The 70268-nt window shown below is 50.2% G+C and overlaps 2 protein-coding genes across 4 annotated transcripts; one reads left to right on the forward strand and one right to left on the reverse strand.

Moving 5' to 3' along the window:
- Positions 1 to 10360: 10360 nt before the first annotated feature.
- Lto1 (LTO1 maturation factor of ABCE1) lies at positions 10361 to 19084 on the forward strand. 3 transcript variants are annotated; one of them, XM_075972934.1, is made up of 5 exons: positions 10361 to 10543; positions 12211 to 12316; positions 14009 to 14079; positions 16069 to 16186; positions 16477 to 19084. In XM_075972934.1, the coding sequence occupies exons 1-5, from the start codon at positions 10452 to 10454 to the stop codon at positions 16543 to 16545; spliced, it is 456 nt and encodes a 151-aa protein (XP_075829049.1). In that variant the 5' UTR covers positions 10361 to 10451; the 3' UTR covers positions 16546 to 19084. The 3 variants fall into 3 exon arrangements, with proteins under 3 accessions (XP_075829049.1, XP_075829050.1, XP_075829048.1); XM_075972935.1 differs by having other exon boundaries at positions 17990 to 19084; XM_075972933.1 differs by lacking the exons at positions 16069 to 16186; positions 16477 to 19084 and adding an exon at positions 14399 to 15580.
- A 7004-nt stretch (positions 19085 to 26088) lies between these two features.
- Ccnd1 (cyclin D1) lies at positions 26089 to 36231 on the reverse strand. The gene is made up of 5 exons (XM_075972936.1): positions 35854 to 36231; positions 34257 to 34472; positions 33643 to 33802; positions 30379 to 30527; positions 26089 to 28903 (listed from the first exon to the last, which is right to left on the reverse strand). Exons 1-5 carry the CDS (start codon positions 36049 to 36051, stop codon positions 28739 to 28741), a joined length of 888 nt encoding a protein of 295 aa, XP_075829051.1. The 5' UTR covers positions 36052 to 36231; the 3' UTR covers positions 26089 to 28738.
- Positions 36232 to 70268: the final 34037 nt, after the last annotated feature.

The raw sequence follows: 70268 nt of genomic DNA on the forward strand, positions 1-70268 counted from the left end.
GGTGTGGTGGCACATGCCTTTAATTCCAGTACTCGGGATGTAGAGGCAGGAGGATGTCTGTGACTTCGAAGCCTGCCTGGTATACTTAGTGAGTTCCAGGACAGTCAGGGCTACATAGTGAGACCCTTACTCAAAAATCAGAAAAGGGACTGGAGAGATGGCTGAGCAGTTGAGAGCACTGACTGCTCTTCTAGAGGACCCGGGGTTAAATTCTTAGCACCCACATGGCAGCTCACCCCTGTCTGTAACTCCAGTTCCAGGGTTTCTGACACCCTCACACAGACATTCACGGAGGCAAAACATCAATAAACATAAAAATAAATTAAAGAAGCAGGCTGGGCAGTGGTGGCACATACCCAGGTGGATCTCTGTTAGTTCGAGGCCAGCCTGGTCTACAAAGCGAGTTTCAGGACAGCCAAGGCTAAACAGAGAAACCCTGTCGCGAAAGAAAGAAATAAAGAAGTAACTAAGATGACCCAGGTGTTCTGGGTGTGCAGGACACAGGCTTCAGGGGCCAACCCTGCCCACTTTGACCATGGGGGCTCCTGATGTCAGAGTGAGACTGCCATCTAACCCACTTCTCCGTGGGATGTTGTTCTGGCAATCCTAGCAGATACCAACATGCATCCAACCTCCCATTTTCCAGGTGGGAAGATGGAGGCCTTAGAGTGGTCATGGAGTTTATGTGCCTCCTGTGGTACGGTGGCACAGCTGAAGGCCGGGTAAGGAGGTGGGCAGTGCACTCTGCAGTGGTCAGCATGGGCCAATTTGGGCATTTTCATGGGGATGCTGAAACTAAAGTGCCCTGAACAAAAGCTGAAGGGGACTCCAGTGTGTCTGTCCTGGCTGAGCGTCCAGGTGTGTGGTCCCAGGCGTCTCACTCAGGGTGTGTCCTGAGTGACACCGACCTTGTCCCTCTTCAGTCTAAGAGTAAGGCCAGGTCATGACTAGGGAAGGAAAAAAGCAAATGAGAAGGTTGCGGGCGGGGTGGGGGCTTCGCCCAGCGGTCAAAGAGCAAGCGCGCCCCCTGGTGGTCGTGCACGGAACTCGCCGCGCTAGTCTGAAGTGTAGGATTTGTGGGCGTGTCCTGCAATGTCCGATGTCCCGAATGCGCGTGGGGTTAGGACTTGAAAATTGTGAGGTTACCGGAAGCTAATTCAACGGGTGCATGACACGCTGGGCCCTTATCGCAGTTTGATCTACGTTGGTGACCGCTTCTACTCGCCCAAAGCTGCAGCCAATGCACAGAGGTTCTGGGGCTGGAGTTTACAGGCAGCTAAAAGGTGCTCAGTCCCTTCCATAATCCCAGAGTGGCCTACAAAAAGAGTTTGCTGTGAGCCGGGCATCGTGGCGCACGTCTTTAATCCTAATCCCAGCACTTGAGAGGCACAGGCAGGCAGATCTCTGTGAGACCAGTCTGGTCTACAGAGCGAGTTCCAGGATAGCCAGGGCTGTTACACAGAGAAACCCTGTTTTGACACCCCCCCCCCCCCAAAAAAAAGAGTTTACTATACTGGTTGCTTATCTGTCAACACGGCACTCAGGTGGTTGAGTCATGAGCATTAGTAGTTCACGGCCTGCAATCGTGAGTTTGAGGCTAGCCTAAGCTACATGAGACCCTGTCTCCAAAGTCAAGCAAACAAGGGTCTCAGAGAGACAACTCAGCAGAGTTAAAGCACTAGCCACTAACCTGGATTCATGGGCCCCACATGGTGGAGTGTGTGAATGCACTCCAGCAAGATGTCCTCTGACTTCCACATACATGCCATGGGATTCCTCCCCCACTCCCGATAAACACAGCTAAAAAGAAAAATTTAAAGCAGGCAAACAAGGAAAACGAACCCAAACAAACAAAACACACTCTCCAAAACAAAATTAAACACACACACACACACACACACACACACACACACACACACACACACACACACACAATTTCTTTACTATTACGAGTATTTATTTGTATGATCAGGGATAAATACTGATGCTGCCATCATTTCGTGCACAGCCAGTGCCCAGTTAGCATTACAAAGTTCAAAGGCTGGCGCCTGAGTCAGCCTGCCCCCTAGAGGCGCAAAGGAGAAGGCCGGCCGCTCTGGAAAGCATAAGGATCTAGATGGACTTACCTAAAAGTTCTGGTCCAGTTTGGAAGGAGGAAGTGGCACACACCTTTAATCCCAGCACTTGGGAGGCAGAGGCAGGTGGATCTCTGTGAGTTCGAGGCCAGCTTTGTCTACAGAGTTCCAGGACAGGCTCCAAACCTACACAGAGAAACCCTGTCTGGAAAAAAACAAACAAAGAAAGAAACAAACAAAAAAAAAAAAAAAAAGAGGAGGAAGTGATGGCCTTGAAGTCGTGGAAATCCTGCCTTATCCTCTTGATTGCTGATTGCTGGTTTGATTAGTGGGTTGACTGATAGATACCCTCTCCACACTTTGTGGGGGGAGGGGTTGGGAGGCTGAAGGTGGGTGGGAAGGGGGGATTCCTTCTAGATGGAGGAAGGTGTAGTTGTTTTTTTTACTCTTTGGGGGGTCTGCCATCCAGCTGCCAAATTAATACACAGAGACTTATTCTTACTATAAATGCCTGGCTTTAGCTTGGCTTGTTTCTTCCTCCATAGCCCCTTTTCTCATCTCTTGGGAGAGATGGAACTTGCTGAGGCTGACTCCATTTTGGAAAATATCTCTGAGCTTACACTGTTGCCTCTAAGGTCATGGTCAAACCCCACAGCAAGCTCAGCCCTCTAACCCCCCCCCCCCAACACCCAGTTCTCCTGCCTGGGAGGGGGGAGATGGGACAGAGGGATCTCAGTTACCCACACACTGCCTTCCACAGTCTCTGGTATTGAGCACACGGTGTACTAGACCCTAGAGGATTAGCTCTGGGGTGCCCTGTCGGCTACCGTTCAGCCATGCTTTCTGCAAACCTATGAAGGTTGTAGCTTTAAAGAAACCCACTTTTTGCTGTTTTCGGTAGGATTTTGTTCTGACACCTCTGCTTACAGATCCGTGGTGTTTTGTTTAATAGCACCCCCTTTTTTGTTTATTTGTTTTTGTTTTGTTTTGCTTTGCTTTTTGAGGGAGGGTTTCTCTGTGTAACAGCCCTAGCTGTCACGGAATTAGCTCTGTACACCAGGCTACCATCGAACACGCAGAGATCCGCCTGCCTCTGCCTCAAGTGCTGGGATTAAAGGCGTGCGCCACCACCTCTCGTCCTATCCCACCCTCTTATTACAACAGCTAAGCAGCCCCTCACCTCAATCCTCCCACCTCTCGTTTTTGCCCTTCTGAGACAGGGTCTGGTATGGTCCAGGCGGTCCTTAAATTCTGCAGGTATCCAAGGAGGGCTGCTGGCTCCTGAGCCTCCCGTTCGCACCTGCCAAGTGCTTGGATCACTGGCTTTGCCACAGCACGCGACTGTCGCCTTTCTTCTTAAAGTAAAGTCACACACTCCCAAGGTTTAAAGGGAAAATTACAATAACAAGAACACACTACGCGGGACTTGGCCCACCGAACTCCATCTCCCAAGTGTCCTTGCTGTTTGGAAGCCATGTGATCAACTCTGGCCAGTAGGCTGTGAGCAGATGCTCTCCTCCCCGCCCCACTTCTCCAGCTCTGCTCTGCTGCTTGCCTGGCGGTGGCACCCTTGTTCCTGGCGAGGGAGTAGACCCTCCCGGTCCTCACTGACATCCCACCTGCTTTTATTATTTACTATTACTACTGTTAGTTACCTACTTCGGAGCCTCAGGCTCACAGGTCAACACAGCTTGAAGGTGAAGTGTACCCCACAAGCTCTCATTTTGGAGTCCTTCCCTATGTGGCGGGCTATCTTAGAAGGTGTGACCTTAGGGATGAGGCCCCTAGAGACAGACCTTGTTCACTGATCTCAAGATGTGAGGAGCTGAATGCAAGCTCCTGCCTCCAGTGACTCGGGGATCCAGCCCTTACCCGACACGATGGCGGCACAGTCCTAAAGTAGGAGCCAAACTAACTTTTCCTCCCTTATTTCTGTCATAGCACCGTCATGACGACGCGAAGGTGCACAGCGGGCCCCGGCTCCCGATGCTCCTCTGCGTCTATGTAAACGGGGCAAGATCTCCCTAAGAGCAAACTGAGGGGAAAGCCTCAGCCTCTTCACGTGTTTGGGGTGCAGAGCCCTGTTCCAGTTCAGCAGAGTACCACGGACACCCACAATCCTTAGTCAATGCTCTGCAGTCTTGGGGGTGAACAAGGCAGAAATGTTCCTACTAGCCAGGACTCTCCTTTAGCGGGGCGGGTATTCAGCAATATGGCTTTCTACATCCGTCTGTGTTCTGTGCTATGAAAGGGGTTCCCCAGCTGGCAGTTCGAAAATGAGACTTTCTGGCAGGCTTTCTTTCTTCCTTTGGGAAGTTGCAGGAAGGGGGCTCATGTACAAAGCCCAAATGAGTCTGAACCCTTAAATCCCCTCCCAGTTGCCTCTTGTGGTCGTTTGAATGTAATTGGCCCCCATAATCTCTTAGGGAGTTGGCCCTATTAGGTGTGGCTTTGTTGGAGTAGGTATGGCCTTGCTGGAGGAAGGGTTTCACTGTAGGGCCGGCTTTGATAGGCGGCATCCTAGCTCAGGATTCCACCCAGGGTTTCAGTGGAATTCCTGTTTCCTGAAAGCCAAGATGTAGCCAGCACCATGCCTGCCTGCATGCCACCATGCTCGCTGCCATGATGATAATGGACTGAGCCTCTGAAACTGTGAGTCACCCCAATTAAGTGTTTTAAAAGAGTTGCTGTGGTCATGGTGTCTGTTCACAGCTATAGGGATCCAAACTAAGACACCTCTTTTTCCCAGTTGTGTTGTTACTTATCTGTCACTTATCTGTAACCAGTGGTGCAAACGCAGCCCTTTAAAGTGAACGGTTATGGCCTGGAGAGATGGCGCAGAGGTTGAGCGCACTGATTGCTCTTCCAGAGGTCCTGAGTTCAATTCCCAGCAACCACATGGTGGCTCAGAACCACCTGTAATGAGATCTGATGCCCTCTTCTAGCCTGCAGGGACACATGCAGACAGAACACTGTATACATAATAAATAAATTAAAAAAAATAAAGCAAATGGTTATTTAATAGCTTCCTGTGAAGAATTTAAGTCTCCCCCGCCTCCCCGTAACTGAATATGGAAGGCTTACCTGCTTCACACAAAAGTAAAGAGCACACTTTCCAAATGACCAGATACAGAAAAACAAAAACAAAAAACTTATTACCCAGTGCTATCATGTGACCCCAGGAGTCCTGCCTTTTGAGCACTGGTCTGAAACCTGTTTATATTTCTAGGGTCTCTTCTTGACCGAAATCAGAGCAAATGAGTCATTTTTGTTTTACTTGCTATTCTTCATTCTAACAACATGGATGCTTCCAGGCTAATCACGGTAGGTCCTCACAGCCAGGTTTGGCTTGGCACCTGCCTACTATTCAGTTGCAGATATAATATTAAAAAAATCAACTGTTAAACCATGCATGAACTCACACCTATAACCTCAATACTCCAGAAACTGAGGCAGAAGAATTGCCCTGAGTTTGAGGCCAGCTTGGGCTGCAAAGACCTTGCCTCAAAGCAAACCAAGAAACAGACAAATGACCAAGAAAATAGCAACAAGTATCAGTTACTACAGGGATCACACTTCATTACTGAATTTGGAGGAATTTGCTTTTTACTTGAGTTGTGTATTGCCTTAGCTTTTCTCTAAACCCAAAGAAGAATATGTGAAACTTTGTCCTTAAAAAAAAAGTGTTGCCGGTGGTGGTGGTGCACGCCTTTAATCCTAGCACTTGGGAAGCAGAGGCAGGCAGATTGCTGTGAGTTTAAGGCCAGCCTGGTCTACAAGAGCTAGTTCCAGGACAGGCTCCAAAGCTACAGAGAAATCTTGTCTAGAAAAGAGAGAGAGAGAGAGAGAGAGAGAGAGAGAGAGAGAGAGAGAGAGAGAGAGAGAGAGAGAGAGAAAGAGAGAAAGAGAGAGAGAGAGAGAGGACAGGTTCCAAAAAAATACAGAGAAACCCTGTACCCCCTCCCCCCAAAAAAGTGTTTAGTATTAGTTTAGTATTAGTGTGTTGGATTTCTGGAAGCTGATCTGCCATCCCCTTTGTGCATTTTGTCAAAAATAAAATACTAATAATAACTTTATGCTAGCAATGCTGGGGATCGAACTAAGAACCTTATGTATGGTAGGTAAGTGCCCTGCCACCAAGCCATATCTCTAGTCCAGCAAAAGCATTCTAAAACTACCAACCTAAATAGAATTCACACAGTTCTTCAGACACCTGAAAATGTGCTCGGGTCTTTTGTTGACCCCTCCCAGGCATTCTCATGCCATCTGTCCAACGTTATCGTTTGGGCTGTAATTCTCCCATGTTACAGAAGTGATTGCCACAATTGGTTCCTCCCAAAACAGACATCAGCAAGAACATTTCAGTTTTCTCCCACACAACTTTAATATGTACAGTGACTAAAATGAACATTAAATTTGAAACTTATGTAGGAATTTTGAAAGCAATAATATTTGTACTTTAAAAATGTTACCACCTCTGGCTCTTTGGAAGCTCCTTTGACTGAGGTGGGCCTCAAACCCATACCCCTGTGAACCCTAGGCAAGTGCTTTGCCACTGAGCCACACCCCCAGCCCCCCCTTCTTGCTTTTAAGATCCCAGTTTTAAAGTCTGGACCTTATTGAGAATAAAGCAATTTACAAACAGGACTTTAACAACTCAAGTTAGCATTATGGGTCTTTTTGCTTCTGATGTTGTGACAAGCTGGATTCAAAAGATATTTAGGACCGAAACTAAGGTGAGCAGGGGTGAGTCTCACCAAAGCCATGTTCCAAACTAAGAGTCACAACCAATAGTCTGGAGTTTTGCGATATATGTTATTTCTCCACACTTTACAGAATTATATAAAAATATGACATGCAGTTACATTCTTCTGTAGAACCCTAGCCTCAGGCTGTAAAACACAACTACTTTATGCTCTATGGTATGCGAACCGGGAACTAGGCTGGAGACTTAAAAACACACAGACAGAGACACGGGGACATGAGTCATCCTTGATACAAGAATGTCAACTTATATAGGGATCCTTAACTGATAGTCACGCCTCAGCTCTCGAGATCTTTCAGCTGCAAGTCTCACCAGAACCCACTCCCCTGCCATCAGGGTCTTGTGCTCAGAGCAGCTGCAGGCTCAGGAAAACAAGTTGTTTTGCTCAGCTCACTCCAGCAGGCAAAGGGTCTGAGGCAGGCAAAGAAAGTCAAGGGGCCAGGAGTCTGCAGCCCCAACATCAGGCTTTACTTGTAAGTAGTCCTCTCCCTTCTTCTCCTTATATAACCATCTTCCTATGTCAAAACTATCTATTATTTTTATCTCAGCTAATAGTTTTTTGTTTGTTTGTCTTGAGACAGAGTTTCTCTATGTAACAGCCCTGGCTGTCCTGGAACTCATTCTGTAGACTAGGCTGGCCTCACACTCACAGAGAGCCACCTGCTCTGCCTTCGGAGTGCTGGGATTAAAGGTGTGCACCGCCACCTCCTGGCTTCAGCTAAAAGTTTTTATGCTTTGAATATGCACACAATAATAAGTGCATTGGAGACATGCTGAAAGCATAGTGGTGTGCACATTTTTAGAGGGGTATAAATTTATGGGGAGAAGCTGGGGGAAAGAAATTGGTGATCAGGGAACTGGAGAAACGCACTACTGTGCTTGCTTGTTTCCCACTCTCTGCATTACAGGTATTGGGTGACTTTATTTGGTCAAGAAAAAGTAAAAATGTAAAAGACATTTAGGAAACAGTGGAGAACCTGTTTCATTCTACCTTCAAAATCTACACGTCATTTGGATTTCTAGCACAGAGAAAGAACTGGTCAGTGCCATACAGTCATGTTGTTCCAGGACCACAAAGGAAGAAGTTCAAAGGTCACTGGGGCCACAGATGGCATTTTGCCATTTTCCTTGTGTTAAGTTTAAGCGAGTCTCCGAGGACCTGAGTGCACTGTTCTCTGTGTGTGTCGCCAAACCCAGCTCAGTTTTACAAGACTTAGCACAGTGTTCATGCTAGAATGTAAAATCGCCACTCTGTAGCTGCTTCCCGGAGATAAAACAACCATGTCAAAGGGGACAGAGTATTCCAGTGACCTTCCTACCTCTTTGAACCATCTACCTACCAAAAGGCAGCCCAAACTGATACACCCGTGAACACGAAAGTCCCTTTAAAACTAAAACAGAGAGCGGCAGGGGGATTTTAAACATCTTGGAGGGAGATGCTGCCTCTGATGCTCTTCCTAGGCATTTCTTCTGTTCCTTGTAAGACTCTCCCCTATTTAAAGGCCAGAACCTGTTGTTCAGTTCTGTGACTTAAAAAAGGCCCATTATTTACCCTATTAGGATGAATTTATTCATTTATCTATTGTTAAACATTTTTTTTTGAGATATAGTCTCTTTCTTTTGCCCAGGCCAGCCTGGAATGCACTCTGTAGTCCAGGCTGGCCTTGAACTCACGACAGTCATCTTACCTCGGTTTCTCACATGCTGGAATGACAGATGGGAGCTGTCTGCCTGCTTCTAAAATAAGTCTACTTTGTACCCATTTTCAAGACCTTTTTTCTCCCTGAGACAGGGTCTCCCTATGTAGCCCTGGGTGTCCTGGAACTCATTCTGTAGACCAGGCTGGCTTCCAACTCAGAGATCGCCTGCTTCTGCCTCCCGAGTGCTGGGATTAAAGGTGTGCGCCACCACTGCCCAGCATCCTTCCTAAAGGTCACATCTTTATGGAATGTGGAATTGTTCTGATGAGCAGTGTGAGGTACACACAGGACTTGTTTTTCCTGAGATACCAATACATTCCCAACATGGCTAGTGGTTAGTGCTCCAGTCCTCCGCAGAGCTTGTGACTCTGTTTTTATCAGTGTGGAGTTTTACTCATATGAGACTTCCTCCTTGGGCCTTTCTAGTCTATTCCGTAGGCTCAACTCTTCTTCAGCCAACATGATGATTCTATGCCCATATGAGACTTAAGCTTTTTTGTATTTGATATGGCAGTTCTCATTAAAAAACAAAAACAAAACCCACCTTGTTATAGTTATTCTCATCCGTAAAGATGAAATTCAGAACTGGAAGCAGCTTCTGAATCCCATGGAATTTTGTTGTTCACTGGTTCAGCCCTCTGACCCAGTATAATGGTGTGTGTCTGGTCTCCTTTACGCAAAGGCTATTTAACTTGTCAGCAATTGTGGTCTAAGAAACTTATCGTGGCCCCCATAAAGCCTCACTCCCATCAGCACTCTGGCCCAGGCTACGGCTGGTGGATCCTGGCCCTTGCTATTTTAGACGTCTTTTGCTGTCATGGTGGGTGCTGCCGTAGTGACACCTTGTCCTCCTTGGTGCCTAATCTTGTATGATAAGAATTTTCTTGTTTTTTTTTTCTTCTGATTTATGTGCACCTGAGGGCTCCTGGTATCTCACGTGTCCGTCTTGACAGCCTGGCATACTCTTTAAAGCTCTGCTTTGGAAGGTAGCTCTGATGGAAATGGACTAACTTCAGTTTCTGCCTTTTGGAGAGTGGGTGCCCATGAGATCGGGAGCGCTTAGACAGAGTGGCTCCTCCTGCTGGCAAGCCCTTCGGTGCCACCTGATACTTGACTGTGTATGAAATACTTCAGTTTTGCTTTAAATACTGGCAGCAAGAGCCAGCATTCGGGGTTGGGGATTTAGCTCAGTGGTAGAGCGCTTGCCTAGCAAGCGCAAGGCCCTGGGTTCGGTCCTCAGCTTCAGAAAAAAAAAAAAAAAAGACAAAATAACAAAAAAGACCAAAAAAAAACAAGGTAACTGGCACACACAACCTTTTTCATTTTCAGAGATCCCCCGCCCCCCAGGACATTTTCCTGGCTGGGGGCAATATTTATTATTTGTCCTTCAGGATGTCGCAGTATCAAATCGGTTCCAGCCCACAGGAGAGTCTCCTGTGGGGTGTGCAGATGTAGTGATTGACAGCCGGGTGACAGCTGAAGCTGCTGGATGCTCCACCCTCCTCCATGTTGCCTGCAGCTGGGGCCCTTCCTCCATTTCCTGGGAATGCTCCTGTGCTAGATCTTTGATAATTTTTCTCATTTCTTTAAGACCTACGTTTGTAAATTCGGTCCCATTTGTTTGGGTTTTGAAAATAAAAGCTGGGTTCACCTGGGCCCCGCGCGCAGCACAGCGAAGCATTCCTGCTCGGCCGGACCCGCCCCACTCTCAGAGGAGAGGGAGGTGCCTGGGAGGAGGAGCGGGGTCTGCCCATGCGCAGTAAAGATTTTATTTTATTTTATTTTTTTGGCTTCTTTCGCTTGCCGTCCTTACCCGCCGTGCTCCGCGCAGCACACGCGGAAGTGGCTTCCTCCAGCTGACAAGCCGGGCGGTTGTAGCCGTTCCTCGCCGGCTGGTGACTACTACACAGAATGGCAGGAGTGCGAGAGCCCGGGGAGAACCGAGCCGCTGCCATGGCTGTGGAGCAGGACATGTTCGACGCCGTCGTGATGGCGGATGAGAGGTAGGCAGCGGCCCAGTTCCGCCCCGCCCCGGCAGCTGCTTGGGGGAGTCCCGCAGTCCTCGGGGACACCCGCCTTCGCCATCTGCGAGCTGCCACATCTTCTTGTTCTTTAATTGCCGCACATACGGCAGTATTCATGGACCTGCTGATGGATGTGTCGGGCAGGCCCCTTTGGATGTGGAAAGTTCCCCGGGGAAATGCCTGGGCGGAACGGTGGTCCAGGGCATCTTGGCCTTTCCTGGACGGCTGCTCATCTCTCCGGGGTGACTGCTCTATCTCTGTTTAGGGAGTGGGGTCCTGACATCTGCGGAGGCAGAAGAGCTCCCCAGGCCACCCACCTGCCAAGTGGGGAGCTGTTCACCCCTCACGGGGGCTTCCAAAGCATTCCTTCCACAGTGCAGACTTCAAGTTACTGCCAATTTTTGGTTGATTCCTCAGAGACAATAACATCTAGTCAGAGCACCGTAGTGCTGGCATACTGTGATGATCTTACGGATATTTTCTGTTACTCCTGCATCCTGGGGGTGTTTTAGAGTTAGGATGGCATGTAGGCTCAGCTACACCGACTCTTTTTGAAAAGTAGATTTCTAGTGTGGACTAAGCTTGCTTGAGTTTGTATTTTTACATTTTCCTTGTGGGTTCTTGTGCTCTGCCGGGTTTGGAAGTCACTCGTGTATCCTACCCACGGTTACAGATGAAGGAACTTGGGTCCCTAGGGGTTGGGGCTGTAGCTCAGTTGGTAGAGTGCTTTTCATAGCATGCATGAAGCCCATACGCATCATGGTTTCACATGGAGGTGGTGGCACACACCTGTAATCTCAGCAGTCAAAAAATGGGAAGAGCCCGGCGGTGGTGACGCACACCTTTAATCCCAGCACTTGGGAGGCAGAGGCAGGTGGATCTCTGTGAGTTAGAGGCCAGCCTGGTCTACAAGAGCTAGTTCCAGGACAGGCTCCAAAGTCACAGAGAAACCCTGTCCCGAAAACAAACAAACAAACAAAACAGCAACAACAACAACAAAAAAGAAATGGAAAGAGTTACTTGATGGAGGTTGGCGTGGGCTGCATAGTGAGAGCTGTCTCAGCAATGGGACTGAGGCACAATAATGGGCCAGAGAGCAGAAGAGCTAGACCTAGAACCTGCATAGTGAGAGCTGTCTCAGCAATGGGGCTGGGGCACAGTAATGGGCCAGAGAGCAGAAGAGCTAGCTAGACCTAGAACCTGCATAGTGAGGGCTGGGGCACAGTAATGGGCCAGAGAGTAGAGAGCTAGACCTAGAACCTGCATAGTGAGAGCTGTCTCAACAATGGGGCTAGGGCACAGTAATGGGCCAGAGAGTAGAGAGCTAGACCTAGAACCTGCATTTTGTGACTCGGGGTTTTGGGGGCCTTTGGGGGGAGGGGTTCGAGGTAGGGTTTCTCTGTAGCCTTGGAGCCTGTCTTGAAACTTGCTCTGTAGACCAGGCTGGCTTTGAACTCACAGAGATCCACCTGCCTCTGCCTCCCGAGTGCTGGGATTAAAGGCACGTGCCACCACCTGGCATGACTTGAATTTTAACCCTTTCTTCCTGTAGTCTGCTGTGTCCTGTGGGAATCTAGATAATGTAAGGTGGGAAGATTTTTCAAGGAACAGTGTTTTACCTGATGAAGTGTGTTTCTCTGTCATAGATTCCATGGGGAGGGATATCAGGAAGGTTATGAAGAAGGCAGCAGCTTGGGGATCGTCGAAGGAAGGCAGTATGGCACATTACAGGGAGCCAAAATTGGATCTGAGGTAAGTGGGAGGGCCACTTAGAAAGAACTTCATAGATGAGTGTGGTGATCCATCCTTTGTCACAGGGGATCCATCCTGCGATCCCAGCACTCAGAAAACTGAGGCAGGAGTCCTAGCCCAGCCTGGGCTAAAGAGTGAGCTACTGCCTCAAAAAACAGAGGCTGGGGAAGTAGCTCAGTGGCAGAGGATGTACCCAACATGCTTAGCCATAACTTTGAAACATTGCCTAGAGCAGTGGTTCTCAACCTAATGCTGCAACCTTTGCAAACAGTTCCTTGTTGTAATTGTAGCGACAGGGCTGTGTCCCCGGCACCCGGCCGCCCACATGGCTAGCTTATGCCCAGAAATAATTACACGGAAACTGTATTCTTTTAAACACTGCCTGGCCCATTAGTTCCAGCCTCTTATTGGCTAGCTCTTACATATCGATCTAACCCATTTCTAATATTCCTGTAACACCACAAGGTGTCTTACCAGGGAAGATCTTAACCTGCGTCTGTGTCTGGTAGGAGAATCATGGCGACTCCTTGACTCAGCTTCTTTCTCCCAGCATTGTGTTCTGTTTACTCCACCTACCTAATTTTATGTCCTATTAAAGGGCCAAGGCAGTCTCTTTATTTAACCAGTGAAATTAACACAAGCCAGAAGACTCTCCCCCATCAGTTCCTCATGTTGTGGTGGCCCCCAACCATAAAATTATTTTGTTTCTACTTCATAACTACAATATTGCTACTGTTATGAATCATAATGTATATGTATCTGACATGTGACCCCAAAGGGGTCAAGACTCAAGTTGAAAATCAGTGGCCTAGAGGAAAAGAATAAAGGCATGGATCCTTTTCCTATACAGTTGCTTCCTTTGCTGTTGAAGCTAAAACATCTAACCACTTCCTATTGCAAGGCCTTTGGAGGAGATTCATAGACCAGACAGAAAATTCTTAGCACAGAACCACCAAAGTATGTTATGGGAGTAGCACAGTGCTGTCTTGCGTCTTCAGCCAGCTCAGTCCGTTTACAGTGGAATTCCATAAGCCCCACAGTGTTTCTCCTTTTGCCTTTGTCCTCTTACAGATCACTGACCCTGACTGGCAGAGGAGGTCATGACAGTATCAGGTACCTGATGCCACAAAACAGACTGGTGGGCCTAAAACAACCACCTTTGGTTATGCCACACAGGGTCTGAGGGTCAGCAGGGCTCCAGTCTCATCTGCAGGCTTGGCTGGACCAGGGGATCTCTTCCCGAGGTAGCACACCCTGTAACTGGTGTCCTCTGCTCAGGTGTCCTCATGACACCCCAGAGCAAGTAGCCTGTGAGAACAAGGCAGAAGTGGCATTGCTTTTTCTACCCAGCCCCAGGAACTAGACAACTCTTTCTTCCTCTGTGTCCTCAGAAGCTGAGCACACTCCTCTCCTCTGTTCTGTTGTGCATACATGAACCCGGGACAAGGGGCAAGGAGCCAGCTCACAGCATCATATAGAGGATGAGCATCACTGCTGTCATCTTGGGGCCTGGCTCACCCGCTGGGGCTGTCACCATTCAGTTTCCATTGCCCAAAAACTCACAGGTTCCAGAATAGCTGAAGAAGCCTTGTGGCAGCCCTCTGTCCGGCCCTGAGCTTTGAGATCTTGGTAACTGGTGTGGTGTGGCTGATTGCTTACCGCCTTCACTCTGGGCTGGTTTTCAATTCACAGATTGGATGCTACCGTGGCTTTGCTCTTGCATGGAAGTGTCTCCTACACAGTGGTGCATGCGAGAAAGACAGGTAAGGCTGAGGCTCCCTTCCTCCTTTCCTTCCCACCCCTTTCCCTTCCACCCCTTTCCCTCCCACCTCCTTTCCCTCCCCCCCATTTTCCTCCCACCTCCCATCAGCATGCTATCAGTGAAAAGACCAGGAGGAACTCTGAGTGTTCCTAATGTGTGCATAGGTATCTGTGTCATTCATTCATACAGAAAATAGTAATGGCCAACTTGACTTTGTTATTCAAAGAATAATAAGTAAAATGTGACAGGCACCTCATAGGTATTTGATGAGCGCTGGGTAATGCCAGATGGATCCTATTTCCTGTCCATTTCTCACTTAGGCGTCTGATAACAGACTGCAGTACTGTCAATGAAACGAGGCCTCGGAAATGCCGACTGTGCCGGACGTGGTCGTGTACACCTTTATTTCAGCAGAGACAGGCAGATCTCTATGAATTCAAGGGTAACTTGGTCTACATAGGAGTTCCAGTACAGCAAGGACCAGAGAGGGGAAAAAGAAAGAAATGCTGGCTTCTCATAGCCAACCAGAACACAGTATTATCTTTTTGGGAGGCAGGGGCTTATACTATGGCCCAGACTGGCCTTTAGCTCACAGCCATCCTTCTGTCTCTGCCTATTATTTGCTGGGCTCACAGACATGTACCACCACAGGCAGCCAGAAGTCATCCTGAAGTCCTTTTTATAACACACACAGTTCCTAGTGATTGTCACTGTTCTTTGAGCTGTGTTAGCTTTGGTACCTTGCCTTACTGTGCTCTGCCCGCCTTGGTCCTGTGAGCTGCCCCATCTGCCTGCTTCCCGAGGCTGGGAGGGAGCCCTGAAGTGAAAGGCATATTTCCCTCGTGTGCAGAAGCTGGGTTAGGCTGGCATTGTGTAGTCTTCCTATAGCTCCTGGCCTGGTATAGGAGGGCCCAGAGGAGGGTATTAGCAAACCAAGCCAAGAGGATGGCAGCTCCCTGCCTGTAGGACTCACCCTTTTGTTTGACACTTTGAGTGTCTAGGACTCATACCACGCCCATATTCAAAAGTAAGAGCAAGGTATTTGTGACTAATTGTGGGGTTCTGGGCTTCTCTCTCTGATTATCCACCACATGATTTACTGGCTTCTCTTTGTTTTTTGAGACAGGGTTTCTCTGTGTAGCCCTGGCTCTCCTGGAACTTGCTCTGTAAACCAGGCTGGCCTCAAACTCATAGAGATCTGCCCGCCTCTGTCTCCTGAGTGCTGGGATTAAAGGAATTCATACTATGCTGCATTTTTTTTTCCTTCTTCCTCCTTTTGTGAAATTTGAGACAAGGTCTATTTAGTCCAGACTGTCCTGGAACTCATTATTTAGACCAGGCTGGCCTCAAACTCAAAGAGATCGGACACTGGAGAGATAGCTCAGAGGTTAAGAACACTGACTGCTCTTCCAGAGGTCCTGAGTTCAATTCCCAGCAACCACATGGTGGCTCACAGCCATCTATAATGAGGTCTGGTGGCCTCTTCTGGCATGCAAGCATACATGGAAGGAATGTTGTATACATAATAAATAAATAAACTTTAAAAAAACAAACAAACAAACAAACAAAACCTCAAAGAGATCCTTCTGCCGTTGCCCTCTGAGTGCTGGGAATAAAGACTTGGGTCACTATGCCTGGCTCTCTATTTGTGTGTTTAGTGTGAGCAGGTGAGAGGCAAGGGTCCTTAACTTCGTGGCTTTAGGAGTGGCCAGGCCGACTGATCCTGGAGGAATGATGTTGGCTAATCATGCCACCACTGGGTGGCAGTCACAGCCGAGACTGACTGCCATCCTTTTGCGGTGGTCTCCCTTGCTCCAGCCTGCAGTTCCCCAGGTGGGGTAGGGGCCCCGTGGTGAGTGGTTGCTCTACAGCAGGTGGAGGCCAGCACTGCCAGGAGCAGAGAGGCAGCTTAGCCTGCCCACTGCTCTGAGATGCAATGAAGGATGGAGTAGGGCCTTGGGTGACAGCCTCTCTCCCCCATGCATCGCAGCAGGAAGATGAAGGTGGTGGAGGCTCTGATCACACTGCTGCAACACTTCCCCTATGATGACCCCACTTACGAGAGGCTCCATGAAGACCTGGACATAATCAGAGGGAAATTCAGACAGGTTTGTGCTCCATAGCCTCTGTCTGGGGTGTGCCTGAGTGCACTATAACAGCAGGGCGGGTGCAGGCCTTAGGGTCTGTGTGATGGCTTTGCTGGGCAGCATGTGTCCGTGCCTCATTCCCCTGCCCCTTGTAGGATGACTGAGATAGGCTGGGGACGGTGTGGCGACATTGCCTGTGGGGTGGTGCTGGGATACGGAAAGTGGGGCTAGCAGAGGTGTGTCCTCAGCCTGACAGAAGTTCAGGGGTGTGAGACACTGTTGGTGAGACACCATCTCTTGGGTACTTTCAGCTATGCTCACTGCTCAACGTGCAGCCAGACTTCAGGGTGACCACGGGAGCCTCCAGACTTGCGTTTTGAGGACTCAGAAGAGCAGATGTCTCCACATATAATGTCAGTGATTAAAGGCAGCCTGAGTGGCCCTCATTGTTCTGTGAGAGGACCAGTGTGGCCTCTTCCCTAGGCTCTTGCTGGCTGGCTGGCCGAGATAACACTACCCTGCCTTCTGCACAGGGTCCTGGCAGCACCCTCAAGAGATTGCTCGCCGCTGGCCAGAGTGAGTGGCTTTGTCATCCCAGTGGTCCTGGGTTGGATCACCTTGAGGGTAGGACTCAGGCAGGCTGATGTAAAAGCCCTTAATGGGGAGCCGCAGCAGGTTCTCTGCTGTGTGCTGAGCTTCTGCTGACCACACTTGGGCTTCCTTTGGTTCACTCCGCCCCCCTGGCAGTCCCAGAGGTGGGTGCCATTTCACTTTAGAGGTGATGAAGTAGACCCACCTAGTGTCACAGCCTGCCATCAGAGCTGCCTGCTACCCCAGATCCACGTCCTGCAGTGCCATACAGTGCCTCTGCCTTGAGCATGTGTTGTCATTGCTTGCACCACTGGGACCCTGTCCTCTGCCACAGAAGGCCCAGATTCCTGCAGTGCGTACAGGGTACAGGGTTCAGACTCCATTGGGCTTGGTTTGCTTCTGGATGCCCAGCTGAGAAGGCAAGGCCAGTCAGATCCCTAGGAAGCCGAGGCATGGCCTTCACGCTGTCCCCAAGTGTGGGATGAGCTCTACATATTAAGAATTGGCTGCGGGGGGATTACTGGGAACTAGAGCAGGACCAGATGGTGACTGCCACTGTGACTGTCCAGGGGCTTGCCTGTGTGCCACTGCTTCTTTAGCAGCAGCTTGCGAGTCTTGCATGGTGTTCACAGGCAGGTATAAGGTGAGCTAACAGGAGTCGGCTCAGTATATACCATTTCACAGGCGTGGACACATGGCAGCATGCGTTGATATGCCCTCCTTTGGGTGGCTCCATTGTACCCTGACTGTCCCTACTTCAGTTCTAGGGCATGATGTGAAGGGGTCACTGTGGATTTGTGCCACTTTGGTTTGGGTTCTTTTTTTTTTTTTAATTTTCTTTTAGAAACAGAGTCACTGTATAGCTCAAGCTGGCCTTGAAGGGTGATCCTCCTACCTCAGCCTTATGAGTGCTGGGATCTCAGGCCTGTGGCCCTAGGACACTGTTTTTAATATCTGATAGAGTAGGTACTGCTGGATCTCTTCCCTCATTCTGTCAGCCCAGCCTAGCCAGAGAGGGATGGTGTTGGTGCTTGAGGCCCGGGGTGCCACGCATCTGGCTTCCTGAGCCAGGCAGTGGCCTCTCGGGAGTCTCATGCCATCCTCCAGCTGCTCCCAGGATCAGGTGCTCTTCAGTGAGCTTCTCTGGGTGCTGAGCTCAGAGAGCTGTGGCTGCTGTTTTGATCATAGTTTACTTTTCTTTTTGGAGAAAAGAATAAATGATGTGTTTTACAGTGACAGTCTGTCTGGTATCATTGTACTGACAGCTGCTGCAGTCCTCCAGTACCAAGATGCTGATGTCAGGATCTCTGTTCAGAGATGTGAGCCCAGCATTCTAGCCACATTCTGCCCTGGATTTGCTACCACAGGTAGCAGTTACCAGTTCCTCTCTTGTCTCTGCCCCCTTTCCCTCTCAGCTTTGTCTGTTCCCCCATTCCCCTTACCTTGTAGATAGGTGTTAGAGTTCCCACCCGTCAGCATTGCCACAGCCACCTGTTCTCAAGGGCCCCATCCAATCCCCGCACGCTTTGGTTACCCCAAAGGTCTTCTGGATTACAGTATAGACAATGCAGAGGAGCATCCTGCCGTGTGGGTGTGCCCTCCCTTCCCCCGCTGATATGGCTGTGTCTACTGTGAAAGGTGACATAGTCATGAAAAGGTTGCTACTCTAAATGTCATCCCACGAAGATGATACTCGGAACTGCCATAGACAACCACATGGAGCTGCGGTGAAGCTGCACCTCAGTGTGGTAGAGTGGCACCCATGGAACGTGTGTCCTTAATGTTACTACTGAGCTGCGAGCTAATCGCCTGCCTTCTCAGACCATGTCCTGTGAGCTCTCAGTGTCTCCACTGCTGGACTGTTTTCTGTCACCCGTCTTACCATGTTCTGGCCGGCTCTCTGGCAGAGTGGCCTTGCTATGACTTTAGCTTTGATGCCATCCCCTATGAGCGGCAGTGTGTCACATGCTGGAGGCCAGAGGTGTCTGGATTGGCTCCTCCCAAGTCTCTCTGCTGAGCCTGCTGCCCGTGTCTCCTGCACAGCTGTGTCCTGACTGAACAGGGACTACCAGTGATCTGATTCTCCCTCAGTCACCTACTGATTTATCTGCAGTCACAGGGCAGGGCTTGTGACCGCCAGCTCTGCAGGATCTGGAATCTCCTAGGAGACACACCTCTGTGCATGGCTGTGAGGGTGTTTCCAGAGAGGCTTAGCTGAGGAGGGAAGACCCACCCTGAGTGTGCTCTGTCCCATGAACTGGAGAAAGCAAGCTGGGTGCCAGTGTATGTGTCTCTCTGCCTCTGGACTGGATAAAATGTGAGCGTCTGCCTCGGGCTCCTGTTGCCATGCCTCCCCACCCTGATAACTGCCACCTTATTAACTGTGGCCCCATAAACTCCTTCATCCTTTAGCTTGCTTCTTTGGGGGATTTTGTCATAGCAAGGATGAGAAAACTCACTAAACACAGGGCCTCAGACCTGCAAGGGTACCGTGTGACCTCTAACAGGCAGCCTTTTTGTGGCTATGGTACCAATTTCAGCCCGAGGCTAAATGCAGAATGAAGTTCTTCCCTGTAAAGCTAATGTTAGTGAGGAGTTTTTAAAATATAAAGATTATTGCTGAGCGATGGTGGCACACCCCTTAAATCCCAGCACTTGGGAGGCAGAGGCAGGCTGATCTCTGAGTCAGAGGCCAGCCTGGTGTACAGAGTGAGTTCCAGGATAGCCAGGCTACACAGAGAAACCCAGTTTTGAGAAACCAATATATAAATAAATCAGCACAGAGGAAATTTATTTGCTACAGAAGGACAAAGGTCAGAAAATAAGAGACAAAGACAGGAGATAGAGGATGAGGGAAAGGAACAAAGGAGAGGGGTAGGGGACTCTGTCCCAGAGGGACAAAGGATTGTCTCTGGAGTGGAGGTAGACATGGCCCATAGGCAAATGACAGTTTATAAAGATTAGAGGGGGAAACCCTGTGTTAGGATGAGGTGTTTTGTTTTGATTTGGCACGTTAATTAGGGCAGCTAAAAAGGGCTTTTGATTGCTGGACTTCAATACTTTGATAACTGGACTTTGGTAATCAGCCTGGGGTTTGTGTGGTCAAATAAGGGGAATAGACCTTGGTGGCTAGCTTTAGGATGAATTTAATAATTTAGCAAAGCAGAGGAAATGGGAAGGGCAAGGCCTGCCAGAGCCATGTTGGCCATGCTCGGGCCTGCTAGAGTTCCTTCAGTGTGTATGAGGTTTTTACTTGCACCGCATGGTGGCAGTGCATGCAGAGATCAGAAGAGGGCATCGGATGCCTTAGGACCGGAGTTACAGAAGGTTGTGAGCCACCACGTGCGCTGGGACCAAAGCTGGGTCCTCTGCAAAAGCAGCAAGCACTCTTTTGTTGTTGTTGTTTTTAAAAGGATTTATTTATTTCTTATGTATACAGTGTTCTGCCTGCATGTATGCTTGCAGACCAGAGGAGGGCACCGGATCTCATTACAAATGGCTATGAGCCACCATGGGGTTGCTGGGAATTGAACTCAGGACCCCTGGAAGAACAGCAAGCACTCTTAACTGCTGAGCCATCTCACCAGCCCTGTAGTCAAGTTTGATTTTGTAGGATTGTAGTTTTGAGACACAAGCAAGGTAAAACACCCCAGAAGGTCTGGCTGGGTGCTCTCAACCCCACAGTGGCTAGTGATGGAGCACCCCACATTCTAAAACAGTGGTTCTCAGCCTTCTTAATGCTGCGACCCTTTAATACAGTCTTCATGTTATGGTGACCCCCAACCATAAGATTACTTTCGTTACTACTTCATAACTGTATTTGCTACTGTTATAAATTGTAATGTTAGATCAGGTTGGCCTCGAACTCACAGAGATCCACTTGCCTCTGCCTCCCTATTGCTGGGATTAAAGACGTCTGCCACTACCGTCTGGCGTAGTCCTGACTTTTCTACTCCACTACTTAGTCTCCATGTGCAAGTCTAAGGATGGCAACATGGGCTGGCGGAGTGACTGTGAATGGCTGCACAAAGCACAGCAGGCGAGAGTAGTTTTTGCCAACTGCTCCAGACTGGTTTCAGGCTTGGCTGAGCCCATGCTAGGTCTTGTATTTAGCAGATCCAGGAAAACACGGGTTTATAAAGAAGGAACCCATATCAGGAGGAACAGTGACTGAAGGGGCTGTCAGATGCCCCAGACCCTTCTGTGGGGGTCCTTTCTCCTTCCCTCCCTCACTTCCTTTCTTCTTTCTTTCATTCCTTTGAGACAAAGTTTCTCTGTGTAGCCCTGGCTATCCTGAAACTCGCTCTGTAGACCAGGCTGGCCTTAAACTTGATCCACCTGCCTCTGCCTCCCAAGTGCTGGGATTAAAGGCATGTAACCACCAACCACCCAACCTGTGGGATCTTTCATGATGAACACCACTGTCTTCTGGGAGCCCAGAGATAGGGGAGCACTCACCCTGTAGGTAGGTGGCAGGGAGACTTCCTGGATGGGGTCTTCATAGCCTCTATTGGAGAACATGTATCAGTGAGCCCCAGGGGTCTGAAGACAGGACTAAAGATTTGGGAGTGCTGGTGCAGTTCTCCTAGCAGGGGCCTTACTGTTGCCAGTGAGCATTGTACCCTTGAAAAACAAGCTCCCAAGCCTGCTCTCAAGCGCAGGGGCCTGCTGCTGGTCCACTGCATCTGCTTGGCAGCAGGGTCTTAGCAGTTCTGTCCAGCTGGAGTTTGCTTGTGTTTATACTTGGGTGAGGAAGGCCTACTCAAGCGTGGCTGGGGCCTGTCATGCTTGGTGTCTTAGGGCTTTTATTGCTGTGAAGAGACACAATGACCAACAGCAACTCTTATAAAGAAAATACTTAATTGGGGTGGCTCACTTACAGTTTCAGGGATTCATTCCATTATCATCATGACTGGGATCATGGTGGTGTGTAGGCAGACGTGGTGCTGGAGAAGTAGCTGAAGTCTTACATCTTACAGGCAACAGGAAGTTGACTGAGACATTGGGTGGTATCCTGAGCATAGAAAACCTGAAAGCCTGCCCCCACAGTGACACACTTCCTCCAGCAAGGCCACACCCACCCCAAACAAAGCCATACCTATGTTACTCCTTCTGAGACTCTGAGGGCCAATTACATTCAAACTCCCATACTTGGTATCAGCTAAGAGTTGGGAAGCATCTGGCTCCTTAAAAAGGGGGGGGGGTCATGAAGAGGAGGCTATGCAGCATACAGACCTAAGGAGGCCTGCAAACAGGAGGGCTCCAGGTGAGTAACACTGAGGCTGGCCAGGAACCCTCCAGAATCAGGGCTGGCCCAGCCATACCCAGCGTTACCTTTAGCCCCCTGAAGAGAGTCAACTCCTGCTGTTCAAACCAAGTCATTAGTCAAGGACGACCCAGGACACTGACACCAGGTCGCTCTCCCTGTCAGAGCTGTTATTTCTTCCTGGAACTTGCAATGTAGACCAGGCTGGCCTTAAACTTGGAGAGATCTGCCTGCCTCTGCCTCCTGAGTGCTGGGGTTAAAGGCTGTGCCATTACTGCCCAGCTGGCTTTATGTTCATAAAAAATTGTTCAGTGAAATTTGTCTTGGGATTAGGACAGAATTTTCACCAATGTCTGAACTGGCTTTAAGCACTCTTATTCTATGTTTTGTGTGACGTGGCACTTTCAGCACTGACCATTATAAAATCAAAATTTTTTTTTTATTTTCGAGACAGGGTTTTTTTTTTTTATTTTCGAGACAGGGTTTCTCCGTAGCTTTTGGTTCCTGTCCTGGAACTATAAAATCAAAATGTTTAACCAAAAAATTTTTGACTCTTAAAAGATGTTGAATATTCAGCCAAGATTTCTTTATTTTTTATTTTAATTTAATTTTATGTGTATGCATGTTTTGTCTGCATGTATGTCTATACCATGCTTATACGGGGTACCCACGCAGGTTAGAAGGTGTCAGATCCCTGGACTAGTGTTAGAGATGGGTGAGCTGCCATGTGGGAACCAAACCTGGGTCTTTTGGAAGAGCAGCCAGTGCTCTTAACCGCTGGGCCATCTGTCAGCCCCTAAAGGATTCTCTTGACTGGGTTAGTTGAGATGGGAATACCCACTCTAAGTATGGTAGGTACCATCCCTTGGGCTGGAGTCCTGGCTAGAGCAAGCTGAGTGCCCGTGTTCATCTTTTTCTGCTTCCCCTGTGATGTAATGTGAGCAGCTGCTTGGAACTTCTGCTGCCGTGCTTTTCCCACCATGATGGACCACACCTTCCCCCGGGAGCCAGATAAAACTTTCCCCCTTCACTTGCACTTATCTGGTGTTTATCACAGCAGCAGAAAAAGGAACTGAGGCAGGTGTCCAGAAAGGCCCAGTTGTCAGAGACTTGGCCTAGCCACTTGGGACAGAACAAGGGAAGGAAGGGTGTCCTGAGCCCTGAGCTGGGAGGCCCCACACAGATGACCCCAAGGGTGAGCTTGCTCAGTTTTAAAGTGGCTCCCAGCTGACAGGCTGTCTCAGCTGTCTCTTGGGGACAATTCAAAGGCTTAATGGATGCCACAGTCTAAGAGGCTCAAGACCCACTGAAGCCCCTTCAGCAGAGCATTCTGTATTCTCGCTCCATCCTTCTCATGTGCCCTGTGACTAACAATGCCCCCAGACGCGGGACCCGAGGACTGCAGCCCTGAGCTGCCTGCCCACCATCCCCACCACCCGAGGCTTTTGTCTGCTGGCCCTGTAGTGTGGTGCTGAGCTGTGGGGGCTCTGTGGGCCAGGGAGCTGGGAAGGGATTAGAGGTCCTGCTCTTGCTTTGCCCTCTTGCACAACCCTTTGATCAAAGACATTCCTGGGATGACAGCCCTGAGAGGCCAGCTCAGCTCAGCCAGGGGTACTGCATCCCACCAGTACTGTGCTGTGGCCCTGCGGGGCCCCTGTATACAAGCCTACCTCGTGTTAAACAGTCTGTGCACACCACCTAAGACACACACAGGCTGTCACAACAGCCCAAGTCCAGGTTTGCCTGGCAGGCACACCTGGCAGTGCCAGCTCCCAACTCTGGCCTTGTGTGGCCTGCACAGCCATGCCACTAAATGCAGAGGCCAGGTCCAGTCTTGTGGAGCCTGATAGACATTGTCCGCCTCCTGGACTGCCGTGGCAAGGGCTCTGGAGCACCGCAAGGAGGACACACGGTCCCGCTTCTCTGCCTTGTGTCCCACCCCAGAAGTCCTCAGCCCCCACTGCTGGCATCTCGTGGGCCCCAGGAGCCCAGGTACTCTGTAGGGTCGGTGAAGGTGGTTTGCTTTCTAGGACAAAGTGCCGCAGCTGGGCTGGCCTATGAGCAACAGGTTAACTTCCTCACACTTAGCCCCAGGATGTGAGGTCAGGAGGGGAGGCCACACAGTCACCTGTATAATGCGATGCAGAAGCTCCACAGAGGCCATACTTTGAGTCCTCTAGGACAAGCAGAAATGAAGGTTCGGGCAGGTCCAGGCAGTGAAGTAACCTAGAACGGAGTCAGGAAGCTGAGGTTCACCGAGGCCAGGCAGGTTCAAGACCTTGGCCTGGCTGAGAGGGGTGGGATGGCTCAGCAGGATGGGGGCTCTCTGCATGTAGGAAGCCTGGCCAGGATACTGGGCAAGGATCCGTGGAGCTGGTAGAGGCAGAGAATGGAGAGAGCTGGCCTTTGGGCTTCCGAGAAGAGACAGTTGGGCGGGCTAACTCCCTGAGCCTTTGTTTCTGAGGCTGTCCAAAGGCCACTGTACCATCACCCCATGAACACGAGTGTCTACTCATCCCACTGGGGATTTGCCGTCCAGTCTTTTTGTTTTTGTTTTTCGAGACAGTATTTCTGAGTAGCCATGGAGCCAGTCCTGGAACTCACTCTATAGATCAGGCTGGCCTCTGCCTCCTGAGTTCTGGGATTAAAGGCGTGCACTGTTACCACCCAGCCTACCCTCCAGTTTTATCAGCAAAATTTGAGGGTTAGAATCAGAGCCTGGAGTGGCCATTGGTATCTGGGGTTAACTTCTGAGCCATGTAAAGAGGCTTGGACATCAGCTGTAGCTGGGCACCACAGACCACTGGATGAAGACACAAGCCAATTGCACCTTTAGAGACCATATCATGGTGTGAGCTCTCCGCATTTGATGGTGATGCTTACCCATTCCACTTGGGTGTCCTTCCACGACCACCCTTGATAAGCAATGGTGGAAAACAGCAGCAGCAGCAGCAGCCTGCCTTCCTCTAGTGTATGCTCAGCCCCACACTATTGGTGTCTGCATTCCTAGGGCCACTCTGCTGCACTCCCATACTAACCTTCCCATCAGCCCACCTGAATGTGATAAGCTTGCTCTACGGTGCTTCTAAGATCCAATGGGAAAGCAGCTCTTCCACCTCTCTGCCCTTTAGCCTGTTCCTGGAATGTTGAAGGCCCCATACCAACTCTCCTGGACATGTGTGGTTGTGGGGAGAGGAGATCTGCCAGTTCCTGGGTCCTTAGCCCTATAACAGGCTCTGATGCTCGGATGGAGCTGATATACCTTTCTGGACCCTGCCCTCAGGCAGCCGCTTTGCCCAAGATGAGGACTGGATCTTCCTAAGCCACCAGAGGGGACACTGGAGTCTCCTCCAGCTCTAGTGTTTCCTTTAAACTCCCATGGGGGTAGGATGCCTGGTAGAGGCTCCATCTGCCTTTGGGTCAAGTCCCTTTCTGCTTTCATCTTTGGGTGGCACCATTCAGGCCAGGCATTAACTACATTCCCCATCTTTCAGAAGGGCAGGGGCCAGCCTGGCACCAACACAGCTAACCCGAGACCCAGGTCTTCAGGTGGCTTCCAAATGGCTACATAGGGTGATGGCAGAGGACCCCTCAGTGCTAGGGAGAGTCATGACACCTATTCCCCAAGGGTTGGCAAACAATGCCAGTCATGAACTGCCACCCAGAGGACGTCAAAGGAGTCCAGCCAGGCCACTCAGGTCCCCTGTAACTGTGTGAAAGGCCACCTTGGGCCTTGGCCCTAACACTAAGCATCGCTCTCCGGGCGTTTGGCAGCACCTAAGGATGGTGATTCACCCAGAGCAAACACCCATTTGTGCCAGACAAGGGGCAGTGAACGCGGGCTCTGTTGATCTTCCATCTGCAAACACACAGGAGAGCAAGCTGGCAGCGACTGACCCAGAGCCGCTTCTCATCAGTGGCTGCCGCCGGTCTCCCTGACGCCAGAGGCTGCCACCTGCAAACACCCTTTCCTTTGGGAACCCCAGGTTGGTCCCACATGGTTATGGCAACAGTGATATATCCCCCATTCCCTTCCCCAAGGCCCAGAAAACAGACAACACCAAGCTGGGATTTTACCAATTTTATTTCTAGATTTTTTTGTGTCTTTTTTTTTTTCTGGACCATGCTGGTCACATGTCCGTGCTGGGAAGCGCCATGGTGTGTCAACCAGAAATACACAAACCCAACTTGGCCATCAGCCAGAGCCCCTCAAAGCCTTTCATGTCACAGGGCAGACTCCGTGGACCCACCACCAGCCTTTGGCCTTTTGGCCAAACCCTCACCCATCACCATGAAAACACAGTGGCCCTCAAGGGTCTTGCCTGGTTCAGATGCCTCAGCTAGGTTGGTGGTGACCGTGGAGGTGGCCATTTTGGTTTGACAGCTAGCTAGGGAATTTGGAGGCCTGCAGCACTGGAGCTGGCTTTGCCGAGGCTGAAGTCTTTAAATTAGCACAATGCTGTAATTAACACAAAACAAGACAGAATACTAGAACCTAACAATAAATGATGCACCGGAGACTCAGAACAAATTCCTCCGGGCCCAGCAGCATGGTGGCATGCACAACAGGCCGCTACAAAAATAACAATATTGATAATTAACAAAGAAAAATACAGTTGTCCCGACTGCTGTGATGCTATATGTCCCAGATCAAATGAAGGGCCCAGCATGACAGGTGCAGGGGGATGATCCCCACCAGACCAGTCCCAGGAGGCAGACTACCCGCCTGCTAGGCCCGTGCATGGCTAGGTGAAACATGAGGTATTGTGAACAGGAACCTGTTTTTTTTTTTTTTTTTTGGGAATACAGCGGTAATCACATTAAGCCAAAATTGATCACAACTTAAAAAAAAAGTACAAAAAAAGGGCATCTGTAAATACAATCTTCTATGAGGAAATTAAAACTTGAACATGGCAGTCTACGACATTGTAAAAAAACAAAACAAAACTGACCCTCCAATAGCAGCGAAAACAATGTGAAAGATACAAAGCGACGCGAATCTGGGTCCGAACGTCCGGGATGCCGGGAGTCATCGGTAGCAGCGCTGTGAAAGGAGCCGCAGCCTGTCCCGTGTGGTCCCTACCCTCCACACACTTCCCTCACGTCCTCTCTCCAGCCTCCCGCTCGTCACCTCCCTTCAACACTTCCTAATTAGAAAAGCACAATACAAATTACCTACTGTTGGGGGGGGGGGTAGTGGCGGCAAAAATGTGCCAGAATAAAACTCATTTGGGATCCCCTAGTTTTCCTTAGTTCGGATGGCTCTCCAATGGGGCCGTTTGGGTTTGGAAAGTTAAGCAAACCAAATGCCCGTCTTTATATGATTCTTGAGAATCCCTCCCCTCCCCACTAAAAGACCAATTTCTCAGACATGGCACCTTCGCCAGCAAGGGCAGAAGGTGTGCGTTTGAATCAAGGGAGATCACATTGCTGTATAAATCATACTGGCCATGGGCAGCCTTTCCAATAAATACTCTTCTGTAGCCTTAAGTATAAATTAGACATTTTAGTGTTTAAAATCCCCTCACTGTCCAGGTAATACCATCACAGTTCCCTACTTCCAAACACCAGCTGGCACCAAAGGATCCCTTCAATTCACCTTCTCTGTAGGACAGATCCTGGCGGTGCGAGAACAGAGTTCTCTCTCCTTGACCCAAAGAAACTTCCCAAGTACCCCATGCTACCAGCCCTACTGTGCCACACATGTATTGAGAAGCCATGAGTGTGTGGATACCCCAAACCATTCCATTAGGACTCCCCCCCCTCCCACACACACACTAGCGACACTGCCTCCAGCTAGCTGACTGAAAGTGCTTTGAGATGGAATGGTTTTGGAACATGGAGAAGGAAAACACAACAAAACAGAACAAACCACACACACAAGAGAAAAGCTGTGGGTTTAACCTGATGTGAGTGGGCTGCAGGGCCGCCAGGCAAAAACCAGCGTCTCTTTAAACAGGAACTACAAAATAGGAAGATTACAAAAATAGAATATACGATGCCACTATCTCATCCCCGCTCTACTGGAGCACTGCTATGGACTTGCACGTTGGGAGAGAGCCCTGGGGGGTGCCACACGCTGCAAGACCGCTAGAGGTCGCACCGACCATCAGTAAGTGAAGAGGTCTACTCATCCCTGGGATGAGGCGCAGGAAACAGGTGACTGGCAGTGGCAGCCAAAAACATGCAGGGGAGCGAGGCTGAGGACCGCCCAAGCTGTGTCTTTCAGCAAAGCGAGCACGTTCTCTAGCTAAAACTCTTCTACTTTAACAACGGTTTGCTCTATTTGCCTTTTTTTTCCTTTTTTAAAGCAATGTTTTTCAAGCTTTTAAAACACATAAAATCAAAATCCTTCTGGGCACTTCCTGTGTGTTAATCCTATTCTTACAACAGACAAGCACATTAATAGAAAACTAGTCGATTACTGGGGTATAAAATCCTATTTTTGTAGCACCCTCCGCCCTACACTCAGGGTGATGCAAATTCTATCTCTCTCTCTCTCTTTAAGACAACTTTCAGGTATTTTTTTTTCTCTTTTGCTTAAGTCAGATAGAAAGGAGAAAGATTAAAGAAAAACAACCAACAAAGAGAACAAAACCTCCCTTTCTGGTAACAAATGTCCCTAAGAGGAACGTCGTTAGGAGCGTCCCGGGCTAGCTCCTTTCTCATCGCGGGCTGCCACTACTTAGTGGCTCCCGCCTGGCCGGTGGTGGCCTTCAGATGTCCACATCTCGCACATCGGTGGGTGTGCAGGCCAGGTCAGTCTCTCCCTGCGCTTCCCCCTCCTCCTCGGTGGCCTTGGGGTCGATGTTCTGCTGGGCCTGACGCAGGCTGGACTCCAGAAGGGCTTCAATCTGTTCCTGGCAGGCCCGGAGGCAGTCCTGGAGAGGCAGGCGGAGATGGAGGGGGTCCTTGTTTAGCCAGAGGCTAGTGGCCAGGGCCTTGACCTGCGAAGCAGGCTTTGCTAAGGGTAAGGCTGGAAGAAACTCCTCGAGCCACCCCCAAATCTGTGAGCAGTAAGAGAACTAACTACGAAGGACTAGAGAGCGAGAGTGCCACCTCTGCCCCTGTCCCCGAGTCACGGGACACCTGCTTTTCCACCCCAGGTCTACCCAGCAGAGATTCCTCCCCGGGCCTCCTGCAGCACTGCCTGACACATCCTCCCGGGAACTCCACCTTTTTTTGGATGCAGTTTCTGTAGGTGGTTCTGGGAGGTGAACCCAGCCCACCATAAGCACCTGTGACAGATTCTGCCTGGCTGAGGGAATGCACCTCCACCTCTTCAGGTTCCTCTTTTGGGGCTGTATCTTGCACTCCCCACAAGGAGTACCTATCTCTCCCTCACAGCCTTCTGCCCCGGGTGGCCTCTGAGGGAAGCCAGCTCCAGGGTCACCATTGGAGCCTGGAAAGCATTTTGCCCAGAATGAGACTGATGAACTTATTAAGCCCTGCCTAGATGGGATGAGGCTAGGGCACTGTGTACATTCCTCAAGCCAGTAGTACTTCTGCAGAAACCGTGGGGAGCCCCCACATTCAGAGTCTGGGTATTGTTCCCCTTTGTTTGACAGGTACTATGCCTAAGGAGGGTGGCAGGGCAAATGGCCCCATTTTACAGAAGGGGCAACTGAAGCACAGGTGGCCTGGTGTGGACCCACAGGCACCCTTGAACCTCTCTCTGAAGTCCGCAGGCTTCCACCTATATCACTTACCCCCCCCCCCAATTCTCAGGAGCCCCAGATGCTTGGGGGAAGGAGGCCGCATGCTGAGGTACACTGGAGGGGTACGGGAATTAGGGGTCCCTGTGGCTGATGTCAGAAGCCTTCCACATGCCCAGTGACTTTGACCTACACCGAACTCTCAGCTGAGTCCAAGCCAGAACTGGACTTTTGTCTGTTCTGCCTATGCCAGCCTGCAATGTCCTCGAGGACACTGTCACGGCCCGCGCTCCAAGCAGCCATCAGCCATACCCCTCAGTGAGAAGGTGCTCCAGTGTGGCACAGCATGCCACCGACCCCCAGATTTCTAGAATGTGTCTTCTGCAAGTAGAAGGCCTATACCAGAGTCATTTGTAGACTACACCGAGGGAGATGTGGTCCTATCGTAGCTGGGCCAGACTTCAGCTTCACCTGACAGTATATCACGCCCCTGCCCCGCTTTTAGGATCAATGGCTTCTGGAAGATCCCCAAACCTCAAGTCTGGGAAGAGGCTGGTGGGGGCCCCGGTTTGGCTCCCTCTTGCTACAGAGGTCAGTGCTCCACCTCTCACAGGCTCGGCCTGGTCAGCGTCTTGACATTGCCCCCAGCAGGGTTCCCTGGCCCTCACCAGAGGCAGCCTCCACCAGCGAGACTCACTCACCGGGTCACACTTGATCACTCTGGAAAGAAAGTGCGTTGTGCGGTAGCAGGACAGGTAGTTGTTGGGGCTGCCCAGGTTCAGGCCTTGCATCGCAGCCACCACGCTCCCAGCAGCCACCATGGAGGGCGGGTTGGAAATGAACTTCACATCTGCAACAGAGAGGGACAGAGGTGGCTGTGAGCGGGGACAGCTACAAGCCTGTGGTTCAGTCCCCACCCAGCTCTCCGCACAGCCTCACCCAGTGAGTCCTCCAAACCTCTACGTGCTTGCATTAACTCCAGCTCCTTTGGAGACAGCTAGGTGGCGCTAGATGCATAGTGTTAAGGCCTGCCACCCCAGCACTAGGGAGGATCAAGAGTTCTAAGCAAGTTCTTGTCTCGCTTTAAAAAGTGGAGTGGCTGACCCTGGCCCGGGGTTTCATCCCCAGCACCTCAAGCAAACACTAAGGAAGAGTTGGTCATGCCCCGTTTGTGGCTTTAAGCTCTTCTAAGTTTAAGGAAGAGGACACAGTACCGAATTCAAGAAGGCGCAGGCTCTTAACCCTTTAACCCAGAGCCGGATGTGGTGCTTTATATCAGCATTCCCAGTATTTGAGAGGTTGAGGCAGGGGGAATGCTGTGTGTTCCAGAGCCAGTCTGGCAGCACGCCAAGGCCGCTCCTCAGAAAAGATGACAGTAAGTTGCAGGGGTGACAGGAGCAGGTCCCCCAGAAGGCCAGGATAGCCGCCACAGAAGGGATGCTCCTCCAGAGGACTGACTCTCAGAACCCCCAACAAAGCCATTTCTCCAGTCACAAACATTGTCCTGCATCCTCTTCAGGCTGCTGTCCTGGTTCACGGATGCCAGGTTAGGGCAGAGGATATGCGACTCCAGGCCAGGGTCCCTTGTGAGGGAAGCCTCTCTCATATGCACAGGCCCCATGGGGGAATCCCAGGGGAGAGCCAGCCTGCCCCACTGTTAGAAAGCTGGGGTCATGTTCCCCCACAGTACTGCAGCGGGGTGTCACTTCAGGACTCTATCTGGGGTCACCAGCTGTCTGCCTCTTTCACCCAATGGACCCAGCGTTGCAGTGGCGTGCCCACTGATAGAATGCCTCTCCATCAACGCTGAGCCCACAAATTGCTTCCCTGTGAAGTAGGGGTTCCATGCCAGAGAAAGACACGGGAAAGAACAGGTGTCACCCGGTGCTTGGGACAGGGAGGCTTTAAGAAAGTGTACGGGAACCATGAGGGGAGAGGGCTGGAGTGGTGAGGCGGCCCTTTGGAGACTACCCTGACAGAGTGTACAGCTCTGGCTCTTAAAGGTTGGGGGGGGGGTACCAGGAAGAGCAGCCACACAGAAGGAAGAAAGACCTCCAGGTGGTCCCAAGGACTTAGCTCACTCAGTCCAGTGAACAGAGACATCGCTTTTTCAGGGAGAGAAACTCCAACCACTAGCTGGCACATGGGCCAGAGCCCCCAGCCCGCCACTTGTTTCTCCCCTTCCTGAGTGCAGTGGTATGATCCATTATGTCCCGTAAGGAGCCCTAACATCTGCTCCCTCACACTGCCTGGTTGCTGCTGGCTCAGCTGTCACCCAGCTCAGTGGCACATACCAACACCCTTCATTTAGCTCAATTTCCCATGCACTCTGGTCACCTGTGCATGCCAGTGTGACCAACCCCAACCCTAGGTTAGTGTACTGTTCACATGGTCATGACCCAGGTCTGGGGGTATCCAGAAGGGAGAAGAAAAATCACACCCTGCCATCTCCTAGAAACCTTGCCACATGGACGGCAGATCTCCTGGCCTTGACCTCTGGCCCCTTTCCAGGGTGACCCCCATGTGACAGAGAAGCTTTAGGGGGACAAAATCTCTGGGCCCAGAATACTGGCCTACTGCAGTTCAAGCTGTGCTCTACCTCCACCTGTCTTCTGGGGGCTCTTAGTGGATCCTATCATAGACAAAGGCAATACAGTAAGCGGGGTCCAGCCGCACCCACAATGCATTAATGCTTCCCTGCTGGTATCCAGGGGTCCTGGGAGGGGCACTTTGCTGCCAGAATCGTCCTGGGGAGGCTCTGTCACCCCATCCCTCATGTTATCTCTGGGAAACTCTGCAGCTTCCTCGAAGCCACTTTCAGCTCCTTAAAAGGCTTCCTGGAGCCTCCAAGGGCTCTGCTCTCCCCAGAGGAACCCCAGCCAGACGCCTCCCTGCCTGCCAGCCAGTAGGGCCGCCCCCGCCCCTTAGATCCTTCCAGACTACTGATGGCCTTGGCACTCCCATCTGCCACCCCCCTTGCTTAGTAGGCCTCTGGGGAGGGGCTGGCACCCTCAGCAGGTAGCTGGGAGCTAGAATCCCCAAATTTTCACACCCACCACAGTGGTGTAGGAACACTAGCCACGGGGGCTGCCAGACCGGAGAAGGTGCCAGAGACGGCAGGTGGAAGAAGACACTACATGCCCTGCTTATACCATGTTGCCTTTTGGCCATGCTACAGGTCGCCCAGCTTGAGCTCCAAACAGATGTAGCAGCTGGGGCAGTCAGGGCTACCTGGGTGGGGGGATCCTAAGCAGGTAGGGGAGTGCTGGACCCCTTCAGCACCTCTAAGCCTCCTGGGCAGGGAGCAGCTGTCAGATGTAGTACTGGGACCACCCAGAGGTAGCAGGGTGTCTATGTGTGTTGTGTTCCAGCATGTCTGTCCACCCTGAGTTCTGGGCCAGGTTGGGTCCCTTAGAGGAACCACCCGGAGGTCCTCGTCTCTCTGCTTCCAACCAGCCCTCCCAGGGCCCTGTGAAAATGAACTGTCCTGTAGCAGCCCTGGTTGGGGGTGGGGTGGGGAAAGAGGCTCTCTAAACTCCTGAGCTGGTCACCCTGTATTGGGACTGTACTGTAGCACGTGGGGCTGGCACTGGGGCCATTTGTTCCACCCCTGACAGGTGGTCAAGGCTGGGAGAAACCAGGAACCCCTACCCTTACCCCTATAGCTGGGGCTGCTTAAAGACAGAAGGTATGTGAGGGCAAACAGCCCAGGAGCAGGGGCAAAAACCTTTTCAGAAAGCATGGGATAGGGAGGCTGGGTCATCCCGTTTGTCCTTCAATGTGCCCCCCGCCCCACCATCTATCTCCAACAAGCTACCCACACCCTGGGCTCAGAACAGAGATGAGGGGGCCCCCTTCTAGGCGTGATCACGTGCCACAGAACAGACAGCAAGGAAAGAGGCATTAGCCAGGGAACCACAAGGAGCCTGAGATCTCTTGGGGAAGAGTGGGGGTGGGGGCCCTACCTGTGGCACAGAGGGCCACAAAGGTTTGCGCATGCTTGCGGATGATCTGCTTGTTCTCATCCGCCTCTGGCATTTTGGAGAGGAAGTGTTCGATGAAATCGTGGGGAGTCATGGCAGCCAGGTTCCATTTGAGCTTGTTCACCAGAAGCAGTTCCATTTGCTGCAGAAAATGGGGAACAAGGTCAATAGGAGGGCAGGCCGGTTGGGAGGAGGTTTAAAGAGTGGGGACAACCGGGCACCACAGATAGATAAACAACAAAATGCAGAAAAACTAACAAGTGGGCAACAACATGCGCTAGACAAAAAAACACCCCCCCCCCACACCACGGCCTGGGCTGCGGCTCAAGCGCCGCAAGGGGGCGCACAGAGACCACATTTCAGAATGGCTTCACCGCAGACATGGTGGGGAGTCCAGGAGAAGGGGGGGCCACAGAGGTGGAATTCTGAGGGTTTGGGATTCTTCCCACTGCCACTTCGGTGTCGTGCAGTGTGGGTGACTTCCATGGGGCTGGAGGTCTGTCCGAGGCTGGCTTGGCCTCCTGTCACTTGCATCTCCCACCACCCAAGGGTCGTGCAGCTAATGAGGGATCGCGGGTAGTGGGGTCCTGGGTTACCAGCAGCTCCTCCGGCTGGATAGAGTTGTCAGTGTAGATGCACAACTTCTCGGCTGTCAGGGGAATGGTCTCCTTCATCTTGGAGGCCACGAACATGCACGTGGCCCCCAGCAGCTGCAGGCGGCTCTTCTTCAGGGGCTCCAGCGACAGGAAGCGGTCCAGGTAGTTCATGGCCAGTGGGAAGACCTCCTCCTCGCACTTCTGCTCCTCGCAGACCTGCGGGGACCCGGAGCATGACCGTCAACGGGGATGGGGGTGGGGTCGCTCGTATGTGACTCTGCATCCCTATTCTAGATTACACAGTGAATGGGTTCGTGGGTTCGTTGGGGAAAAAAGGGGTCGCGGTGGCAAACTCCAGGGGATGCGCGGGTGCCCAGTACTCACCCACCCTGAAACTGAAAGGGAAAGTTCCTGGGCAGCTGGCTCGGTGGAGCTCAGCAGCAGTGAGTGTCCGCGGGGACCCCGACCCATGTTGAAATTAGAAGGTCGCAGGCCAGGGAATCCCACCGCGGGGCTGGCAGGACGCCGGGGGTTGGGCGCCGCTCGCGCGCACGCGAGACACAAAGGTGGCGTCCCAGGCCGCCGCGCCTCATTTCCCAGACGTCATCTTTTCAAAAAATATTTAAAAATATTTAAAAAATAACTAGGTGCCTAAAAACGGCCCGAAAATAACCATCGGGCGACCCTTAATCCAACCCGAGGGTCAGGAGCTCGGTGTACGTTGGAGAGTGAGCCCCAGCAACTCAAACTCTCGGGGCCCCCCTTTTGCTGGGTACGGGTGCCGTTTGCCTCTGCAAGGGCACCATGCCGCACTTTAGAAATTATTTAAAAATATTTTGGGACCTTTGAGACTTTTGCTAAATATCTGAAAACGTGCTTTGGTCTCCCGGCTTGACTTGGGTAGGTACTCCCCAAGTGCAGACCCGCGAGGACCACAGTCAATCTCTAGCAACTAGGGGGCCACGCGACCTTGCAGACTGGCGTGCTCTCTGGGCCAAACAGCCTGTGTGGAGGTGTCCAAGGGTCCGCTGCTTAAACAAAGGGTCCCCCCAAATATCCCTCGCTATGTCTTGTTTAGTGATTTCTGGTGGCCGCGAGGCCCCTCGTGCCTGTCCCAGCACTCCTGCCGCCGCTCTCCGCCCTGCCCCCAATTATTAATAAACACTTTTGCTTTGCAATAAAGGAGCAAAGATGGCGCATAATACTGGCACGAGCGGCCCTTGCATACGTGTCCACGAATATTAATTTAAAAATCAAATCTATGCCCCCTCCCCCCCGAGCTGGCGGCTACGCGCGGAGGCGGCCACTGCCGAGGCGCAGCAGGAATGGGGCGCTAAAGGGGGCCACAAAAGGCGCCCAGTCCGCACCCTCTGAGGTGTCCCTGGCACACTCTGGCACCGTCCTCCCTTGAAGGCACTCCTCCCCGACTGCCCCCCACCAGGAAATGGAATCCCCATCATCCCAACTCCTACACCTTTCTCGGTCAAATCCGTTTTCCTAGCAACACACCGGGAAAACTCCGTGTTGGAAGGGAAGAGTGTGAGTGGGGGCAATAAGTTGCCAAGGGGTCCCAAGCCAGTAACCTGTAGCCCCTCACCTCCAGCATCCAGGTGGCCACGATTTTCCGCATGGACGGCACAATCTCCCTCTGCACGCACTTGAAGTAAGACACGGAGGGCGCGCAAGTCTCCTCGGTCTTGAGCATGGCTCGCAGCACCCGGTCGTTGAGGAGGTTGGTGTCAGGGTACGCACGGCGGATGGTTTCCACTTCGCAGCACAGGAGCTGGTGTTCCATGGCGCGGCCGCCTGGGGAGGGCTGTGGTCCGGGTTGGGCTCCGGTGGCTGCTGCTGCTGGCGCGCTCTGCCTGGCGCTCTACGGCCGGTCTCCGGAGCGCGCGGAATCTGCTGCTCTCTGCTACTGCGCCGACAGCCCTCTGGAGGCTGCAGGACTTTGCAACTTCAACAAAACTCCCCTGTAGTCCGTGTGACGTTACTGTTGTTAAGCAGAGATCAAAGCCAGGCAGAGAAAGGGAGGGGGAGGGCCGAGGCGGGCGCAGGGGGAGGGGGCTTGGGAGCTGCGAGCCGCGTGGGGGACAAGCCCAACGCCCCCCCCCCCCCAGCTCGACCTTCGTAGATATGCAAATTGCTCGGACTGCTTCTCTTCGAGCTAAGAAAGAGCGGTGCAAGGGTGGTGGTGGGGGTGTCTTCTTTACCCAAGTGGGTCCTCCGAGACCTGTGGAGGTGGGGTGGTGCTGACTTTGGACCGGACAGCTAGGAGGGAGGCCAGGCCACACGCAAACTTGGGAAGACTGAATGGATGGGGGATCCTGGGGACGCAAGGACACGTTTCCGAGGACGCCACGAGGGCACCCACGGGCGAACTGATTGCTTAGAAATTAATTTCATCAACACGTGTAAAATTCAGGAACTGTTTAACACGCGAAGATGCCGGACCAGCCCTAAGCTCCGGTGCAGGCAGGCACCATCCTATTGCCGTGGGGGTCGTTGCAAAGAGCCAGAGATGCAGCTCTGAACTTTAAAGGGTTCCCAGCCTAGCATGCTCTCGCTTAAAAATAAAATAAAACCTCAAAAATCCTAGAAACAGCTCAAGATGGTGGCCATTATTTCCTTCATCCATTCCTCGTCGCCGGGGGTGGGGGTATCTTCGATTTGATTCCTACGGTGACCAGTCCATTCTGGCCAGGGTCCTCCAGTGCGGGCGATTTACCCAAGAAAAATAAACCTTTTAAGGAAAGGCTGAGACACGATGGGCTCTTTCCTAATTTATTTTTTAATTAAGAAAACTAAATCGCTGCAAGTATTAGTCTCTTTGCCAGGAACCAGACCACCGGAAGCTTTCCGATTGGCTTTGTTGGGGGTGTGGCCGTCCCTCCACCTTTAGAACAGCAACTGGGGCCGCATTTGTGAGTTCCTGGGGGGCTGGTCAGAATCAAGAGAAGTGTGTGCTCCGATATATTTAAAAGAAACCTATAGATAGATGTTCGTGGTTACACGAATGGATTCCCAGGCTTCTCTAATATTTAGTCAAATAAAAGTTTTTAGGATGAAGGGCTCCCACCACTTTGGCCCATTATCTTTAAAAAGTTTTCACAATCCCGACCCCAGTCAGGCGAACTAGTCACATATTTTCCCTGTAATAGTTTCGTGTCCCCAAGAATGAATGGACGAAACTGGTAAAAAAAAAAAAAGCTCAGGGGGGACAGGTTACATGCAAGACGCGAACACGCTCATCATCTTCGGATCCCATCCTACCCGCTCCTCCTCCCCCGACATTGGGGTCCCTAATATCTAGGTCCTGTGGGACAGTGATCCCATTGCAGCTCTGAAGGTGGTGGGTGGCCCGGGCAGTGCGCCCACGCTTGCTCTGGCCACAGGCCCCGCCAAGTCTGGGAGCCTCAGCCTGAGCACGAGGGCGGCCCGGCTGCCTTTTCATTCATAAAATCCCTACCGGGCAGCAGTAAGCATGATTTATGGGGCTGCGCACTATCACCCGCGGCTGAGTGCCTGCAAGCGGAGCACGCGGGCCTAGCCAGGGTGCGCCATCGAGGGCAGCGGGGCATAAAGGGGCTCGCCCACCCGGCAGCACGAGCTCACGACCCGCAGCCTGCACCCCCACCACCACCACCGCGGGAAAGATCAGGAAACTGGAATTAGCATGAGCCAATCCGGACGCAGCGCTGTTACTAGGCGGACGGGGCAGATCTCCACGAGGAACTTCGTTGATCTGTGCGCTCAGGGACGGGCGCAAAAGTGCAAGTCCGGTTGGAGAGCGTGCGGAGGAGCGGTCCAGGAACCCGTGGGGGAAGCGCAGGAATTTGGGACCCGGCTAGAAGCGCCCATCCCCCATCCGGGGAACCCCGTTCGGCCAGCTCCGGAGCACTAGAGGGGGGCAGTAGTTCAGGGTTCTTTCCGGGCCAATTGCTTTAAGAATCTCAGGCAAAACGTTTGGATTTTTAATTTTTATTTTCCAACGAAAAAGTAATTTAACATACACTTTTCTCTTGCAATTTTAGCTTTTACATTGGCAAACACTCCACCAACCAACCAAACAAACAAAAAAACCACCACCCCAAAGCAGGAACTGCACGCTCTGGGCTCACTTAAAGTGCTCTGCGCTTATTTTCGGTGACCTTTTGGGAGACAAAAGGCCACTCGTCCAATCGAGTGGGGACTACGTTATTTGGAAAGAAAATCTCAAAGTAACTTTAATCCCCTTTCCGATTTCCTCCCTCCTCGACCCTTCGCCCCAGGCCAGGGTTCCCGAGAGAGAGTGCGGATTCCCGTAGACTTGCCACCGTCCCTAGCTGTGGGAACTTCATTGAGAGGGGGAAGGGAGCGTGTTCATTGAGGAACCCGCGCCGCCTAGCTCGGGGCTCTGGCAGAAGGTGTGTGTGTTGGGGGGGGGGGGGGGGGAGAGACAATCCTGAGCCTCCGGCAGCAGGCCCTCAGCGGAAGAGGACCGGGCAGTGAGCAGACGCACCTAGGTGGGGTCACCTGTATACCTGGCGGCAACTTGAAAGGACTTCGCTGCTTCTGTTCCAGTTAGCCATTGTTAATTTAGCCTTTAAAAGTCGCTCTGGAAAACGCTTCCGAATATTGGCCCCAACGTTCCCGGACAATGCAGCTCCCCTCCCCGCACCCTGCAGGCGTTTTGGAGCTCGCATGGCAGCCCACGTGCTACGCGGCTGTTCCACCTAGGTTACCCTGAGCTGATCCCAGGCACCCTTAAGCTAAGGACGGGTGTGTATTCTCGGCTCATCATGTACACGCATGGGACAGCAATATCCCATCTTCCGGAGCTTGCATTTCCAAGTCAGTTTCAGTCCCCCATACCCAACCCCCGGAGCAAAGAGACCCCGAGGGTGGAGCTGTAACTTTAGGGAGGGGTAGCTGCTTGGCCTCCATCACAGATGTCTTGAGCAGTCCGAACCCCAAAGTCCTTTTGAGATTTGTCGACTTTATATCGCTCTGGGCCACGTCTCGTCCCAGATCAAGTGGTGGGGAGCGTGCACCAAGGTGGAGAAGAAAACCCTCACGATTGGACCAGTGTGGACCAGGCAGGACCACGTGGCCCAATCGAGGGTGAGCGAGCCCTAGGGCCTAGGGCCCAGCTGCTAGAGCTAGGGGGCACCGCGCCTCCAGCATTGGTCCCTCTGCACCCCGAAGGTTGTCAGGGGGCAGAGCCTCTCTGTCCTGCTTCCTGCAAAACCTAGGCGTTTTCATTCTTAATCTAGACCAGTGGGGGACAGTGAGGGCTTTAGGCGGAGGCGGGGAGGAGGCTCTGCGGGTTCCAGATCTCGGGTTACCGGCTGTGGCGGGACCCAACCAGGAAGGGCAAACTTAGCCTCAGGTTCTGGAAAGGTCATCTAGGTTCACATTCTGAGCCCTTCCCAGGGTCCCTGCTCTCTAGTGGTTCTTGGTGGCAGGACACGCGGGCGGACCCCTTTGCTGGGTTCAGCGGTCCCACAAACGCGCGCCGGGAGCCACGGGGTCACGGCTGGGAGAGCGCAAGGCCGCACCGCGCATTCCGTGCATTCCCGCCCGGCCGGTGTTTCGCCGCCACGTGGTCGTCCTGCGCTCCGCGCTTACCGTAAAGTTTGGAGGCGACGCGCAGCAGGGGCTCGCGAGCGCCTGCGGACGCTCCCAAGGCAAACTGTATAGGTGCACTTTCTTAGGGACGCCGAGCCTGTACTCCCCCCCCCCCCCCCCGTGTGTAGGAACTGCCCTTTCACATTTATACGGAGCACTATACTGCCCTGGTTCTGCTGGTATGTGTAATAAGGGGACTGACTGACCATCTAAGGAACTGGTCTGGTGGTGACTGACAGCGGAAGAAGCCAGAGAGGAGCTGCAGCCTTTGCTTCTGAAAGTTGAATTTTCATCATTATGCCAAGTCAGTTGTGTCTCAAGCTAAGGCCCTATGTCAGGAGGCCCCATCCGGAGGGTGCTTAGCCAACAGGGATGTGTTCATAAGCCCGTTATAACTATTTTTTTTTTAAAAAATGAGTTAGGGTGGATGAATGGCTCAGTGCTTCAGAGTGCTTGCTGAATTTCTAGAGGACAGGGTTCAGTACCCAGCACTCACATCAGGCAGCACCTGTGACTCCAGCCAGGGGATTCTACACACTCTTCCCGACTCTGAGGGTACCTGTATTCATACATGCACATAGACACACACTAATAAACAAACATATGCAAAAATAAATAAAACTTAAATGTTAGAGTCAGTCCACGAGGGATGACAGGTCCTGGCCTTAACCACTGGGATGGATACCTGTCTCCACCACATCAAATTCAGGGAGCAGTTGGGCCCTGTAATGGTCAGCTTTAATTGTCACCCTGACACAGCCTTGACTCCCTTGCTAGAGAGTCTCAAGAGGCCTGTGGGATGGCTGTGGGTGATTGTCTTGGTTGCCTTAATTGATGCGGGCAAGTGGAGGGCACATTCCCGAGGTCCTGGACTGAGCAAAAGTGAGAAACTGAGCACCATGCACTCCTGTCTCACTGCTTGGTGGATGTCTTGTCATCAGCAGCTTCTAGCTCCTGCCACCTTGATTTTCCTGCAGCAGTGGACTGTAAACCTGGAATTCTGAGCCCAAATAAGCTCCTTCTCTCCCCCTGCCCCACCCTGCCCCAAGCTGCTTGGTGGGATGGAGGAAAAGCCTCCCCCTCCAGATTTACCAGGTGCCTGCTGTCCTTGCAGACATGGAACAGCTCAGAAGGCTGGAGCGCAGAGCGGTGCTTGGCCGGTTGGCCATCCACACAGAGCCCAGCACAGGCACCTGGAATCCCAGCACTCCAAGGGGAAGGTGGGATGCAGACACTGCAGAGTCCCCAGAAGCCCATAGGTCAGCTTCCTGCTTTGAATACCAGCACTGGTGAGGCAGAAACAGGAGGAGCTGAGTTCAATTTAGCCTGGTCTACCTAGGGTGTTCTGGGCCACATAGTGAGACCACATAGTGAGACCCTATCTCAGAAACAAAAACAGCAAAAAAACAAAACAAACAACACCACCACCACCAAAAACCAAGGCAAACGCAGAAAATCCATGTACTACCACATCCCAGCACTAAGGACTCTTGAGAATGGAAATTTGAGGCCAGCCTGAGCTACCTGTCAAAGGGAAAAAAAGTAATCTTAAAGCTTCTCAGGATGCCAGGAAGTCAGAAAACATTTCTCTTCCTATGGTAGAGGGTACCCAGAGAGGCTGTGGGTATATCTGTCCATCTGTACTGTGCAGGGTGATAGTGTCCTCACCAGGCCAAGGCCAAGAGTAATTAAGGTAATATGCATGGGACATTTTAGCAGAGCCCTGGCGAGGGCAGGGGCTGTGCTGGGTATTCACCCAGAAGGCTCTAATGTGCTGCGTGCAGTATGTGGAAGTAATTAAACATTTTGGTTTATATTTAAAAAGAGAATTTTTAAAATGACTTCATCATGAATCAACTCCCTTCTCTTTGTTGACTTCTGAGCTGTTTATGGGAGTGAGATTTAAATCACAGAAGAAACTTTTAAATTGGAGAAAAACTGTAGCTCAGAAATCTCCCCTTGTTCCTGTTCTCCTATATTTTAACTCTTAGCAGGCAGAGAAGGTGACCTGCTTACTTTAGTTTTGTCTTTTGAGAGAGTCTCAGTAGCCCAGGCTGACCTTGAACTCTGGATACTGACTGTTTCCTCCATTTTCCAGGTGCCGGAATGGTAACCTTGCTCCACCGTACCCGGTGTGTGTGGTGCTGGGGAATGTGTCTCCTCAGTGTGTTGAAACAGGAGCGGCAGGGCTGTGTCCCGGGCACCCAGCGGCCCTCATGGCTAGCTTTACACGAAAAAATTACACGGAAACTGTATTCTTTTAAACACTGCTTGGCCCTTTAGCTCTAGCCCTTACTGGCTAATTCTGATATCCTGATCAAGCCATCTCTAATAATCTGTGGGCACCGGTCTTACCGGGAAGATTCTAGCCTACATCCATCCTGGGTCGGAGCTTCATCGCCTGTGTCTGCCCGGGAGTAGGGCATGGCGTCTCTCTGCTCCAGAGAGCAGAGCTGTCGAGTCTCTGAGCTCACTTCCTCTTCCTCCCAGCATTCTGTTCTGTTTACTCCACCCACCTATGTTCTAAGCTATGAGCCAAGCAGTTTCTTTATTTCTTAACCAATGAAATCAACAGATTGATATATGATACTCCTACATCACTTCCCCTTTTTCTGTTTAAACAAAACAGGAAGGCTTTAACTTTAACATAGCAAAATTATATATAACAAAACAGTTATCAAGCAAGAATTACAGTTACAATATTTATATCTATTTTATCTTTTATCATAACTAAGGAAAACTATAACTATCTATTTATTTTTCAATTCCATCAAAGACTCCAGAAGGATATAATATTACGTAAGTAAACAAGAAATAAGAAAACTCTAGAAATGATAGAGACATCTCGCTGCCTGGACAGTCACCCAAAGTTCTTTTGTACCGTTGGGGCATCCATCTTCAGCCTTCAGGCCCATAGTATCCAGTGGACATTTTCATCAAGCAGGAAATTTCAAAGACAGTTCAGTCATTTTCTGCTGTATCCTGCAGAATGTCTCGCAGACTCTTTCATGAGTCAGGAACCCCGAAAGACCATCTCACCTCTAGGCAAGTTCAGCAGTCCTGTCTCTGCGGGTTCTTTGTGTCCAGTTCATGCATCAGTTCAGGCAAGAGCAGTTTCTTGCCCAAATGGCTATCAAACTCCATAAGGAGCCTCTTTGATGCCCATCTTCCTCTCGAAGTAGATTGGTGCCGCCAGGAGCAGACATGTCTCATTGTCATGAAAAGTCCTAAGTTATTAAAATATTTTAAATACCATATTCTGTAGCCTTTGAGAGATATGAAGAATGTCTATCTGAAATATATCTCTATATATCTAGAAAAATCTAAGTAACATGACTACAAACTTGACTATTATTTATGATTATCCATCAACAACCTATATTTCCTAATTATACATTACATTTTAAAAATGAACTACACAATCACAATACCTTAATCAAGATCAGAAATACATATACATATAACAAAATTGACTGTAAAATACATACCAATGCAAATTATTCATATCTATATCATATCCCCCTTTAAATGTAAAAGAACATTTATAAACAATATTTTGGGAACATGGGTGCAGTTTTTTCTCTCCAAACTGCTTCCTGCTGAATGGGGGCGCTGTTAATCAGATCATTTAGGGTGTAACCTGTGTGCCAGGTTTATCTCAGTTGGCAGCTGAGTGAAGTAATTTTTTGAGGGTGTTCACAGGAACTTTTCAGGAGGTCGTGGTCTATCATACCATATCGGGATAGATGCAATCCACAGGGTCTGGTCCTCTGTGAAAACAAAAGAAGACCCTCTCCAAAGCATCATATCCTTAGACCCAAATTTTGAAATCGTAATACCCTTATATCCATTCTGGTTTAGCTTGGCAGACCATGTAATGAAATGTCTCTCTGTACTTAGCTCCTTCACAGTTAAAAATTTTAAAGAAAACATCATCAGTGCTTCTTCAGACCTGGGCCTTTACCCCTGGTTTTTCAGGGACAGCTGAGGCTAAGCCTAGAACCCACCCACCAACACATTCCCAGGCAGACTTCCGAGGTGACAGGCAGAGCTGTGTAGACGTGCTGGAGGGTACTCAGGGCTAACCATGAAAGTGGCTGTCACCGGTCTCACTGGGGATGGAAGCCAAGGCTCCTGTGTGCTAGTGAGCAACTCTACCAGTTGAGTTACAGCCTAAACCCGGGGTCATTTTTTTTTAAGCGAAAGTTTGAACTGGGAGCTGGAGGTAGAAAGAATCAGAAAAATTCCAGTGTAGAACTTGGCAGTGCAGTAATACCTGGGTGGCTGTCACAGGGATATGGGTTGGGGGGACAGACAGGTGGAGCTTGATGTGACTGTGTCTCAGGTGGAGATAGTATTGTGAGTATTTGGTGGGACACAGGCTGTCCCAGCTACCTAGTTCCTACCTGTTTTCTATATCTTTCCTCCTTTCTTCTCAAAGCCCCCACCTCTTGTTTCATTGTTGCTACCAGTGGCAGTAAGACCAGGGCACCAGATTCAATGCATTGGCAAGTAATGTTCTTGGCATTGAGCCATGGCCTGAATTTTTAAGACACCCCAGAACTATCTATCCTATGTCCAAAAAGCAAGCCTGCCAGGGTGCTGCCAAAGGAGGCGGGACCTGGGGCCAATCATGGCAGCAGCAAGGGATAAATAAACTCTAAGAAGTGCTAGTGCTAAATCAGAAGCCCAGAAAATTAGAGGGCTGGTGTGTTTGCATGTGTGTATGGGGTCAGGCAGCAGTCAATGTCAGGTGTCATTTATTGGGTGCCATCTCTCTTGTTTTCTTAGTTTTTTTTAAAAGATCTATCTATCTATCTATCTATCTATCTATCTATCTATCTATCTATCTATCTATCTATCTATCCATCTATCTTTCTATCTATCTTTGGGTTTGGTTTTTCCAAGAGGGTTTCTCTGGGTAACAGAGCCCTGGCTATCCTGGAACTCACAGAGAATCACTTACCTCTCCTCCCCATCCCAGTGTTTGAATTAAAGGTGTGTGTCATAATGCCCTGCTATTTATTGAGTGTGTGTGTGTGTGTGTGTGTGTGTGTGTGTGTGCAGTACCTGCAGAGGCCAGAAGAGGGCATTAAATCCCCTGGAACTCAGGTTATAGGAACCAAACCTAGGTCCTCTCAAGAGCAAACCTCTCCACCCCATTGTTTTGAGACAGGGTTTCTTATTGGGATGGAGCTCTCCAATTTGCCTATGCTGGCTGGCCAACAAGCTCTAAGGGCCCCTCTGTCACACCTAGTTTATTTATTTTATTGTTTTCTGAGGTAGTTTCTCTATGTAGCCCTGGCTGCCTTGGAACTCTCTATGCAGACCAGGCTGACCTTGAACTCTCAGAGATTCACCTGCCTTTACCTCCCTCAGATGATGTTAAAGTTGTGCACCCTAAACCAGGCCTTTTATTTTTATTTTTTGAGGCAGGGTCTCTCTGTGATCCTAGCTGATCTTAAATTCTCAGAGCTCTGTCTGCCTCTTGAGTACAGGGCTTAGAGGCATGTGCTACCATACCTAACTTTTTTCTTCCTTTCTTTTCTTTTGGTTTTTCGAGACAGGGTTTCTCTGTGTAGTCCTGGCTGGGCTCAAAGTCACAGAGATCTGCCTGCCTCTGCCTCCCGAGTGCTGGGATTAAAGGCATGCACCACCACTGCCCGGCTAGGTGTTGTTTTTAAAATTGTATTTTTAATTAAGTTTTTTACATCATTTCTCCCTTCCTTTTCCTCCCTTCAGCCCTTCCCATGCACCTCCATTCATGGTGTCTTCTTTCTATTTAAAAAATATATACATTTTATATTACAAATATGTGTATAATGTGATACACACATTTATTTATTGGCTAGTTTTATGTCAACTTGACACAAGCTAGAGTCACTGGAGAGGAGGAACCCTCAACTGAGAAAATACTTCATAAGACTGGGCTATAAGCAGGCCTGTAGGGTATTTTCTTAATTAATGATTGATGGGGAAGGGTCCAGCCCATTGTGGGTGGGACCACCCATGGCTGGTGATCCTGGGTGCTATACGAAAGCAGGCTGAGGGAGGAGGCAGAAATCCTTAATAAATAAATAAATTAAGAAAAAAAAAAGAAAGCAGGCTGAGCAAGCCATGAGGGGCAGGCCAATAAGCAGTACCCTTTCATGGTCCGTGTGTCAGTTCCTGTCTCCAGGTTCCTGCTCTGTTTGAGTTCCTGTCCTGACTTCCTTCAGTGATGGACTAGATGTGGAAGTGTGAAGCAAATATGTCCTTTCCTCCCCAACTTGCTTTTGGTCATGGTGTTTCATTGCGGCAATAGAAACCTTAACACATGCACACTCACACACACACACACACACACACACACACACACACCCCTCTCCTACTGAGTCTCTTTAGTGTTGCTTGTCATATTTATGTTTTAACCACTTGTTAGTGGATAATCAGTCAGGAGGCTCATCTCTGGGGAAGACTAATTCTCCCCTTTCAGCAGTTGTGAATTGTGTGTAGCTCTTCATCTGGGGGTGGGGCCCTGTGGGATCCCCCCCCCCCATTTATGTTGGCGTGTTACCTGGTGCTGTCATTGTTCAGGTCTTGTTTAAGCAACTACATTGTTGTAATTTCATGTGTGTCCTTCCCTGTCATAAGTAGAAGAGCAGTTTCGCAGTAGACTTCCTGGTCCTCTGGATGGTGTTCTCTGCCCTTACAGTCTTTCTGCCCCCTCTTCCATGATGGTCCCTGAGTCTTTGGTGTGGGTATTAGTTGAGACTGGGACCCACCCCCCCAGTTAGTGGTTTTTGGACTTTTGACTGGTTGTGGCTTCCTATAATGATCTCCATTGCCTGGGCTGGGGCACAGGATCTAGGTGTTGTTTTAAAGCTCATAGCATTTGGGGACAATTCATCAGGCAGCAGAAACTAACAGGAAAGGAGAGGTATAGCGTCACACGAGCCTTTCTAGGCAGCCTTCAGGCTCACTCTCCTGTGTGCCTGCTCACAGACTGCTGGCCGGCACATGGATGTCACCTGGAACCAAATCCCAGCCATGCCGCAAGCTGCCATGCCACCTTAAGGAACCAGGCTTGTCCTCATTCTGGTGGCTCCTCTCTGAAGGAAATGATAGTGCCTAGAGTATGTCACTCTTTAAGGGTGTCCTCTCCCGCTTCCTGGACATGGCAGTCAGGACCTCAGCATACCTGGGACATAGAGCTGCCATCTGTCTTCTATATCCCTTGCACCTGACGAGTTGTCCCATGGTACCACATCCTACTCAGGTGCCCCATGGTTGCCGAAGGTCCTCTGAAGACACATCAACGCCACCTCTACATGTCTTAAACCCTCTTCAATCAAACCAGCTACTCGCCTGAGTTAAATTTCTGTCCTGTCACTTTCCAGGACCCAGGTCCTCCCAGCATGGCATCATGGTCTTTAGGACTGGCTGCTTGCAGCTCTTTCCCAAGTGGCTCTATCAAGAGCCTAGCACTGCACTTCTGGCGTCCCTTCCTTTGCTTGGGGATGTTGCTCTCCACCCTATGGAACAGCTGCTTTCTGGAGGGTCTGTGTCCAACCTGTCCCCTCCCAGTCCATCCCCATTTCAGCCTCCAAGGAACGAGGAGGGACTTAACCCAGGAAGGCCCACTTTGGAAGGGAGGTCAACTGTGGGTGGATAAGCCAGAGCAGAACAGTGTGTGTGTGTGTGTGTGGTGGCCTCTATCTGTGTCTGTGTGTTTGTCTGTTTTAACCATGAAAGCCCCAGGTTCAAGGACTCCCAAGGCCCAGCACTGGAATGACTTTACCCGTGTTGTTGCCACAGTCTCTCTACCATGAAACCTTGACCTGCTGCCCACAGACCTCCTCAGAGCTGCATTTAGAGGAAAATTAGAGGCTATGAGGACTCTACAGTGCTGGCAGACCCGTGAAGCTCTGTGAGGAGGGCACCCAACGCTGATCAAGGCCAACAAGGGTTTGTGGGGCGTTCAGCAGAAAGCCTCTTATTGGGGGGCAATTTTGTGGTTTGGGCCTACAATTTCCATGCAAGAAAGCAGGCACAGTTAATGCAACAACCTTGTAAACCTTGTCCCTGCCAACCACCATCGAAGCAGCCTGTGAACCCTCATTCCACTCTCTCGGCAACCCTCTTCTGCCAGACTTGGAATTTTACAAGAACATCCATGGGGCCTGTTTCTTCAGATCTGAGTTGAAAATGTACACTCCCCTTGAGTCTCCTTTTCTCTTTTTTAAGAGGAGAATTCTTTTATGCGTGTGTGCATGTGCGTGTGTGATTGTGTTAATTATGCGGTTGTGTGGGTATGTGCATGTGAGTTTCGTTTCCCATAGAGGCCAGAAGAGGGCATAGTATCCCCTGGAGCTGGAGAAGCGGACAGGTGTGATTCTTCCTATGTGGCATCTGGGAACTGAACTTGGGTCCTCTATAACAGCAGCAGCACTCTGTACCACTGGGCATCCTTCCAGTTCAGAATCTCATTTTAAAAATTATATTTATGTATTTTGTGTATGTATGTGGTCACATACATGCCACAGCACATGGCTGGAGGTCAGAGGAAAACCACTGGTACTCAGTGCTTCCTGCTGTGTGGGTCCCAGGGATTGAACTCAGGTCTTCAGTTTTGGCAGCAAGGGCCTTTACCTGTTGAGCTATCTTGCTGGTTTCATTTTTGTTGAGCTTCGTTGTCTGCTGTTGCCTGAGTCCTAGGACACCAAAGTTTTCATGTCTTACCCTGGGGTCTTAGAACATAAGGGACCTTGTAAGAAGGAAAAGGAGAGTAGGGAATAGGAATGATTTCAAGAGTGAGACATCCTAGTTGGGGTGTTTGTTGCATGGCCAGGAGTGTCTTGGTGTCATCAAAAAACAAGGAGCGTTTGTATCCTCTTGGACTTGCAGATTGGATGGGAAGTGCCATGCCTTGGAGGCTTGGTTCTCACCTAGTGGATGTGGTCACGTATAACAGATGGGTCCAGTGTTGCTGGCCTCATCTCTGGGCTTATAATCTGGTGGCTTTCCTAAGAGAGGGTGGAAACACCCAGAAGTGGGGCTCAGCGGGGTGAAGTGGGGCTCAGTTGGAGGAAACAGTCACTGGGAATGTGTTTTTGGGGACTACATCTTGTCCTAGGTGTCTCTCTCTTCCTTATCCTAAGAGATGGGGTGAGAAATGGGGATGGAAGGAGATGGGCCAGAGCAGGGTTTGGTATCTAAGATGTGAGTCTCCATCTTCTCAGTCACATGGGCCTGTGAGCCTGGGACTGTCACATTGTCCTGTGATTGTTGGTAACGTGTTGGTGTCAACATAATCTTGGAGATTTTAGTTTTCTTTCTTAGGCTCAGTTCCTCCTGTCCCCATGTCTAGTGTGGGGCAACCCTCTGGTTCCCTGCCTAAGAGAGGACTAGAAGTTTCCAAACAGACTGTGTCCTACGACACTGAGGCCAACAGCCACCAGAGCACACCCATGTGACTGTCCCTGCAGTGCAGGTGCCTGGTCCCAACCCTGGGCTAGTGGAGGTCAGCCGGCTGAGATGACTCAAAGGACAGAGAAGCAGACTCTGCTTCTCCCCATTTCCGGTCTGGTTTCCTTGAGCCAGCAATTGTTTTCTGATCACGTCTCTGGACCCCATGAGAACAGAGCCCAGTGGGTTTTGCTAACAAATAACAAGTCCAGGAGCGATGGCTGCTGAGGAGGCAGATCTCTCCTGACTAGCCACAGGACTCTGCACCAGTTCAACTCCACTGAGCCTGCAAACAAACAGAAACAACGAGCCGGTCCAACAGGAGCAGAGTCTGTGCCTACGCTCTAAGGGTTACATCTTTTCCCTGCTGTTTAAAGATGGGGTCTCACTATGTGTTCAAGGCTGGCCTGGAAGTGGAGATCCTCCTGCTTCAGCTTCCTGACTGCTTGGGAGTACCTCGTGCACCATCACTTCTAAGGCCAATAGGTGGTGGGGGATGCTCCTGGAGGTCAGAGGACACTAGCAGGGGTCAGTTCTCTTCTCCTACCAGGTGGACTTCAGAGATGACACTCAGGTCGTCAGGCTTGGCTGCAGGTACCTTCACCCACCAAACCATCTCGCCAGTCCCCAAGATACTTTCCTTATGAACAGCCCGACAACTAGCAGGCGTGGACTCTTTGATGGATTCTGAAGTCACGTGAGTCAGGGAGGGACACTGTTGCACGCTTTTCGTACTCACAGTGCAGTTACATGTCAAAGCTCCGAGAAGCCCTGCAGCCAAGAAGCACACCTGCTTGCTGTCAGTGTCCCCGCTGTGTGCCCTTTGTCACCCCCACAGACTTGCTCCAGAAATACTATTTGGACCTCAGTGCCCTGGCGACAAATGCTCAAAAGCAAAGCAAAGCAAACAACAGCAACAGAAAACAACAACGAAGAGGAGTGTATAGAATAGTCTGCCCTTTGCCCTCAATAAGGACAGTAGTGGCGACAGAGACTGTAGGGGTACTCCGTAGAAATAAAACCAGACTCTGCCGGGCACCACCAGCTGTGAGGGACCTGTTCTATCCTCGTGGTCCCACAACTGAGGGCTTCCTCTTTTCGTCCCTTTGAGCTATTTAGCAGTGTCTAAGGATGTTGGCTTTGTTTTTGAGACAGGGTCTCGTGTAGCCCAGGCTGTTCGCAAATTCGCTACGTGGCTGAAGATGGCCTTGAATTCCTGACCCTCCTGTTGACTACAGGTGCTCACCACCAAAGCCTGGTGTATGCGCTGTGGGGCCTGGAGCCCAGGGTATTATTGTTCAGTCTCGCTTGCCAGTACTCCCCTGACCCGGCCCCTGAGACCCGGTCCCTGAGGATGCCCGTTCTCTTCTGCGTTTTATTCCTCGAATTCCCAGGAATACTTTGTTTGGTTATCTGAGTTCTCTGACCTGTACATCATGTTGTCTTTCTTTTTTTTTAGAAAAGACTCATTTGTTTTTATTTCATGTGTATTTGCCAGCTTGTCTGTGTATGTGTCATGTGCATTAGTGCCCACAGAGGCCAGAGAAGGGTACTGGATCTTCTGGAGTGGGATTATAGACGGTTACAGTGAGCCGCCATTGCAGGTGCTGAGCGCCGAACCTGGGGCTTCTGCAGGAGTAGCCAGTGCTCTTAGCCACTGAGTCATCCTCCAGCGCCAGAGCTTGCAGAGAGGGTAGTGAATTTTCAAGCATGTGGCTCAGTGCCGTTTATTTATACAAATGACTCTTGTCCCCTGTCTGTCCCTCCCTGCGCTTTTTATGGAGCACAGGATTATGGAAGAATTTAAAATAGGTTTTTGCATGTTCAAACCCATTTATTCTCTTGATCCCCATTTGTGTATTTGGCATTCACTTCTACACAAATGGGAAAATGCAATTCTGCTTTCTCAGGGTTAGCTCGGGCTATGTGAGAGCAGGTCACAAAGAAACAGAAAGGGGGAGAGATCAAAATTACATGTGTCCCAGGACCCTTTATTAGAGACCAAGCTTGCTAAAAATTAGTCCAGCCTTTTCAAAGGATCAGTCAAAGGCAGAAGGCTGAGCCCCTTCCTGACTGTGCACTAAGGAAGACTTCACAGAGGGTCGGTGAAATGGTTCAGTGGATAAACGTGCATCGCAGAAGTTGATTCCTGGAATCCATGTGGTGGAGGAGAGGACTGACTCCTAAGAGTTTCTTCTGAGCACTGCACATGCACCATGACATCACACACGCACACACCCACGCACACACCCACGCTCACACACACATGCGCACACACACGCACGCACACACACACACACACAGAATATAATTGTTTTTGTTGTTATTATTACTTTACTTTTGAGACAAGGTCTTACTATGTAGCCTTGTCTGGCCTGGAGCTTGGTCAGACTGGCCTCTAACTCACAAGAGACCCATCTATCTTTGCCTCCCAAGTGTTGGGATTAAAGGTGTGAACTACCACACCTAGCTAGAATATTAACAATTATTATTTTTTATAATTTTTTATTTTATGTGCACTAGGGTTTTGCCTGCATGTATGTCTCTCTGAGGATATTGGGTCCCCTGGAACTGGAGTTACAGACAGTTGGGAGCTGCCACGTGGATACTGGGAATTGAACTCAGATCCTCTGAAAGAGCAGCCAGTGCTCTTAACCACTAAGTTGTCGCTTCAGCTTTAGAGTAATTGTTTTTAAAGAAAGACCACTCTACATGCTGGGGAGGTGGTTCAGTGAGTTAAAGAGCTTGCTATGTGGGCATGAGGACCCGAGTCCAGATCTCCAGCACCCATGAGAAAGGGGGACACGATAATGCACGTACCTGTAACCCCAGCACTGGGGAGGCTGGGACAGGTGGATCACTGGGAGCTCCCTGGTGTAGTAATAGGAGCGGCGGGGCTGCGTCCCCAGCACCTCCGCCGCCTGGCTAGCTTATATCCCGGAATAATTACACGGACACTGTATTCTTTTAAACACTGCTTGGCCTGTTTCTATCTAGCCTCTTCTAGGCTAACTCTCGCACCTGGACTAGCCCATTTCTAATAATCTGCTGTAGCCCACGAGGTGGCTTACCAGGGATATTCTAGCCTACATCCATCCTGGGTCGGAGCCTCATCTCGTGTCCAGGAGAGGGGACCATGGCGTCTCTGCTCCAGAGAGCAGAGCTGTCGAGTCTGAGCTCACTTCCTCTTCCTCCCAGCATTCTGTTCTGTTTACTCCTCCCACCTATGTTTTAACCTATGAGGGCCAGCCAAGCAGTTTCTTTATTTTTTAACCAATGACCTTCCTCCATCACCCTGGCTCTCTGGGAGTGTCAGGTTCAGTAAGAGTCTGTCTTAAAGAATAGCTGGAAAATAATGGGAGACAGCTGACACTGACCTCTGGCCATCATGTGCATCTATCTGTATGGGTGAGTGCATGTGTGTACGTACACATACATACACACACACATGTGAACACACGTGTGCATGCAAACACACGATCATGCACACATACACATTGGACACACGTTAAGGAAACACCCCTTTGATTTGGAGCACTCTGCCCAGGTGTGTGTGGTGAGTCAGCTTTCCCTTATGGCACCGCTGAGGATAAGAACATTGGGTAGTAACAGTCCAGAGTCAAGAAACATTGCTGAGGACCTCATCCAGGTGTGTCCTATGTCAGGGTTCCATATTGTGATGGTTAGTTTTAGTTGTCAATTTGATACAACCTGGGATCACCTGTGAAGAGAGCCTCAAAAAGGGATTATCTACACTGGGTTGGCCAGTGGGCATGGCTGGGGGCAGGTGGATTGTCTTGATGAATTAATTGATGTGGGAAGACCCTGGCCATTGTGGGTGGCACCACTCCTATGCAGGGCTCCTGGACTATGAAAAGAGAGGAGAACTAGACCTGAGTACCCAAAGCAAGCTAATAATAATATGCCTGCATTCGTTTTGTTAAGCTCTCTACTGGGGATATGATGTGACATGATATGATATGATATGATGTTTGGAGTTCCTGTCTCGATTTCCCCACAATGACAGACCATAACCTGGAACCATAAGCTGCTTTTGATCAAGGTAGAATGCACAGGGATGCAAGGGACCTTTCCTGTGGCCTCAGAGTCAACTGCTGTGGGTCGGACAGTTCAGATAAGGCCCGCAGCGTTTGCCGTGGAGAGGCAGACGTCTGATGAGGTTCTGGAATGTTCTGTGCTTGTGGTCTCTTTTCATCTGAGGATCTGAAAACATCACATAATTATAGTTTGCAGAGGCCCCCTATAGTGGGTCTAATCAGATCCAGGTCGAGCCTGTTTGAGGTCTATTAAAACGAACAGCTAGCATGGCACTCGAGTCTAGCTCTGCTGTAACCAACTCCAGCTGACTCAGTCTCTCTATAATTGGTTTTTTTCTTTTTTGCATTTCTTTATTTGCATGTGCATGCAGCCCTGTTGTTCATGTGGAGTTTGGAAGACAACTTGTGAGAACCAGTTCTCTTCCCTCACATGAGTTCCTGGGATTGAATTCAGTACATCAGGCTTGGCAGCAAGAGCTCTTTACCCTCCGAGCCATCTTCCTGGTCCTGACCTGGACTGTTTTGATAACTTTGAGTCAGAGAGAGATACAAGCATTTCAACAAACTCATGTGGAAACTGTCATGTAGGGAATCCTTGGGTGACCCTGGACCACTGAGGTATCATGGCCTTTTATTAGCACCAACTAGCCAGCGCATTTGCGTGTTTGTGAGGTGTGTGTGTGTGTGAGAGAGAGACGTATGCACTTGTGTGTGCGTGTCTTCTTCTCTCCAATAAAGGCAGAGGCTGGAGGAAGCCACCAGGTACCCTTCTCTATCACTATCCACCTTGTTCTTTTGAGAAGCCTCTCTCGCTGAACTTAGAGCTAGGCTGGCCGTCAGCAAGCCCCAGCCATCTTCTTTCCTCTGCCTCAACACATCTGGATTTCACTCACAAGGCCACACCTGGCTTTTTAGGTGAGATTAGAGATTTTGGACTTGGGTTCATGTTTGTGCAGTAAGCACTCATGTCCCCTGAAACATCTCTCCCCAGCCCCCAGGATATTTTTTTTTAAAATATTCATTTATTTATTTATTATGTATACAATATTCTGTCTGTGTGTATGTCTGCACACCGAAGCAGGCACCAGACCTCATTACAGATGGTTTGTGAGCCACCATGTGGTTGCTGGGAATTGAACTCAGGACCTTTGGAAGAGCAGGCAATGCTCTTAACCACTGAGCCATCTCTCCAGCCCCCCCCAGGATATTTTTGACACGGCTTTATGGAAAGACATCGTACGGAAATGTTGAAAAGTACGTGCTTGATCTCATAAACTGTAAAATGCTCCTTTCCTGTGGCCAGCAATGCACACAAGCCAGAGAGGAAAAGAGCGGCCGGTGAGCTGTAATTTCCCAGAGGTCCATAACTTGTCTTTCATCTTCCATTCATCAGAAGACTTTAATCAGGGGGCATATTCCGAGGCAGTCATCCTGGGAGGAGGGGGCCTCTATTGTGTATGCACAGAACACTTCTGATGTCTCCAAAGGGACTCCTGAGTCCTAGAAGGGAGAAGCCTACACAAAAATCCCTTTGTTCTTGCAACCTGGCTGCAGGGAATCGCAGGATGGGTCCCTCGCTTCCAATACAGCTGTGATAGTGTCTGTCCCCACAGGTTGTGCAGAACAGTCCTGGTCTTCAGAGGAGGATGGGAGCAGGAGAGCCAGGCACATTAGCTATCTGCTGCAGATACCAAGATAGAACTTTCTGGCCCTATGAACCCACCCTGTCTTCCTCAGACAAGCACCTAGGTATCTGTTTGTTTAAGAGGGGACCGAAGCCATAGGAAGCCCTTGATAAGGCCACACCCCTGTTCCAATGGCCCTTCGAGGGTGAGGGTGAAGGAGCCCACAACGCCCTACCCCCCACATTCTTCTTGCTAATTCACAAAAATATCTATTTCACTGAACAAGAAGAAAAACAGTATCGTGTGTGATATAGGCCCATTGTGACACTCACACTATGTTAAACAGTCTCAGCTTAGTGGCAGGGATCACAGATAAAGGGATAGTTCCAGCGGGCAGCTGTGCCTCTGAGGAGTCAAAGGGGGTCAGGAGCCAGGGAAGCGAGGGAGATCTCACAGCTTGAGTTCCTCTGTAACCTTTTTGGAGAGAGTTCGGTCAATGTTTCTGAGGATGTGGGGGAGAGAAATTGAAGTTCTTGGGCTCTGTCCTCAGAGCCATTTAAGTGGGGTCAGTGTTGGAGCCCAGGGCGACCCTGCCATTTAGGATGTCATTTAGAATGTCATCTGAGCTGCCAACAAACACCCGAGAGAAGGCTGCCTGCCTACTCAGGGCGCTGTCCTGCTCAGTGCCAGGACTGACAGCTGACCTGATCTGGTGTGGAATACAGTGATGGATAAGTTCCCATGAGGCTCTGCTGGGAGCTCAATGCAGCCAAAATCAAGCAGGAAACGAGTAGGGAAGATGTGGGCCTATGGGAATGGTAGAAAAGTCTGTAAGGAAGGGTGGAACTGTGATTTATCCTGCCTCGGAGTGGCTGGGAAGCCCTGTTTTGTAGGTGCCAGTCTAGCCGGACCATAGAGGATGCACACATTCTCCTCGGTGGAGGGGCGCATCAACTTTCTTGGGATGCCATGATGGGGGCTTCAACAAGAAGGCCTGATGCAGAGGTGTCACGGGGCTAGCTCCTCTGGAAGCTTCTCTCCTTGGCTTACAGATGCCATCTTCTCCTTACATCCTCATGAAGTCATCTGTGTAAGCGTTTGTATTCTCATCTCTTCCCACAGAGGAGGTCACCTTAGCAGCAGAGCCAGGGGTCGCTGAAAGAATAGGCTCTTTGGTTCTTCAGGATGCAGAGCCCGAGACAAGGGTTTGGGTCCTCCATGTGATTTATTGAGGGCTTGAAAATGTAACTCGGTGCTTGCATACCTGTGCCAGGGCCTGGGTTCAATCTCCTATATCCACCTAGGAAGGAAGTGAAAGCAGCCGAGGCAGCGTTGGTGGGGGTGGGGGCCTCTAGGAGGGCCATGAGGGATCTTAGAGAGAGTCTGGAGTGTGACTTACACTACATAATCGGCACCACTGTGGGGCCTTTCTTTCTCTAGATCAGTGTCACCCTATGACTCTCCTGACTTGGAGTCCCCATGTGTTGTTCTGGGTCAGCTGACTCCTGTGGAGTTGGTGGCAATTCAAGAGGGTGACTGCCAACAGGAAAGGCTGGGGCTCACAGAGAATGTGGAAAGAGTGCTGGGTGGAGCTTGGGGCCTGCAATGGCCAAGTAAGTGGTGCTGGGAAGAGAGCTGTCTACAGAATCTCAGACACGAGGTCAGGGCTCCGCATGCGCTGAAGGTTCCATGGCTCTTACCCGGACACTTTTGCTTCTGGACTTTCTATGAGCTGCAGGGCGTCCACTCTGGGCTACTCATTGACCAGGAAAGCAGGTCCCCGCCTTCAGAGCTTCCGCTGCCATATATGAAGCCTTTCTGTGGTCTCTCCCCTGGGTTCTTGCTCCAGGGGTCTCACAGGTGGTGGGGAGTCAGTGACAGGGATGATAGGGGCCCTCTCCAGGGCCCAGGAGCAATGTCTGAAGAGCCGCTTAGTCTCCTGTAGTAGGGGCGACTCTCGCCTGCTGGAGACATCAAAGTGAACCGAATCCATACACAGATCTGTGGCTGCCCAGTGGAAGAGAGGGCTGGCTGAGTGGTGAGCACCAGCCACCAAGTGGACATCCACAGTCCCAAAGTGGACAGTGAATACCAAGCATGGGCCGCCGGGGGAAGGGCAGCCCAGTCCCTGGACCGGAGAGTTTAGGGTAGAGGGTGGAGTATGCCAGCCAGGAGGGCCTTGTACCAGATAGGGACAGATGCAGGGAGAACCTGAAGTCCAGGTCCACTTTGATTTGTTAATTCGGCACCTCAGTCCCAGGTTCGAAACCAAATGACATCAAATTCACAATCAGGAAGTAGAGAGATGAAGGCTGGTGCTCAGCTCACTCTCTCCCTTTTATTCAGTCTAGGACCCCGGCTCATGGAATGGGTGCCCCCCACATTCAGGATGGATCTTCCTTCCCCATCAACCCAATCTAGAAACTTCCTCACAGTCTCTTCAGAGATTCTGGATCCCGTCAGATAGCCCTCCACATTAACCACCACACACACCAGAGACCCTGAATGTGCTGCCTTGTCCTGGGCAGGAAGTGGGGTGCCTTCATTCAAGCCACTGTGTTCCAGGGGAGCTACCAACGCAGGCTTTGGAGCCGCTGCAATTCTTTGTGCCCCAGGCACTGACCTTGGCTTCAGGGTGCTGAGTAGCCTGTTAGCAGATGACCCCTTAGCCCACAGCTCCACTGAGTCCATCCTAGGCTTGGGGTGGAAGAATGGGTGAGGGTGGAGACTTAACTCAAATCCTGCCCTGTTTTGATTCTGCATAGGTGGTAAAGGGTCCCAGCACCCTCACTCCTGTCCTCGGGGCAGTCTGGGGATGGGTTTATCTTGTCTATTCTTCATATTTATATTTTATTTCAAGGGCAGAGGAGCATGCTGAGAAACAGGGTGAGATCTTTCCGGGGGGGGGGGGTGGACCACCGCATGATGGCAAGCTGTTCTTAGAAATTAAGTAGTAAAGCTGGGTGTGGCAGCTCAGTGTCTGCAGTCCTCCTGCCGAGATAGCAGGGCTGCTTTGATTTGATAGCCAGGGTGGCTCACTAGGTGAAACCCTGTCTCAAAGAGCCAAAATGGAGGCCTGGTGGGACGGCTTACCAGTTAAGAGCATATACTAACTACTCTTAGAGGATCCTGAGCTTGGTTCTCAGCACCCACATGAGACAGCCCACAACTATCTGTAACTCCAGCTCCAGGGGATCTGATGCCCCTGGTCTCTGTGGGTACCTGCACATGCTACCTCCACAGGGGATCTGATGCCCCTGGTCTCTGTGGGCACCTGCAAATGCTACCTTCCCAGGGGATCTGATGCCCCTGGTCTCTGTGGGCACCTGCACATGCTACCTTTCCAGGGGATCTGATGCCCCTGGTCTCTGTAGGTACCTTCACGTGGCAGAAGGAGAAAACTAACTCTTATGGGTTGTCCTCTTCCTGCCATAGGCTTGCTGTCACATGCTCATCCACACTTTATATAAATTAAATACAATAAAATTTGATTTAAAAAAAGACCCTAAATGGCAAAAAAAGAAACACATGGGCCCGTTGAACAGCAAGCATTAGGGTTCTCTCGTTTTATTAAAGTGCAGTTTGCTTTTTAAGCTGAAGGGCAGGAAGGCAGGCCGAGGCGGAGACTGCTATTTAACGCTAGCAGCTGCGTGTCGGCAGTCTAGGAGAGATAAGGCGAAGGGTTCAGATGCACACTGCTTACTTTTTTGCATCAAAGCTAAGCGAACAGTGAGAATGCCTCTCTGTAGAACTGATGCCTCCCCACCCACCACCAACCCCTGGGAAACATGGATGCCCTGAACTCTTAAATAACTCTGGGAACAGCAGGCTGATTGTGCGGCAGGGCCCCTAGCTGCCCCAGGTAGCCGTGACTTCCTGTGCCCAAGCGGTGACTTGAGATTCCACCCTGAGATCCTGCAACCAGGAAATATCAGCTTACAAACCTGCAGTGCCTTAAGGTAATCGTGAGAACTACATTAAAGTTCACGTCTTAATTAAGCCCAACACCAGCCTAGGAATCGCAGGCATGCGAGGGCTTAGCAGTCTTGAGGGATCTGGTTTCCCGGGGGCCAGGAGTGGGGACTTCTGGGAACTCAGAGAGAGGTATCCATTGCAGCCGGGGCACCGGGCTCACACTGCCCAGATCACTCCTGCAAAGGCAGAATGCATTGTGCACGTGGCTGTCCTCTGCTTCTCTAGCGGTGGTACCACTCTCTGCCTTTATAAGCTACCTGTCCCCTTGCTTCAGGCAAGGTGTGTGGATTGCTGCTTCCACCCAACGTGGTCCTCTCTCCTCAGCCCTCATTTGATGGTGGGTGTTGATGCTTTGTCAGGACCTTACCCAGTGCTACCAAAGGACTGGAGCGGGGGGTGGAAACAGCCCACCTCCTTCCCCAGCTCCTAATTGCTAGGATCAAATATATGAGCTAGACAGAGACTTTACTCTTTGTCATTTTATTTTATTTGACGTTTATTTACTCTCGATGGAGGCATGGATGGAGGTCAGGAAGAGCTTATGAGGACGGGCTCTCTCCTTCCACCATATGGGTCTTGGGGATTGAACTCAGGTTGTCCACAGGCTTGGTGGCAGGTGCCTTTCCCTTGAACATAAATGATGATTTTTGAGGCAGGGTTCCTTAGAGCCCAGGCTGCCTTCCTCCAACTCCATAAGCAGCTGAGGGTGACCTTGAACTTCTGATCCTCCTGTCTCTACCTCCAAAGTGCTGGGATCACAGGTATGCACTACCACGTTTGTGTCTTTTTGAACTTGGGGATCCAGCAACAGTCAATCATGTGTGTTCATGTGTGTGCATGAAGGTCTTACATGTTCCTAATCACCTCGCACTCATGGCATCCGTACACAGCAGATATGTCCAGTTTCTGCCGTTATAATCTTCATCGTGGAGATGACCTTCAGGACACGCTTACCATATCCATACAAGGCAGGGGCTACAGCTGGTTACGGTAGATGTTCCCTCCCTGTGGACACTCTGAGTCAGTTCCAGTCACCGCGGTTAATACCTCAGCCAGGCAGTACGACTTCAGACTTCAGCATCACGTGTCCTGAGTCCCAAATCAAGATGCCACCTGCCATACTCCTGCAGAAGCTTCTGTTCTTGGCTCACAGATGGCATCGTCTCCCTGTCCTCACATGACTGTACTCTGTGTGGCTGTGTCCTCATCCACAGTCAGACTGGCTCTTGACCTTCCTAGAGAACTCATCTCTCCTAATCTATTGAGAGACCGCCATCTCCAGAGACAGTTGCAGGCTAGGTTTGTGGGGGCCAGGACTCAACAAATGGGTTTGGAGGACAGAGTCCAACCCTCACATGACCTTTGCGGGTGTCAATGAATGGGTTCCCTCGGATCACCCCGTGCAGCCAGCCTAGCTTTAACATCCCAACAGCCTTTCACCATCATAGGACAATTCTGTCATTTAACCCAAAACATCCCTTGGTAGGAGAGAAGTCTGACTTTTCTGTATAAGGAGATGTTGGAAGGTGAAGCAGGGGAACACACCCTTCACAGGAGCAAGGAGGGGCAGAGGAAGGCAGGGTGGGGTCTTCCTCATTGTTTCCTGAGATGTTCACAATGGTGCCATGTATTAGTCAGCTCAGGCTGCTGTAACAAAACACCTTAGGTTAGGCTGCTTAAGGAACAGAAATGTATTGTGGCACATTTTTTTTTTATTGGTGGCACGAAGTCTTGAATAGAATCCCAGTGGGGTTGGTGGCAGGTGAGGGCACTCTGACTGGCAGGTGGCACCTCTTTCAGAAGGTGGGGATAGGAGATGGGAGAAGGTGTATGGGGAAAGGGAGACCTCTGAGGTCTCTTGATAGAAACACAGGTCAGGACAAGGCTCTGTCCTATGTTAGCCTTCTGCAGCTATAATAAAATGCCTAAGAGAATTAACTTATAAAGAGAAGTTTCTTTTGGCACACCTTCCTGGTGACTTAGGTTATCCCCTTGCTTTGGGCCTATGGCAAGGCAGAGCACCGGGGAAGAACCAGCTGAGTAGCAGCCTCAGGTATACCATGAACCAAGAAACAAGGAGACGGTGCTGAGGTCCCATAATTCCTCAGTAACCTAAAGACCTCCCACAAGGACACATGTCCTAAAGGTCCTCCAGTGCCCAGGCACTCCACTGTGGCATGAAATTCTCCTGGGGGAGATGCATCCACTCACCCCGACAGAGGGATGAGTGACGATTCCATCCAAGTGCAGCTTGTTGAACCAATGAGTATTGTCCCCACTCACAGGGTCGAGGACCCTGAAGAGCTGCATCACCTAAGTCTCATAGAATCCCACCCTCCTGTTAGCCTCCCTACCTCTCCGTACCCTAGAATTTTCTGAGTGGTAGAGTCACGTGCAGCTGGGAGGGAGGCACTGGAGCAGGTGACTGGAATCTTGCAATTAGGTCCCTGACCCTTCCCATCATCCTTCCGTGAGGGGACATCAACAGGCTGGACCTTGAGGGTCTCCTGCCTTCCCAGCTGCTCTGATGAAGATTGTCACCGCTGTCACACAATGGGGACAGATCTGCTTCCGTCGTCCTGCAGACTGAGCCTTTAAAGCTTGGGGGATGGGCAACACCTAAGCTTCAGTTTGCCCTGTACTTGGGCTCCCCTTTTTGTCCCTGTGGCAAAACACTTGATCCCTACAACTCAAGGGAGGGGGGTTCATTTTGACTCATGGCTTCAGGGGGTTCAGTTATTCAGTGTGGGAGTCGTGGTGTCAGGAAATGAATGTGGCGATGGCCATGTGTGGTAGAACTTTCTCCAGAGCATCCAGGCCCAGGAAGACAATGACTGGAAGAAAGCTGCTCCATAACCCTCAGAGGCCAGCCTGCCTCTACCAGCCACACTCCCCAGAGAGGTTCCACAAGCTGCCCAAACAGTGCCGTCAAGACCAACTGTTCAAACACGCACGCTTTCAGATTGCATCCATAAGGCCCCACAAATACGGCTAACTTCACCCACCTCCATAAAGACCTCATCTCCAGCCCTAGCCACACAGAGGCAGGGTGTCCACAGTACATGCTGTGCAGGATCACAGTCAGTCAGTCAGTCTGTCTTTACTTCTCTCATTCCTCCTGCTCCTTAACAGCTGTGTCTTTACACTGTCAAAAACGTGACATCGACAGGCTGGAGAGACAGCTCAGTGGGTACAGGTTTATGGAGCAAGTCTGAAGACCTGGGTTCAAGTCCCAATAGTCACATTAAAAAAAGCTGTGTGGTGGTGGAGGAGGTGGTGGTGATGGTGGAGGTGGTGGTGGGGTGCATGCCTGTGATCAGAACTGGAGAGATGGAGACAGGGGGATTCCAGGAGCTCACTGATCTAGTCAAACCCACGAGCTCCAGGTTCAGCCAGAGAAACTGTTGAGAAATCAGGCAGAGAATTAACCGGGAAGTCACCTGATGGCAACCTCTGGCCTCTGCAGGCACATGCACACAAGTGCACGTGTGCATGCTCAGAATGAAGAAATGGACCCTTGTGCTCTCTTCACCCTCATTCCTAGGATTTTAGCATGTTTAGAAATGGATTGTCAGGGTGCTTTTTCCAGTCTAGTGTCTGACGGCGCACGTGTGCGTGCACACACCTGTGCACAGGTGTGAAAACTGTCAACTGTAATGCAGACTCCTCAGTTGGTTTATTTTGCTGCTTTCAGTAGATTTCCCACAGGCTGCTAGGGTTGCCTGTCATGTGTAGGCAATGGTTTCATACCCACCTCTCATCTTCCTCTCAGCCTTTATTTTATTTATTTATTTTTAGATAAATCTCCCTATGTCAGCCTGTCTTGTCTAAAACTCGCTCTGTAGACCAGGCTGGCCTCAAACTCACAGAGGTCCACCGGCCTCTGCCTCTCAAGTGCTGGGCTTACGGGCATGTGCCACCACCGCAGGCCCTAGGGTGAGCGACATACACAGAGGTCTGCAAACAGCTTGCTGGAATCGGTTCTTCCTCTTTGCCATGTGATCCCAGAGATTGCATTCAGTCATCAGACTTAGTGGCAGAAGCCTTTGCCCTCTGGGCTATCTCACCAGTCCTAATGTTTTAATTTGTTGTGTGTGTGTGTGTGGGGGGGGGTCTTGTGCATTGAGCTCAGTGCCTCCGAGGCCGGAAGAGTGCATCAGATCCCCTAGGACTGGAGTTACAGGCAGATGAAAGCCACAGTGTGGGTGCTGGGAACTGAACCTGGATCCTTTGTAAGAACAGCCAGTGCCCTTACGGGCCAAGGCCTCTCTTCAGATTCCTTCCTCCCTCTGCACCCACCCAGGTTTTATTTTATTGTTTGGCCTTGTCCGATTGCATTTGCTACCAACATGAACCTAACTGGCAGATTGACAAGGCTTTGCTGCTGGTTCAGTGGTGACGCCTTTGAGACTCTGTTCACACATTATGTACAAGGCTGAGGCTTCTCAAAGGTACCTTCGTCCCTTCATTGGACTGTCAGGGAGTCCATGTAATTCCATCTGCATTATAGACATTCTCATATAACTTCCATCCCTAGATCAACCCCCATGAAGGAGTCAGTCACATGTCCCTGGGTTGCTCTGAAGCCTTCTTGGTTTTCCTGGGCTTCTGAATTCAGTCAGATTGTATTTTATTTGAAATTTCTTTCTTTTTTTTCAGTTTTTTTATTGATATTTATTGAGCTCTACATTTTTCTCTGCTCCAATCCCTGCCTCTCCCCTCCCCCTCCAACCCTTCCCCAAGGTCCCCATGCTCCCAATTTACTCAAGACATCTTGTCTTTTTCTACTTTCTACTTCCCATGTCGATTAGATCTATGTAAGTCTCTCTTAGTGTCCTCATTGTTGTCTAAGTTCTCTGGGATTGTGGTTTGTAGGCTGGCTTTCTTTGCTTTATGTTTAAAAACCACCCATGAGTGAGTACATGTGATAATTGTCTTTCTGTGTCTGGGTTACCTCATTCAAAATAATGTTTTCTAGCTCCATCCATTTGCCTGCAAAATTCAAGATGTTGTTATTTTTTCTGCTGTGTAGTACTCCATTGTGTAAATGTACCACATTTTCCTTATCCATTCTTAGGTCAAGGGGCACTTAGGTTGTTTCCAGGTTCTGGCTATGACAAACAAAGCTGCTATGAACATAGTTGAGCACATGTCCTTGTGGCATGATTGAGCATCCTTTGGATAGATACCCAAAAATGGTATTGTTGGGTCTTGAGAAAGATTGTTTCCTAATTTTCTGAGAAATCGCCACACTGACATCCAAAGGGGTTGTACCAGCTTGCATTCCCACCAGCAATGCAGAAGTGTTCCCTTTTCCCCACAACCTCTCCAGCATAAGTTGTCATCAGTGATTTTGATCTTGGCCATTCTTACAGGTGTAAGATGGAATCTCAGAATTGTTTTGATTTGCATTTCTCTGATGACTAAGGATGTTGAACATTTCCTTAAATGTCTTTCAGCCATTTTAGATTCCTCTGTTGAGAGTTCTCTGTTTAGGTCTGTACTCCATTTCATTATTGGATTATGTGATCTTTTGGTGTCCAATTTCTTGAGTTCTTTATATATGATTTGGAGATCAGACCTCTGATGTGGAGTTAGTGAAGATCTTTTCCCATTCTGTAGGCTGTCGTTTTGTCTTGTTGACCGTGTCCTTTGCTTTACAGAAGCTTTTCAGTTTCAGGAGGTCCCATTGATTAATTGTTTCTCTCAGTGTGTGTGCTACTGGGGTGGTGCTACTAGGAAGTGGTCTCCTGTGCCAACGTGTTCAAGTGTACTTCTCACTTTCTCTTCTATAAGGTTCAGTGTGGCTGGCTTTATGTTGAGGTCTTTGATCCATTCGGACTTGAGTTTTGTGCATGGTGATAGATATGGGTCTATTTTCATCTTCTACATGTTGATATCCAGTTATGCCAGCACCACTTGTTAAGTATGCTTTCTTTTTTCCATTTGATATTTTTTGCTTCTTTGTCAAAAATCAGGTGTTCGAAGATGTGTGGATTGGTATCCTGGTCTTCTATTCGGTTCTATGAATTTCTTTGGAGAGTCATAAAAGGTCTTTACCTTGGCCATAGAGACAGCTCAGCAGTAGAGAGCACTTGCCAGTCTTCTAAAGGGTGGGAGTCTGGTTCCTGGCACCCAATCCTGGCAGCTCATCTTTGCCTGTAACACCAGCTCCTGGGGATCCTACACTTCAGGTCTCTGAGGGCAACTGTGCTCACAAGTGCACACCCACACCCACATAGAAATATTTAAAGAATGTTTCTCTAAAGCTTTCATCAAGTTTTGGGGTTAATGTCACACTTGTTTTATACAAAATTCTCCCCCCCCCCAGGACAGGTGAGATGGTTTGGCTGGTAAAGGTGGCTGCCACCAAGCCTAACTTCCTGTGTTCTGCCCCTGCAGCCCACATGATGGTGGAGGGAGAGAACCCTCCACACACTATAGCGCACGTGCCAAACTCCCCTCCGAAAAGATAACAGAAAGATGCTTTTGATTTGTCTATGCCTGAAAGAGCTTTGAACCTGAAATGAAAAAATGCTCTGAGCAGCTCCTGTGAATTCCTCCAGGCTTGGCTCTCTTTGGAGGGCTAGGAAGGTGTTTCTAAACTCTCTCTCTCTGATATGTAGTTCAATCTTTGAACTCTATGTAGCCAAGGTTGGGTTTGAACTCCAGATCCTCCTTCCTCCACCTACCATGCGCTGGGACTGCAGGTGTGTGGCACCACACCCAGCTTTAAACTTGGCTGTTAAAGAGAACACCAGGATAAATACCCTCTCTATCTACCTTTACACCCTTGTGATGAATTTATCTCTCTTGGAGTAATTGTTATCACAGAGTGCCTGCGGTTTAAGACTCAGATCAGCCCCTCCACCTGGTCCCCACCTCTCTGAGTGAGCGCATAGCTCTTGCTAGCCATCAGTGACCCCATGGATTGTCAGCCTTTGATGTCTTTGCCAATCTGATAGACAAATCAAAACTAAAAGCAAAACCCCTTGGAACACTTCATTTTGTGTTTCCTTAATCAGTACTGAGGTTGGATTCTCTCTCTCTCTCTCTCTCTCTCTCTCTCTCTCTATATATATATATATATATATATATATATATATATATACACACACACACATATATACACACACAGACATATATATAATTTTTGCAATAAACTTTCCCACCTTTTGTCATTGCTTTTTGGGAGCTCTTTATATATTATAGCTCCTTAAACATACCACTGATCAGCCACAAATCTTCCTGGCATGTTACAAAAATTGCTTTTTTATTTGACAGTACCCAAGTTCACTGTACTGGGCAGAGGCCAAAGTGAGGGTGATTCAGCCTTGGGTCATGCAGAGAACCTGAACATGCCCATTGAATATCCAGAGCTAACTTGAGAATTTGACTCAGCTCTTCTGTGTCCAGTTTCAACAAGCTCTTCACAGGAAATGAGGGGAAATAAAGAAGCCAGGAGTGTGAGAACTCCCATCAGATGGAAATTTACTAGAGACACATGGAACCCTGCAGGTCAAAATTTGTTTCCTGTGCAGGGGCCAGGGAAGCCAGGGAAGCCAGGTCTCAGCCAGGTTGGTTGAGTCTCTCTCCATGGTTGGTCACTCCAAGATAGGAGGGAGTTGCTTGCACAGTTTAAGTATCAGGATCTCTTTGAGGGGTTCTGGGAGGAAACTGCCAACATGTCTTCTGGAGATCAAGCCTTTTCATGAGGCTCCTGTTGGTTCCCACCCCTGGGTGAGGCCAGGGCTTGGAGGGCCTTGTGCCAGCCCAGCCCAATAGCCCAATAGGGAGGGGCAAGGCGGGTCCTCTACCATGGAATCACCCATGCATAGTCTGATGGAGTCCTTCAGGCAGCTTTTTAAACAAAGCAAACTGGCAGACCAAGGATTTCAGACCCATCTCTCTGGAGGCCAGTGTCTCACCCCAGCTCCAGGTCCCAGCAAAACCGAGCCTGAAGGTGTCTCGGTGGATGAGGGGAAGGGGCAGGCTCCGCCTCTGAGTGCTGCCGATGATGTTGAAGTGACAGGCCAGTGTAGAGGCCATTAAAGTGGATCCTCCTTCTGTCCCGGGATGAAGCCTGCTGGGAAGTGCTCTTCTGGGGCTGGAGAAGAACTAGATGGCGCCAAGTTGTAGAGACAACTGTGTCAGGAAGTCACAGGAGAGGAGTCTGGGAATTTTGAACCCCAAGCCCTGGTGCATACCGCAGGGCCACGGCCTCGCCATGGTGGCCAGTGTGTGCTCCAATGACCTGAAGTAATTGTTTGGGCTCCATGAGGGTCCGTCACTGAGGGGTGCAGAGGGCACATGGCCCAGCCTGCTGTGGGGGGCGGCAGGGAAGTTGCTCTAGACCCCAGTGGGAAGGAGCAGGGTGTCCTAAGACGATTGGCGTCCATGCTCCATGACATCCAGACTGGGTAGCAGGCCGCTGTCCAGGATGGGAGCCAGGGAACTCTCCGTAGTTGGGGAGACTCTTTAGGCTGGTGAGGGGGCCAGCATCCTGCAGCCGGAAAGCTCTTTGAACCTCAGCAGAGAGTGAGATTTGGGAAGTTCATAGTGATGGGCAGCAGGGGTGCTGGGAACTCCCCCGACTCTTTCCCCAACCCCCACCCAGGCCATGGGCTGGGCTCCTCCCATAAAAGGCAGACTTATGTCGATCTGCTCCTTGTGTTAAATGTGCTGGTTTTGCATCAGCGAAGAGTGGTGGCCGTGTATGTCATGTGAGTGGGTGATTGAGTGCCTACCCAGAGTTGACAAGCGGTCACCATGAGCGGCACTATTCTATTCTACCTCAGAGAAACACCTGTTCCCACTCCATTCTGGAACGTGTGTGTGTGTGTGTGTGTGTGTGTGTGTGTGTGTGTGTGTAACCAAATCCAGTACCTGGAAAATGCTCATCTTTCCAATGGTATTGAACTGCAAGTTTGTGTACATTATCTTATTATATGCATATTATGAGACAGGATCTCACATACCCTGGTCTGGTCTCAGATTTTCTATATATCCAGGGATGACTTTGAACTTCTGATTCTCCTTATTCCCCTTTCCTGGTGCAGGTATGCACTGTTGTGTCTGTACAGGATTGACCTAACCAGGGTGGTGAAGGAATGGAGAGAGAACAAACCCGGGGGCACAGAAAAGCTGGGATCCGGTGGTCTGCAGGGGAGAAGCTGGAGCACCTGGAGGATCAGCACATTTATTCTGTTCAGTTGAACAAGGATGTGGGATTATTACACATAGATAAACGAAGGGGCAGGATTATTATATACAGTTGCTAAGGAGGCGGGATTATTGCACATAGGTAAACGAAGGGGCAGGATTATTATATACAGTTGCTAAGGAGGCAGGATTATTGCACATAGGTAAACGAAGGGGCAGGATTATTATATACAGTTGCTAAGGAGGCGGGATTATTACACATAGATAAACAAAGGGGCAGGATTATTATACACAGCTGAACCAGGAGGCGGTTTTAGCTAATCCTGGTAGGAATAGCCTTCAGGCCATAAGCTTGGGGGTAGAGAAAAAACTGTAGTGGGCACTGTCAACAGTTACATTTGGACCACAGGAGGGCTTTGCCATTTCCCTGAGTCCCACCATGGAAGACCTTGCCATATGCACAGGGCTGAGCTCTGGGATTTTCTTACATGCCATGCCCATGTCAAACAACACACTTTCACCTAGGACTTCAGTTCCCTACATTGCACCACCACGCCTGGTTTGTGCTGAGCACTGAACCCAGGGCCTCGTGAGCACTGGCTAAGAACTAACTGAGCAGCCCTGTGGTGGTGATGCACGCATTTAATCCCAGCACTCGGGAGGCAGAGGCAGGCGGATCTCTGTAAGTTCGAGGCCAGCCTGGTCTACAAGAGCTAGTTCCAGGACAGGAACCAAAAGCTAAGGAGAAACCCTGTCTCGAAAATCAAAAAAAAAAAAGAACTAACTGAGCTACACTCCCAACCTTGTTATCGCCATTCTCATCGTGATGGCTGTTCTTGGCTATCAATCTGACTATGTCGGGAATTAAGTAGAACCCAAAACTGGAGAGCACACCTGTGAGGTATTTCTGCTTAATTTGAAGTGGGAAGATCTACTTTTAATCTCAATCTTTGAGGTAGGAACACACGCCTTTAATTCAGATCCTTAATCCACCCCTGATATCGGCCACGCCTTCTGCTGGAAGCCTATATAAGGATGTGGAAGAAGATTTTGCTCTTTGCCTGCTCGTTCTTGACTTTCTAGCAAGTCCATTCCTTCACTGCCATTAGAGCATACTTCAGATTCCAAAATACACTGAAGACCAGAGGAGACATCCAGCCAAGTCATTCTAGATTTTATATATATATACATTTATTCTAAAAGTTCTGTTACCCTAGAGAGGCGCCCTAACTAATTCAGTCGTCGTCACCACTATCACCAACACTGGGGTGCTGGTGATTGAACCCATGACTTTCTTTGAGCAAGCAAAGCAAACTATCTCAGTTATGAATCTTCTTCTCAAGACTAAAAATGATGCCCTGATGATGGGGCATTTGCTGGTTGTGTCACCCTGATATGCTGAAAAGCAGAAAAACGAGATTTTTTTCTGTGATGCTTCTCCTTCCACAGTGTCCAGAGGAGCTATGCTCTCGGCCACCACCACCACCAGAGACCCGAATGCCCAGTGTTCAAGGCCTCTGTTTACAGTGCTCACAGTAAGCCATTTCTGGATAGCTTTTTGCTGTTGTTGTTTTAGTTCTCACTTTGTAGCCATGACTGTCATGGAACTCACTGTGTAGACCAGACGGGCCTTGTAGTCACAGAGATTCACTTGCCTCTGCCTCCCGTGTGCTGGGGTTAAAGGCGTGCGCCACCATGCCAAGCAATTGCTATGACTCTACTGTGTCACAGAGAATAAAGGAAAAGGTGGTTTCTATAGCCAGTACAGCTGCGGGTTTTAGATGTAGCAGCCTCAGCCCTACGTATGGATTCTTCTGAGGCACATTTTTGAATTTGAATCATGGAGGGAGCACCAGGTGTTGGAGGGTAGGCAGCAGACTTTAACATCTGTGTAAGGTCATGTAATTCATGTTAATGGCTCCTTTCCCCTCCTTCACCCTCATTAGCCCGTGCTGGTGCTGAAAGCACAGTGGGAAGAACTCAATGGCCCAGGGTGACATGGAGTGGCAGGGGTGTCAGGGGCTCTGTCGAGAACACACCCGAGTTACCGGCTCCTCAACTTCCATAGAATGCCCACAGAGACACCAGAGCAGGAGAATATGGGGGACCACACAGCTTTATTCATCAACCAATAA

The sequence above is a fragment of the Microtus pennsylvanicus genome, chromosome 5 (genome assembly GCF_037038515.1).
Source record: "Microtus pennsylvanicus isolate mMicPen1 chromosome 5, mMicPen1.hap1, whole genome shotgun sequence".
NCBI lineage: Eukaryota > Metazoa > Chordata > Mammalia > Rodentia > Cricetidae > Microtus > Microtus pennsylvanicus.

Bases quoted from the DNA above. Each gene is read 5' to 3' on its own strand.
- Ccnd1 (XM_075972936.1), bottom strand. From the start codon at position 36,051: ATGGAACACCAGCTCCTGTGCTGCGAAGTGGAAACCATCCGCCGTGCG. The intron at 33,803-34,256 runs GTAACCCAGGAC...CATTTTCTGCAG, and splicing joins TCCAGCCGGAGGAGCTGCTG to CAAATGGAACTGCTTCTGGT. The intron at 28,904-30,378 runs GTGAGTGAGTCT...CTGCCTCTCCAG, and splicing joins GAGTGATCAAGTGTGACCCG to GACTGCCTCCGGGCCTGCCA.
- Lto1 (XM_075972933.1), top strand. From the start codon at position 10,452: ATGGCAGGAGTGCGAGAGCCCGGGGAGAACCGAGCCGCTGCCATGGCT. The intron at 10,544-12,210 runs GTAGGCAGCGGC...TCTCTGTCATAG, and splicing joins GTCGTGATGGCGGATGAGAG to ATTCCATGGGGAGGGATATC. The intron at 14,080-14,398 runs GTAAGGCTGAGG...TTTCTCACTTAG, and splicing joins GGTGCATGCGAGAAAGACAG to GCGTCTGATAACAGACTGCA.